At 47.6% G+C, this 60,948-nt stretch overlaps 1 protein-coding gene across 3 annotated transcripts; it reads left to right on the forward strand.

Annotated features, from left to right (window-relative positions):
• The first annotated feature begins 31,422 nt into the window (after positions 1-31,422).
• FIBCD1 (fibrinogen C domain containing 1) lies at positions 31,423-60,485 on the forward strand. Of its 3 annotated transcripts, none has more exons than XM_075584564.1 (8): positions 31,423-31,525; positions 41,718-41,792; positions 51,299-51,766; positions 52,413-52,572; positions 52,706-52,842; positions 56,535-56,631; positions 57,278-57,457; positions 58,050-60,485. In XM_075584564.1, exons 2-8 carry the CDS (start codon positions 41,721-41,723, stop codon positions 58,307-58,309), a joined length of 1,374 nt encoding a protein of 457 aa, XP_075440679.1. In that variant the 5' UTR covers positions 31,423-31,525; positions 41,718-41,720; the 3' UTR covers positions 58,310-60,485. The 3 variants fall into 3 exon arrangements, with proteins under 3 accessions (XP_075440679.1, XP_075440678.1, XP_075440677.1); XM_075584563.1 differs by lacking the exon at positions 31,423-31,525 and adding an exon at positions 39,062-39,219; XM_075584562.1 differs by lacking the exon at positions 31,423-31,525 and adding an exon at positions 39,459-39,978.
• Positions 60,486-60,948: the final 463 nt, after the last annotated feature.

The following is a 60,948-nucleotide window of genomic DNA, read 5'->3' on the forward strand; positions in this document are numbered from 1 at the left end:
GCGGGTGTAGTGGTACGCTGTACCAATTACTTCCAACACACTATATCCACTGCTTGAAATCAGCAGAACAATGTTTCTTGTTCTTGCAGCAAAAAGCTGTTTTATTATTGGCCAGAATGGGAAAATCGACCGATTTCCTAACGATTTCTTTCATCCGAAGTTCTAGCAGCTGGATTGGTCTTGGGGGAAGTTTATAAATGAATTTGTAGTGTATGGAGCTTCCCAAAATTTAACTGGTCTTGTCTTCACATATGCTGTATCGTACAGTGCACATATAGTACATAGCACATATAGCAGTGCACGTATGGTACAGTGCACGTATGGTACAGTGCACGTATGGTACAGTGCACGTATGGTACAGTGCAATTGAGCATACATGCAGTATGGAAGACATGCAGTACACACAGCACAATGCACATGCAGTATGGACATGCAGTATGGAAGACATGCAATACACACACAGAGCACATAAACAAGAGACCACTGAGGTTTTCAAAGTTCTACATCGGACAGTTGTATTTATGGAGAGCTCTTGTTGGCCAATAAAATGTACTATAACCTGCAACAGATCTACAGTAACATTGCATGTGATTCCTTCTTTAGATTATTGCTAAGATAATAATAATGATTTTTTGTCACCACAGATGGACACTTTTACTGGTGTTTCGGTTTGGATTTAGATTTCAAGAAAATTATGATTAAAACATCTAATTTGGTCAAAAGTTTGACTCTGGGTTGAATTCTCGAACTTGTTGATTTCTAATTATCCAATCCAGGGGGGCTCAACTCCAGTCCTCAAGACCCCCCCCCCCAACCCCCAACAGGCCAGGTTTTCAGGATAGCCCAGCTTCAGCACTGGTGGCTTAATCAGTGTCTGCTTCAGTGCAAGTGGCTCAATCACTCCCGGCTTCAGCACAGGGGGCTCAATCAGAGGCTCAGGCTTCAACTGAGCCTCAGATTGAGCCGCCTGTGCTGAAGTTGGGATATCCTGAAAACCTGACCTGTTGGGGGGGCTGGAGTTGAGCCCCCCTGGTCCAGTCCACAAAGTTCAGATTTCAATGCAGCGTGATCTTCAGAAACATAAAAAAAAAAACAAATTACATAAAAGGCGTTTCTTGGGTAATTTATGTGGAGCAGCCAAATGTGTGTCCGTCGCGCTCTGAGCGACCTTCGTTACTCCAACGTATGCAACGTGAGTCTTCTTTTATTAAGCAGGGAGACCTGTCGGCACAACGTTTCGGGGGTCAGCACGCCCCCTCGTCGGGGGGCAAAACAGTAATACGAGGTATATTCGATTACATACGTCAAAACCGTGATGCAGGGATCGGGGATAATCCCTCACCTTGGCTTTAAAACACAGGTAGGGGGTGACCGCTGCACCATCTAAGGAAGACCTTTGCCCCTTATTCTCTCCTGTTGATCGGGGTGCTGAAGGCTGCCCTAACATTGGCTCAGCTTGTGTAAGTAACCAGCGCTCTGTACCGGCAGCGGGGGATCCAGCGGAGCATTTCCAGCGCGTTAGTATTCCTGAGAAGATGCAGCGATGCAGGGAAGCGGGCTGCTCGGGGACGGGAGAAGCTGTAATGAGAGTTGGCCGCCTGCCCTCAGCCAGCGCCGTGGAAGGGAGAATAGGGCTCTAATTTCCCAGAGCTTCTGTCAGGCTGAATACAGACCCTGCAACCTCCCAGACTCATCAAAACGAGGTGCGGGTGCCAGACAGGCATGAAACGTCAGCAACTAATATGACTTTATTTCTGTACAGTGCCAGCGATGGCTGCATCATTGTAGCATGGGTAAGCTATTGCCCTTTACTGCCAGGCAGGCTTCGTAATGTGATGTCAACCCTTCCGGCAGGGAAGTCCCTGTCTCCAAGACCTTACCATCTAATGGGCAACTGCTATTGAACTCTGTACAGCAGCAATGCTAATCTAAGCACGGCTCCCGCTGGTCAAATCTCCATCACCATTTAATAATATGAACTAACGCAGTCTCGTAACGTCAGGCACACATACTTCTACCCCCTACTATAACACAACGTCAGGCACACATACTTCTACCCCCTACTATAACACAACGTCAGGCACACATACTTCTACCCCCTACTATAACACAACGTCAGCACACATACTTCTACCCCCTACAATAACACAACGTCAGGCACACATACTTCTACCCCCTACTATAACACAACGTCAGGCACACATACTTCTACCCCCTACAATAACACAACGTCAGGCACACATACTGTACTTCTACCCCTTACTATAACACAACGTCAGGCACACATACTGTACTTACCCCTTACTATAACACAACGTCAGGCACACATACTTCTACCCCCTACTATAACACAACGTCAGGCACACATACTTCTACCCCCTACTATAACACAACGTCAGGCACACATACTTCTACCCCCTACTATAAACACAACGTCCGGCACACATACTTCTACCCCCTACTATAACACAACGTCAGGCACACTTACTTCTACCCCCTACTATAACACAACGTCAGGCACACATACTTCTATCCCCTACTATAACACAACGTCAGGCACACATACTTCTACCCCCTACTATAACACAACGTCAGGCACACATACTTCTACCCCTTACTATAACACAACGTCAGGCACACATACTTCTACCCCCTACTATAACACAACGTCAGGCACACATACTTCTACCCCCTACTATAACACAACGTCAGGCACACATACTTCTACCCCCTACTATAACACAACGTCAGGCACACATACTTCTACCCCCTACTATAACACAACGTCAGGCACACATACTTCTACCCCCTACTATAACACAACGTCAGGCACACACATCTCCCCCGTACTATAATCACAACGTCAGGCACACATACTTCTACCCCCTACTATAAACACAACGTCAGGCACACATACTTCTACCCCCTACTATAACACAACGTCAGGCACACATACTTCTACCCCCTACTATAAACACAACGTCCGGCACACATACTTCTACCCCCTACTATAACACAACGTCAGGCACACATACATCTCCCCCGTACTATAAACACAACGTCCGGCACACATACTTCTACCCCCTACTATAACACAACATCAGGCACACATACTTCTACCCCCTACTATAACACAACATCAGGCACACATACTTCTACCCCCTACTATAAACTCGACGTCAGCACACATACTTCTACCCCCTACTATAAACACAACGTCAGGCACACATACTTCTCCCTCTTACTATAAACTCAACGTACTCATTGTGCTGTGTACCTGTGCTCTTGTTGTGCAGTGTGTGCACATTGTGTTGTGTACCTGTGCTCTTGTCGTACTGTGTGTGTGTATTGTGTTGTGTACTTGTGCCCTTGTCATGCTGGGTGTGTGCACATTGTGTTATGTACCTGTGCCCTTGTAATGCTGTGTATCTGCTCATTGTGTTGTGTACCTGTGCTCTTGTCATGCTGTGTGTGTGCATTGTGTAACTGTGCTCTTGTCATGTTGAGTGTATGTACATTGTGTTGTGTACCTGTGTTCTAGTCATGCTGTGTGCGCGCGTTGTGTACCTGTGCTCTTGTCATGCTGTGTGTGTGCATTGTGTAACTGTGCTCTTGTCATGCTGAGTGTATGTACATTGTGTTGCGTACTTGTGCCCTTGTCATGCTGTATGTGAGCATTGTGTTCTGTACCTGTTTTCTTCTCATGCAGTGTGCGCGCGTTGTGTACCTGTGCTCTTGTCATGCTGTGTGTGTGCGTTGTGTACCTGTGCTCTTGTCATGTTGTGTGTGAGTTCATTGTGTTGTGTACCTGTGCTCTTGTCATGCTGTGTGTGCGCGTTGTGTAGCTGTGCTCTTGTCATGCTCTGTGTGCGTGTTGTGTAGCTGTGCGCTTATCATGCTCTGTGTCCGCGTTGTGTACCTGTGCTCTTGTCATGCTGTGTGTGCGTGTTGTGTACCTGTGCTCTGGTCATGCTGTGTGCGCGCGTTGTGTAGCTGTGTGTGTGCGTCGTGTAGCTGTGCTCTTGTCATTCTGTGTGCGTGTGTTGTGTAGCTGTGCTCTTGTCATGCTTTGTGTGCGCGTTGTGTAGCTGTGTGTGTGCATTGTGTAGCTGTGTGTGTGCGTTGTGTAGCTGTGTGTGCACGTTGTGTGAGCTGTGCGTGCGTGTTGTGTAGCTGTGTGTGTGCATTGTGTAGCCGTGTGTGTGCGCGTTGTGTAGCTGTGCTCTTGTCATGCAGTGCGCGCGCGTTGTGTAACCGTGTGTGTGCGCGTTGTGTAGCTGTGCTCTTGTCATGCTGTGCGCGCGCGTTGTGTAGCTGTGTGTGCGCGCGTTGTGTAGCTGTGCTCTTGTCATGCTGCCCGCGCGTTGTGTAGCTCTGCGTGTGCATTGTGTAGCTGTGCGAGTCTGCAGCAGTGATATTAAATGAATGCTCAGATCTCCATATATTCTGCGAGGAGGTAACGGGGATTACCGCCACTTCATCAGGAGTCATTAGGTTAGAAGGGCATTTAATAAAGCCGGAGGCAACTGGGGACAGACATTAATATCCCCGAGCACCTCCCGGCATCCTGCCCGGGTATACAACTCCCAGGGAACACATCGCCTGCAACAAACAGGCAACCCGCCCAGCTTCCCAGCACTGAAGGGGTTAACCGTTCCTTAATCCCGTGTCTGAGACAGAACAAAGCAGTATTTAACTCATTCAGTGCCACAGCAGCCCACCTGGCACGGCAGGCGTTAATGGTGGTGACCGTGTTGAGGTTTGGGCACAAAGTCAATTATTGGCGTTGGATGGTTTATTTCCGCCAATTTCTCTGAGTGGCAATGTATTAACCCTTTCACTGCAGTGCGGGTCAGGCTCCCCCAGATGGAAGGGGTTGTGAATGGGCTCGAGAATGAGGCAGAGGGAGATGGGAGAGAGGAATGGGGGGCAGTGAGAGAGGAGGGAGAGGGAGGCAGTGAGGAGAGAGAAAAGGAGACAGGGAGGGAAAGGGAGGCAGAGAGAGAGGAGGGAAAGGGAGGCAGTGAGAGAGGAGAGAAAGGGAGGCAGTGAGAGAGGAGGGTGAGGGAGGCAGTGAGAGAGGAGGGAGAGGGAGGCAGTGAGAGAGGAGGGAGAAGGAGGCAGTGAGAGAGGAGGGAGAGGGAGGCAGTGAGGAGAGAGAAAGGGAGACAGGGAGGGAGAGGAAGGCAGTGAGAGAGGAGGGAAAGGGAGGCAGAGAGAGAGGAGGGAATGGGGGGCAGTGAGAGAGGAGGGAAAGGGAGGCAGTGATAGAGGAGGGAGAGGGAGGCAGTGAGAGGAGGGAGAGAAAGGGAGGCAGTGAGAGAGTAGGGAGAAAAAGGGAGGCAGTGAGAGAGGAGGTAGAGAAAGGGAGGCAGTGAGAGAGGAGGGAGAGGGAGGCAGTGACAGGAGGGAGAGGGAGGCAGTGAGAGAGGAGGGAGAGGGAGGCAGTGAGAGAGGAGGGAGAGGGAGGCAGTGAGAGAGGAGGGAGAGGGAGGCAGTGAGAGAGTAGGGAGAAAAAGGGAGGCAGTGAGAGAGGAGGGAGAGAAAGGGAGGCAGTGAGACAGGAGGGGGAGAAAGGGAGGCAGTGAGAGAGGAGGGAGAGAAAGGGAGGCAGTGAGAGAGGAGGAAGAGAAAAGGAGGCAGTGAGAGAGGAGGGAGAGGGAGGCAGTGAAAGAGGAGGGAGAGGGAGGCAGTGAGAGAGGAGGGAGATGGAGGCAGTGAGAGAGGAGGGAAAGGGAGGCAGTGAGAGAGGAGGGAGAGAAAGGGAGGCAGTGAGAGAAGAGGAGGAGAAAGGGAGGTAGTGAGAGAGGAGGGAGAGAAAGGGAGGCAGTGAGAGAGGAGGAAGAGAAAGAGAGGCAGTGAGAGAGGAGAGAGATAGAAAGGGAGGGAGGGAGAGAGAAAGGGGGGCAGTGAGAGAGAGAGACAGAGAGAGAGAGAGAGAAAGAGAAAGGGAGACAGTGAGAGAGAGGAGAGAGAAAGGGATACAGTGAGAGGAGGGAGAGGTAAGAAAGACGGTGAGTTTGGGAAAGAGACGGTGAGTTGGAGAAAGAGACGGTGAATTGGAGAAAGAGACGGTGAGTTGGAGAAAGAGACGGTGAGTTGGAGAAAGAGACGGTGAGTTGGAGAAAGAGACGGTGAGTTGGAGAAAGAGACGGTGAGTTGGAGTGACAGACAGAGAGAGAGGGTTAAACAGGCAGAAGAGAGAGTGAGAGGTACATTTCACCCTAATGGGACATATCAAACTCTGCCCCTTTTTCACCGTGTTAACAACGCGTGCCAGGCTGAGGGGGGCGCGCTCCTCCGGCGCCAACAGCCCGTGCTAAATGGAAACTATCATTTCAAGCAGAACCCCAAGAGGTACACGCCTCGCTGTTCTCATGTACCGGGGTACATTCCTTTACATGTAATAGCCATGTACAACAGGGGATCAGCGAGCGTGTTAATGGCCATTAATGATATCGCCTCAGAAGGTTCCCAAACCAACATTCTGATTGGCTGGGATCCTGGGGCTGACATCACAAATGTTAACGTTGAAATTAACGCTAACTAAAACAAATGTAGTCTATTGTGGACTCCAGTCCTCAAGGGCCACCAACAGGTCAGGTTTTTAGGATATCCCTGCTTCAGCACAGGTGGCTCAATCACTCCCAGATTCAGCACAGGTGACTCAATCAGTCCCTGCTTCAGCATAGGGGCTCAATCAGTCTCTGCTACAGCACAGGTGGCTCAATCAGTGGCTCAGTCTTCGACTGAGCCACTGATTGAGCCACCTGTGCTGAAGCAGGGATATCCTGAAAACCAGACCTGTTGGTGGCCCTTGAGGACCAGAGTAGCCCACCCCTGCGCCTTGTTTGGCACAAGTGAATCTACCGCAGAGCGGGTTATTCATTCAACTGCGATAGTGCCGATTGGGTTATGATCGCATGGAAACTCCAATTAACTTCGATGGGAGTTTGATAATAACCCGACCGGTGCTATTGCACTTTAAAGAACAAGCCCCGTAGCTCTCCACAAAGTGACACGCAATCGAAGCCACTCACAAATGTGCGTTATGACATTAAGTTGACACTACGGGCCTCATCTCTCACCTGTCCTGTCCTGGCCTCTTATCCTAGTTGGCCTTTGGAGAAGCACAGGCGTCCATAAATAGCTTTAACCATTGGACATCAATTTGGCCCCATACACAGCGCAACGTCAGTGCTTCATTTATCCTGTGGCAGCGTAGGGGTTAAAAAACCTCTGAACTCCCAAAGTAGAACTCCGCTGCAAAACGGGGCTGATCCTGCACTCTCCAGCAGCTTACAGGTCAGACAAGAGACTCCTTTCAGCCAAGTACCCCCAGGTCCTCCCCCCTCCACCCCACCACCCTTTATCATCCTACCTGTCACCCCACCATCCCTGGGGGTCCTGGATAATAGAGTCTCTGTGCGGCCCCCACTGCTTTCCTCCCGCCTCGATTTGCTGACTGCACCAGATTCCATTGGGTAATTAGATCTCGGGCTGCATCTTCCCACCTGGATATGAAATTATACTACCAGCCCCAGTCCACGGTGATATCGTCAGGAATATAAGGACCCCGGAGATGATCGCATTATACACAGATTACTCTGCACACTCGCCTTTGGCTTCCCATTTATATCACTGGGGACTGCGCTATTTTATTTCTTTTTGGGGGAGGGGGCAGGGGGGTTATTGGGAACTGATGGGGAAGGATGGCTTGTCTCAGGGGACGTAGGAATCGGTATAAACCTTACCTTAGAGAGTTAAGGTTTGCGCGGTTACTGAGCATACTAACTAAACTAAGGGACTATGGCAGGGGCGGCCAAACTCCAGTCTTCAAGGGCCACCAACAGGTCAGGTTTTAAGGATATCCCTGCTTCAGCACAGGTGGCTCAATCAGTGGCTCAGATTTAGTCACTTGTGCTGAAGCGGGGACATCCTTAAAACCTGACCTGTTGGTGGCCCTTGAGGACAGGAGTTGGTTACCCCTGCTCTATGTTATCAGGGTGTTATTAGCTGCCCCTGATATTCTCGTGTCAGCGCTTCTTGGATTTGACGCTGATCTAAGAACCGGTAAAGACACTTCCCCAAGCTGGAGAAAACTTTAGCCCCATTCACTTAAATAGAGATGGACTCTTCTCCAACACCGGGAAATGACGTCACAGCATTTTAAATAAGAGACCGTAGAGGAGTTTAACACCACCTGAGACCTGCTGGATTTAATTGATGCAAAATTAGCATAGACTCCTGCGTAAAGTAATACTTAAGTATCCTGCCCCCCCCCCCCGTGTATTAGAGATGCCCCGTTACTCTGCAGTGTTTCTGTGTACTAGAGATGCCCCCTTACTCTGCAGTGTATCTGTATATTAGAGATGCCCTGTTACTCTGCAGTGTATCTGTATATTAGAGATGCCCTGTTACTCTGCAGTGTATCTGTATATTAGAGATGCCCGGTTACTCTGCAGTGTATCTGTATATTAGAGATGCCCTGTTACTCTGCAGTGTATCTGTATATTAGAGATGCCCTGTTACTCTGCAGTGTACAGTATCTGTATATTAGAGATGCCCTGTTACTCTGCAGTGTATCTGTATATTAGAGATGCCCTGTTACTCTGCAGTGTATCTGTTTATTAGAGATGCCCTGTTACTCTGCAGTGTTTCTGTGTACTAGAGATGCCCCCTTACTCTGCAGTGTATCTGTATATTAGAGATGCCCTGTTACTCTGCAGTGTATCTGTATATTAGAGATGCCCTGTTACTCTGCAGTGTATCTGTATATTAGAGATGCCCTGTTACTCTGCAGTGTATCTGTATATTAGAGATGCCCTGTTACTCTGCAGTGTATCTGTATATTAGAGATGCCCTATTACTCTGCAGTGTATCTGTTTATGAGAGATGCCCTGTTACTCTGCAGTGTATCTGTATATTAGAGATGCCCTGTTACTCTGCAGTGTATCTGTATATTAGAGATGCCCTGTTACTCTGCAGTGTATCTGTATATTAGAGATGCCCTGTTACTCTGCAGTGTATCTGTATATTAGAGATGCCCTGTTACTCTGCAGTGTATCTGTATATTAGAGATGCCCCCTTACTCTGCAGTATATCTGTGTAGTAGAGATGCCCCCTTACTCTGCAGTATATCTGTGTAGTAGAGATGCCCCCTTACTCTGCAGTGTATCTGTATATTAGAGATGCCCCCTTACTCTGCAGTATATCTGTGTAGTAGAGATGCCCCCTTACTCTGCAGTGTATCTGTGTGTTAGAGATTTATTTATTTATTTATAAAATGTGTTACCAGGAAGTAATACATTGAGAGTTACCTCTCGTTTTCAGGTATGTCCTGGGCACAGAGTTAAGACAAATAATACATGGTTACAAATACAGTTACATAAATGAACAGGGTATACATTATATACAAGACATTGCATGCACAGTTAAAGATAATATATATTATGGGCGTATGAAACAGATGCCCTGTTACTCTGCAGTGTATCTGTATATTAGAGATGCCCGGTTACTCTGCAGTGTATCTGTATATTAGAGATGCCCTGTTACTCTGCAGTGTATCTGTATATTAGAGATGCCCTGTTACTCTGCAGTGTATCTGTTTATTAGAGATGCCCTGTTACTCTGCAGTGTATCTGTTTATGAGAGATGCCCTGTTACTCTGCAGTGTATCTGTATATTAGAGATGCCCTGTTACTCTGCAGTGTATCTGTATATTAGAGATGCCCTGTTACTCTGCAGTGTATCTGTTTATTAGAGATGCCCTGTTACTCTGCAGTGTATCTGTTTATTAGAGATGCCCTGTTACTCTGCAGTGTATCTGTATATTAGAGATGCCATGTTACTCTGCAGTGTATCTGTATATTAGAGATGCCCTGTTACTCTGCAGTGTATCTGTATATTAGAGATGCCCTGTTACTCTGCAGTGTACAGTATCTGTATATTAGAGATGCCCTGTTACTCTGCAGTGTATCTGTATATTAGAGATGCCCTGTTACTCTGCAGTGTATCTGTTTATGATAGATGCCCTGTTACTCTGCAGTGTATCTGTATATTAGAGATGCCCTGTTACTCTGCAGTGTATCTGTATATTAGAGATGCCCTGTTACTCTGCAGTGTATCTGTATATTAGAGATGCCCTGTTACTCTGCAGTGTATCTGTATATTGGAGATGCCCTGTTACTCTGCAGTGTATCTGTATATTAGAGATGCCCTGTTACTCTGCAGTGTATCTGTTTATGAGAGATGCCCTGTTACTCTGCAGTGTATCTGTATATTAGAGATGCCCTGTTACTCTGCAGTGTATCTGTATATTAGAGATGCCCTGTTACTCTGCAGTGTATCTGTATATTAGAGATGCCCTGTTACTCTGCAGTGTATCTGTATATTAGAGATGCCCTGTTACTCTGCAGTGTATCTGTTTATGAGAGATGCCCTGTTACTCTGCAGTGTATCTGTATATTAGAGATGCCCCTGCTTCTAGTGAGGAAGACAGACTTGCTTTGTGGTGAGCAGTAACCCCCCTATTCCTGGTGCCAGATACAGACAGACAGTCATTCTCAGGGACGTGTAAATGAATATGGGGCTTGGTGGTGTACAAGGAGGACGTACTTGGGCTATTAGACTCAGGTGGTTACCCTGCTTTGGACTATCTGTAGGAGTGTGTGTAATGTGATGTCCCAGGCTCCCAGCCCTAATTGTCTGTTTCTCCCACTGGCTGCAAGATGCAAAGGACCACGCAGATCCCTTATCTCACCCCAGGGAATCCTCAAAGTTCTCATTTCCATAGAAACAGTGGTATACAGTCAGCAAGATCAATATTCAGTTGTGACTGGGCGAGAGAGAGAGAGAGAGAGAGAGAGAGAGAGATATTGTAAAGTGGGGAAGAGAGAGATGTGAACAGAGAAAGAGAGTGAGAGAGACAGGCATAAACAAGCAGAGAGATAGAGACAAACAGGCTGAGAGAGGGCGGGGAAGAGAGAGATAGGGACAGAGAGAGAGAGTGTGTATTAAAGAGAAAGGATGGAAGGAGAGAGATACAGTAGAGTGGGAACAAGAGAGAGATAGGAAAAGAGAGAGAGAGAGAGAGAGAGAGAGAGAGAGATAGGAACAGAGAGAGAGAGAAAGAGATATAGGAAGTGAGATTGTGTTAAAAAGGAAGATAGGATGGAAGGAGAGAAATACAGTAGCGTGTGAGAGAGAGAGAGAGAGAGAGAGAGAGAGAGATTCTGTGTAATCATTGTACCCTACCCCTTATTATTCACGCTTTGGCAATACTGAAATGTTCTTTCGTCATGCCAATAAAGCCTATTTGATTTGATTTGAGAGAGATTGTGTGTGTTAAAAAGAAAGAGAAAGGTTGGAGGAGCGAGAGAGAGAGAGAGATACAGTACAGTGGGAATGAGAAAGATACAGTGGAGTGGGAATGAGAGAGATAGGAACACAGAGAGAGATACAGTAGGAACACACACAGAAAGAGAGAGAGAGATTGCGTGTGTTAAAATAAAGGATGGGATGAGAGAGATACAATACAGTGGGAATTAGAGAGAGAGTGTTAACAAAAGATAATACAGGTAGGGGGCATATATATATATATATATATATATACACACACACATATATATACACACACACACACACACATACATACACAGAGGGGGAGAGAGAGCTAGGCACTGGGTGAGAGGAGAGAGTGTTAACAAGAGACAATAAGGGTAAGGGGCATATATATAGTGTATACACATACACAGGGGGAGTGAGAGCTAGGCGCAGGGAGAGAGTTTGAAGAGAGAGAGAGAGACACGGACGGATGACGTGATACAAAGCTAAAGATTGTTATTCTTATATAGTGCTGACAGTGAACAAAGTGCTATAAATATACATACAGAGTTAATAAAAGGATATAATGTCATTACAGAGGTAGGAGGTCAGGACACCGACGCGGGCACAGTAAGGCAGGCAACACTGCTTTAAGAATTATTCAAGGGATGCCGGCCAACTGGGCCCAGGGGAGCTGCTGCATGATTTGTGTTGGAAATACATGAAAGGCCGTCACTGAACTGAACCCCAGTAATGCAGGTTATTCCCTCTCTACCCATAATTCCCTTTACCGCCTGAAAGGTCTGTAGCACATTACTCTACAATGCATTATAATGGCCTGGCTAGTATATGAACACTCGGCAATCTAAAGCAGTAGTGAGCACCACACTTCCACTGTTCTTGCTCCAAAAAGCATTATTTTTTCCAACGGCCCGCCACTAACGCCCTCTAACCCTGTGTTACTCAACTCCATTCCTCAAGACCCCATCCAACAGGTCAGGTTTTAAGGATATCCTTGCTTCAGCCCAGGTGGCTCAATCCTGTGCTGAAGCAGGGATATCCTGAATACCTGGCCTGTTGGTGGCCCTTGATGACTGGAGTTGCCCACCCCTGGTCTAAAGCAGCAACCCCACAGAAGCCTATGAGTTTTACCCCTATAAGGTTAGTATATTTTCCCCTGCTTTAAATGCATGTAATTTATTATATTACATTATATAATAATAATAATATCTATATTCTGAGGTTACCATGGTAACCCTTAGACGGCACTGGGCTCCAGGGAGAGCTTCATTTTAACCTCCCGGGCAATTACTATTTCAAGCGCTTATATCTCCCGGAGAAGGATGAAATAAAAAAAAAAGGTCTGGAGTGGCGCAGCCGCTGGTCTAACCAGTCCCGAGCACCGAGACCGAGCGGTAATGCCTGGGCCTTTGAAGCGGGTGATCCTGGCTCACAATCCCAGCGCCTGCTCCTTGTAGACAAGAGGTTAACAGGCGATGCCATGAAATGTGCCGTCGGCCTGAAAATGGGGAAATAAAGCTAAATTCATAACACAAGATGAAAACCTGCGTTTTTGGAACAAAAAAAAAAGGGGGGGGGAGGGATCTTGTGCTTTAAAATGGTGCTCATGCCTCCCCCCCAAAAAGTAGAGGGTGATTAGGAAGCGAACAGGAAGATAAACCGCGCTCAGACTGGGACGTGACAGAGAATACAATTGTCAGATATAACAATAAACCAAAACAAACTCGAGATCTGTTTCCTCCCCCGCCCGTGCTCCCCCTCCCCCGCCTGTGCTCCCCCTCCCCCGCCCGTGCTCCCCCTCCCCCGCCCGTGCTCCCCCTCCCTGCTGCACTGCTCCCCCTGCCCCTTTCCCCTTCATGCTCTGCTCCCCCTCCCTGCTCCGCTACCCCCGTCACCCCCCCATCTCCTCTGCGTGCTCCCCCCTTTTTACACAGCCGCAAGGAGAGCAGCCTTGGCTTGCTTTGCATTCTGGGCTTTAACCGGCAGCAAAGCTTAAAGGTCTCAGATCTTTCCACGAGAGTTCTGCTCATTATTCATACAATTAGCATGTTCCGTGCGTGCTGAGACTTTAGGCAGCAGGAGACCATGCACAGGCACGGAGCAGCGGAATTAACCCCTGCACCGCCAGCTGGGGCCTGCAACGCATTGCACGGCTAATAACGGTTTCTCCGTGACAGTCTCAGACCGTGCTGTGTGTGTGTGTGTATATATATATATATATATATATATATATATATATATAGAGAGAGAGATATATATATATATATATATATATATAGAGATATATATATATCTATATATATATTCCACTGCTACTCAAAAGTAGCGGTGCTTTGCGGGATATTAGGAGGACCTGTGTGTGTTTTTAAGGGAACAAAGCTGTTTCCACCAGGTTTTTACAGAAAACGCCACGTTGTATTTGTTAGAACGTTAGAACGTAGATACAGTTTCATGCAAATCTCCGTCCCTTTAGGAAGGAAGCCAGCGTGCCGGCTTTGAGATAAGAAGAAGAAAGTTCTGCATTCTCCGTGTCCCATCGCCTTTTGATGAATGCATATTGTAGCTGCTCGCATCCCTGATACCTGGCTTTTATTTCATCGCGCTGCTGCTTATACCCAACACACAAGAGAGGCTTTGTAGCAAGATCCCGCGGCCTGATTGCAAGCTCTTGGGAGCAGGGACTTCTTTTCCTAATGTTTACCTTTATGTCTGTAGCGCTTATTCCCATTACGCGCTATATTCTTTTGCGATGCGTTGCAAGCCGATCTGGAAGCAAAGGGGTTAATGCAGTGTCTCGCATGTGACGCAGGCCGCTAGTTAGGCGTCTTCTAGCGTGAAAGGGGTTTTACGGCAGAAGACTGCTTAGTAAAGGTGGGCTTAAATGTCTTATTCCGGCTTGAGCCGTCTTGACCCCTCATCAAAAGCCAAAAGCCTCAGTAAAGCCGGCACTGGCTGCAGGGTTTCCTTTAATGAGGTCAGGTGCCAAATATTTACTGAGTACCCCGAGAAACAACACCCCCTGGGACAGAGGGTGTGCGCAGGGCTAATACCGACGACTTCGGAGAGGCAAAAACGGCATCGAAACTAGATGCCAACGCTTGATCACGGAGCTACAGGTTATCAGAGTGTAAGCTCCTGGGCACAGGGACTGTGTAAATGTCTGTGTGTGTGTCTCTGTATCTCCTGCAGCATTGTGTAAGAGATTATTTTTCCTGTGTAGTGTGGAATACTCCCCCCCAACTGAGTCCCCCCCTCCCCCCCATACTCACAGCTGTCAGAGTACCTCAGTATTCGCCTGCAGCATTTCATGTCAGGGTTAAAGCTCAGTGATGAGAGAGATTTGGAGGTTATAAGGCAATCATACAACATTTTAGTGGAATAATCCACACTTTAAAGACTCAGGCTCCAATGAATGTTACAAGGTTATTGATGTTGGGAAAGACTGAGTGAGCCTTGTGTACTGAGTACAACTCGCGCTAACTGAGTGCCACTTTACTGCCGACCTCTAATCTCCTTTCTTCCGGAGAGATTGGGCACCATAGGACCAACGTTTAGAAAGGTAATTCCATGACTACAATCCTATTGTTACCTATAGACATGGAAGGATTGGATGGTGACCCCACTTCAGCAGAGCTTTAAGGTAAAGTTATAGTGTCCCCTGGGAAGGGCGTGTGTGATAACACTACCTGGGAGGGTGCAGTGCAAATACTTCAGTGTGTACATGTAATGCAGGATGTGAGGTTCCTGCAGCATATCACAGTGCAGGGAGGTGTGTGCATGGAATGCAGGAGGTGCGGTTCCTGCGGGGTATCACAGTGCAGGGAGATGTGTGCATGGAATGCAGGAGGTGAGGTTCCTGCAGCGTAACACAGTGCAGGGAGGTGTGTGCATGGAATGCAGGAGGTGAGGTTCCTGCAGGGTATCACAGTGCAGGGAGGTGTGTGCATGGAATGCAGGAAGTGAGGTTCCTGCGGGGTATCACAGTGCAGGGAGGTGTGTGCATGGAATGCAGGAGGTGAGGTTCCTGCGGGGTATCACAGTGCAGGGAGGTGTGTGCATGAAATGCAGGAGGTGCGGTTCCTGCAGCGTATCACAGTGCAGGGAGATGTGTGCATGGAATGCAGGAGGTGCGGTTCCTGCAGGGTATTGTGCAGGGAGGTGTGTACATGTAATGCAGGAGGTGCGGTTCCTGCAGCATATCACAGTGCAGAGAGATGTGTGCATGTAATGCAGGAGGTGAGGTTCCTGCAGGGTATCACAGTGCAGGGAGGTGTGTGCATGGAATGCAGGAGGTGAGGTTCCTGCAGGGTATTGTGCAGGGAGATGTGTACATGTAATGCAGGAGGTGAGGTTCCTGCGGGGTATCACAGTGCAGGGAGATGTGTGCATGGAATGCAGGAGGTGAGGTTCCTGCAGGGTATCACAGTGCAGGGAGGTGTGTGCATGTAATGCAGGAGGTGAGGTTCCTGCATGGTATCACAGTGCAGGGAGGTGTGTGCATGTAATGCAGGAGGTGAGGTTCCTGCAGGGTATCACAGTGCAGGGAGGTGTGTGCATGGAATGCAGGAGGTGAGGTTCCTGCAGGGTATCACAGTGCAGGGAAGTGTGTGCATGGAATGCAGGAGGTGAGGTTCCTGCAGGGTATCACAGTGCAGGGAGGTGTGTGCATGTAATGCAGGAGGTGAGGTTCCTGCAGGGTATCACAGTGCAGGGAGATGTGTGCATGGAATGCAGGAGGTGAGGTTCCTGCAGGGTATTGTGCAGGGAGATGTGTACAGGTAATGCAGGAGGTGAGGTTCCTGCGGGGTATCACAGTGCAGGGAGATGTGTGCATGGAATGCAGGAGGTGAGGTTCCTGCGGGGTATCACAGTGCAGGGATGTGTGTGCATGGAATGCAGGAGGTGAGGTTCCTGCAGGGTATCACAGTGCAGGGAGGTGTGTGCATGGAATGCAGGAGGTGTAGTTACTGCAGCGTATCACAGTGCAGGGAGGTGTGTGCATGGAATGCAGGAGGTGCGGTTCCTGCAGGGTATTGTGCAGGGAGGTGTGTACATGTAATGCAGGAGGTGCGGTTCCTGCAGCGTATCACAGTGCAGGGAGATGTGTGCATGTAATGCAGGAGGTGAGGTTCCTGCAGGGTATTGTGCAGGGAGATGTGTGCATGGAATGCAGGAGGTGAGGTTCCTGCATGGTATCACAGTGCAGGGAGATGTGTGCATGGAATGCAGGAGGTGCGGTTCCTTCAGGGTATCACAGTGCAGGGAGGTGTGTGCATGTAATGCAGGAGGTGCGGTTCCTGCTGGGTATTGTGCAGGGAGGTGTGTGCATGTAATGCAGGAGGTGAGGTCCCTGCTGGAATGGGACATTCAGTCGCTGCCCTCTCGCCCTAGCCATGTCCCCGCCGACGTTTTGCTGCAGAGTGACCCTCCACCACCGCCGCTCCGCACCTTGGCCCTCCGCGTCCAGACGCTTCTACTACCTAGGTTAGCCTAATGGACGGGCCAGCCCTGGGTTAGGGTAAGGGGTTAAGGTTTTTAGGGTACCGTTAGTAGTCGGGGTTAAGATTAGGGCTTGTTAGGGTAAGGGGCAGTGGCTGGGTGTCCCAGCGGCGAGGTCACTTGTGGCTAAACGACGGTGAAGATTTGTTCGCAGGAGAAACGGCTGCAGCCAGATGTCCCAGAGCGGGTCCCTGTGGGGTACCAGCATTGGGTGTCCCCGGTATACACGAGTATTCCCTGCCATGTAGATTTGCTGGAGCCCTGCAGCCTAATTAGAGCTGTCTGATTGGCTCCCGTCACAGATATATTAGTTAATTGGCCGGAAGCTCATGGCTCTGGCATGTCCCCTTGCCGGGGTTGTGGATTATGCTGCTGTGTGCGGAGTCAGCGGCCCCGTCACTTGGGATGGTCATTACTTCCTCGGAGGGGCAGTGAGGGACGTCTCGACTTATTAAGGATAGAGAGAATCCATCCATTAACCTTGACTGGGTGTCTACCGCTACCCCCGTGCACAGACCCCGGGACCGAGGCATCAACATCGCGTGCGGATTGTGATTTGCCGTCAACATTTTAGCTCTAAAATCTAGAACAAACCTTCATAAAGATTCTAAGTACTTAGATTGTAAGCTCTTCGGGGCAGGGACTCCTTTTCCTAATGTTACTTTTATGTCTTTAGCTCGTATTCCTATTTACTGCTGCGAAGTGCTATACAAATAAAGAGATACATACACACATATATACAGGCATACCCCACATTAACGTACACAATGGGACCGGAGCATGTATGTAAAGCGAAAATGTACTTAAAGTGAAGCACTCACTTATCTCCACTTATCGATGCATGTACTGTACTGCAATCGTCATATACGTGCATAACTGATGTAAATAACGCATGATATAGTCTCCCCGCTTGCGCACAGCTTCGGTACAGGTAGGGAGCCGGTATTGCTGTTCAGGACGTGGTGACAGGCGCATGCGAGAGCTGGCGTTTGCCTATTGGGCGATATGTCCTTACTCGCGAGTGTACTTAAGGTGAGTGTCCTTAAAGCGGGGTATGCCTGTACATACATACATACATACACACATACATACACACAAGGTGCGTCATATGTATGAAGTTTGATGTTTGAAATTAATTTTGACATGTTCATAATCTTACTCCAATCATACCTAGCCTGATCATACTCAGATACATACATATACCTAGTCCGATCATACGCAGATACATACACATACCTACTCTGATCATACTCAGATACATACACATACCTAGTCCGATCATACGCAGATACATACACATACCTAGTCCGATCATACTCAGATACATACACATACCTACTCTGATCATACTCAGGTACATACACATACCTAGTCTGATCATACTCAGGTACATACACATACCTAGTCTGATCATACTCAGGTACATACACATACCGACTCTGATCATACTCAGATACATACACATACCTGCTCTGATCATACTCAGATACATACACATACCTAGTCTGATCATACTCAGATACATACACATGCCTACTCTGATCATACTCAGATACATACACATACCTAGTCTGATCATACTCAGAGACACATACCTACTCTGATCATACTCAGGTACATACACATACCTACTCTGATCATACTCAGATACATACACATACCTACTCTGATCATACTCAGATACATACACATACCTAGTCTGATCATACTCAGATACATACACATACCTAGTCTGATCATACTCAGAGACATACACATACCTAGTCTGGTTATACTCAGATACATACACATACCTAGTCTGATCATACGCAGATACATACACATACCTAGTCTGATCATACTCAGGTACATACACATACCGACTCTGATCATACTCAGATACATACACATACCTTCTCTGATCATACTCAGATACATACACATACCTAGTCTGATCATACTCAGTTACATACACATGCCTACTCTGATCATACTCAGATACATACACATACCTAGTCTGATCATACTCAGAGACACATATCTACTCTGATCATACTCAGGTACATACACATACCTAGTCTGGTTATACTCAGATACATACACATACCTACTCTGATCATACTCAGATACATACACATACCTAGTCTGATCATACTCAGATACATACACATACCTAGTCTGATCATACTCAGACACATACACATACCTAGTCTGATCATACTCAGATACATACACATACCTACTCTGATCATACTCAGATACATACACATACCTACTCTGATCATACTCAGATACATACACATACCTAGTCTGATCATACTCAGATACATACACATACCTACTCTGATCATACTCAGAGACACATGCCTACTATGATCATACTCAGAGACACATACCTACTCTGATCATACTCAGAGACACATACCTACTCTGATCATACTCAGACACATGCCTACTTTGATCATACTCAGAGACATGCCTACTCTGATCATACTCAGAGACATGCCTACTAAGGGCGCCAGAGAGGGCACATATTATGTTGGTACAATTTCCAATGGTGCCCTGTGCCACCTTTAACCTGCTAGCCCCTAACTCCAGAACCTGCAGCTCTTTAATCTTACTGCACAAATTCACTAAGGCTGCGTCCATACAGGGGCAGACCGTGCGGACGCGTCCGCACCCTGAGCGATCAGACTGCCTAAAGGCAGTGATTGCGTCTATACAGCGTGTGGGCGCGCTGAAGCGGGAGGGGGCGCGCGATGCGTGTGAACTCAGTAAAAACTGATTTCTCAAGCGATAGAGCGGTCACGTGAGCGGTTCGCCCAATGAGGGCGAACCAGCTCCGTGACGTCACTGGCCCGCCCATAGACACGCCCCCGGGCGGTGCGCGTACTAAGGCCAGGGAAAGCACCACCTTTCCCTCAGCCTCCGCACGCCTCCGCACGGGCTTAGTGTCTATGGACGCAGCCTAATCCAGTACACCCAAAATCCCCACTGATACACACAGACACACTGATGTACACACAATACCCCACTGATACACTGATACACTGTATCAGTGCGTCTACATGTATATCTCTACATAGACATAAAGACACGCGTCCTCTTTACACTGCAGAACACCTACCTCCCAACCCCCCTCCGCACACAAGCATGAAAGTGGATCATTACTCCCGTTAATACCCACCCAGAGATTGTAGTCATCGACCCACAGACACAACCCCATGAGCACGGGGGGAAGAAAGGGTTAATGACCCTCCCCCCCAAAAACGAGAAGAAAGTTAAACCGATCAACATGGCAGCAAAAACTATCTAATCCTTCTTCCGTTGGAGCCCTGCTGGCCGCTCGGTCCCCCGCTCCTCGGAGGAGTGATGGAAATGGGAATTTAAACAAGGCTCACGCTGAACAAATGTGAGGCAGAAAGTTCCCAGCGGGGAGCGTTCCCGCAGAGAGGGACGCAGAGTGACAGCCGGGGCTGCTTTTAGAAGGCAAGCCAAAACGCCACGCTCTGCCCCTCCAACCATGTCACCTGCACTCTCAGGTCGGGGGGAGAAGTGCCTGGCATACGTTAACTCCTTCCCGGCCAGAAAGATATCCTCGAGTGTTCAACGGGTTAGGGCAACTCGCCCTGATTCTAATAATAATAATACCCTTTTACTGTCTTTTTAGAACTGACAAGCGTCCGCGCAGAATTTTGCAGGTACCGTGTGTCCCTGTCGCCAAAAGCTGACAGTCTAAGGCAGGGGGGCTCAACTCCAGTCCTCAAGACCCCCCCCCTCCCCCTCCCGGTCAGGTTTTCAGGATGTCCCTGCTTCAGCACAGGTGGCTCAATCAGTGACTCAGTCGAAGAAAGAGCATGAAGCAGAGACTGTTGAGCCACCTATGCTGAAGCAGGGACTGATTGAGCCACCTGTGCTGAAGCAGAGACCGATTGAGCCACCTGTGCTGAAGCCGGGATATCCTGAGAACCTGATCTGTTGAGAATCCCTGGTCTAAGGGATAGATCCACAAAAGCCCGCCATTTTAGCGCTCATATTGGGAACGGGCTTTATTCTTCGTTGTATTAACGGGGGATCCTCAAACCGAATGAGATGCAAGAATAACGTCCGTTTGTCAAAGTAGCAGCGCTATTAACTTGGATTTTCATGTCTCAGAGACGCGATTTCCAATACACTGTAACGCGCGTTATTATTAACGCACGCGACAAAGACGCGTTACTCGTGTGCATTACCAAAAGCCAATGCAAATCTTATTGAAATATTGACTAATGTAACATTTTAACACTTATTGATCTTTTTCCATCATTTATAGTGTCCATTCTACATTAATTTGAATTGTACATTAATAAAGAAGTAAATATGGATGGATATTGGTGAGGTATGTATGGATATACATTACTGTACATACAGTCATCGTTACATTATGTACCATACTAGTTCACACCAACATATCACTTTATTCACTAAAAACCATAATACAGTTTATGATGCGTTTCAGACATTTATATGATCCATAATAACATTTTGTAATGAAAGGGTTAAGTCCCATACTCGGTACTTTGCTTTCAGGCGATTCCCAGAAAAAAACCTCAAAGATAATCAGGGTCTGGGGGCTGGGGGCTGGGGGCTGGCAACGGCAGCTTTTGGAAGATCTTAAAATATAGGGTTATTACCGTGTGCGCACATGACTGGAGGTCTGAGGCAGGGGTGCGCTAACTGGGGGTGCGCCCTCCCGGGGGGGGCGCGACATTTTTCGAGGGGGGGGGGGGGGCAGTAGTTGCAGAGGCCCGGCACTCTTCCCCGAGGCATTTAAATTAAATGGCGGGGGGGGGAGGGTGGATCGCGTGAGGCCTCTGCAACTTCCCTTATCTTTTTTTCGGCGACAAGGGCATGGCAACGTGACACGCCGAAGACAAGTTAAGGAGGGGGGCGCGAGCAGGGGGGGAGAGCAGGCAGGGGGGCGCTGGGGGAAAAGTTTGCGCACCCCTTGTTTGAGGATCGCCGTTGTTAGGTTAACTGCGCCTTACCGTGTGATTTGGATATGAGTAGAGACGCGCGAATCGCGTGACACGCAGCGGGTCGGTCGGTTCCTTTGGTCACCGGATCAATCTGAAAACGGCGATTCGCTGATTTTTCGTTGTTATTGCCAATACACTCCGCGGATCCGCAATCTGTGGACGGATTTGTAAGACTCCGCCAACGCGTTGCTGAATCCGCGGATTGGATTCCACAGATCCGTCCACCGATTGTATCGAATGGCGGTGTGTGATGAGTCCGCGCGGATTAAAACCGACCCAACGGATTTGGGGGTTGAAAATGCGAGAAAATCCGGGATACGGATTGGGGCAGATTCGCCCGTCTACATATGAGTCAGCACAACGTCCGCGCTCCGGATATCCATACGTAAAATGGCGATAATGTTACGGTAAAATTGTAACGCACTTCTGTGGCTCCACCCCCAATTCTGTTGCCCCGAGGCTTCCCAGGGCACTGAAGAGGTTAATGTGTGTAGCAGTAACAATATCGCCGGTCCTTCGGGCCTTGAAGAGTTAATGTCCCAGATGCTGATTTGAATATGCAAAGTATATTCAAATGATCCAAATTAGCATATCCCAGGTATCCTCCGTTTTGTGCACGTGTCTCTCCACGTGTTGTGTAAAGGTGTTTTGGGGTAGGTTTATAAGTAAATCTCTGCTTCCTCTCACCCCTGTGTTCCCCTAACGCCTCCTCTCATCTGGCCCCCCCCCTCCCCCAACCCCCCTCCCCGTCCCTCCCCCACCCCCTCTCCCCATCCCTCCCTCCCCCACCCCCTCTCCCCATCCCTCCCTCCCCCACCCCCCCGGTCAAAAATGTTTGTTTTAGACAATGTTTTGCAAAAGGGGTCAGTTTCGCCATATATTTCCTGAAAAAGTCCGGCGACTGTGTTGCACATCTCTATGCAGCACTACAGGGGTTGCGATATCTATCTGCAGCCTCCCACCACAATTTCCCTAGCAGCCCACTCGGCCCCTCTTAACGTCGGCCTCAGATAGAGAGATGCTGTTGCTTTTTAATCCGTCCGAGGCCAGAACACTAATCCCTAATCATGGCCAAACTTTTTCTCTCACCGCCGCCTGGCAGAAATTCTCACACTGAGCTCACAGAGCAGAAACGGCCCTTTCTTCTGGTGATAAGAAGCTTACCGGCAGCACAGCCGGCGTCTGCAGGTCGTACAGCCGTAGGAAGGGGGGAAGTTGATAAGAGACAACAAGCATCAGATCGGAAAAGTTCCCCGTACCCAACTAAACTTGCACAGAAAGTTGCAAACCCTTTCATCCTCTCCCAGAATATACACAACCTTGGTGCTACAGATGGTACCCAAACCATGGCCTGCAATACCCACCAATCCGGGCGCCCCACTGGCCTGCCCATTAGCGAGACTGGGCCCCAGGGAATCGCGCCCCAATGAGCCCCGCCCACTCGCCACCACTGGGCGTGTCTGCCCCATGGAGCCCCCCGCCAGGCACATTTAAATCACACTTGCGCGACAACAGCCGGGACGAAGGCAACACACACGCCTTTACATGTCCGCCTCCACCACAATCCGCGAATACAACCAGCAACAATATAACGGTATAGCCATACAACCGTGCGGTATCCCGCACCACAGGTGTGACGGAGCCTTCCGGGACGGGGAGCGGACCGAATATCCCGCTCCTGCCCAGGATTTGAATCTCCCCGTCCCGCACATCTCTCCTTGACGCGGCGGGGGAGAAGGGGCCAGAGAACGGGGGCCCCGTTGCCAAAGGGGGCTCCAGGTCTGAAAGGACTATAGTCTAAAGCAAAGTAGGGCCAGCTCCAGTCCATAAAGGCCATCAACAGGTCAGGTTTTCAGGATATCCCTGCTTCTGCACAGTTGGTTCAAAGAGCCACCGATTGAGCCACCTGTGCTGAAGCAGGGTGTAACAGGGGACTTATCCCTGTTCACAAATGTGCCTCTAATCCAGCAGTGTGGTGGTTAACTGCTGGTAGGCAATTAACTAACACCACCTGGCTGATTGCTTAGAAAAGCCTGTCTTTTGAGACAGGAAGTGAGACTCCTTTGCTCACACCTGAGCTGAACTTTGGAGACAGCGCAGAGATTCCTTAGTCCACAACTGGGCTGAACCAAGGAAGGGCAGATATCTTGAGCGACAAGCTGACCACAAGACACAGGGGACAAGATTCTAACCTGGAGCCTGACATTTTCTGTGCACACAAGGGTGTGCATCCAGGAGAGCAGAGAAGCTTCCCCTACAGCAGCCCAGCTAACAGATAAGACTTTTTCTATAAGACTATTATCTAGGTCTGTGTATTGATAAATGTCTCCATGATTTGGGTCTGGAAAAGAGCCTAGCTAACCAACCCAGTCAGAGAGGGCTGAGCTACATGTGTAGATAGTCTCCAAAGCAGAGATAGGTTTTCTTTGTTTGGCTCACTATTTCGCTTATGTTGTTTTTTTTTGCTGTGTTTTAAGCGACAGGCACAATAAAGCCTTGTTATGATTTCACCTTACAACAGTCTCCATTGTGTACCTCTGCACATGTCCTCCTACATATTGTGTCAGAAATTTGGGATGAGAGGTGGCCTTTGAAGTTTAAAGGGCTGGAGATTGCCTGTGGAATTTTCTTTTGTGCTTTTGCCTGCATACAGTCTTGCAAACAAACCTGAGCAACAAAAACAAAGATTCACCTGCAGCAGAGATCAGAATTAAAGGGATACACACCCAGGCAGGAAACTTACACTGCACTGAAACCTACAAAACCACAGATGGACTCTTTTCCCCAATCCTAAGAGGAGAGAGACTGCTGAAGCAGCTAAACCTTATTTGCCAAACACAAAGTGTAATATGGTCATTGAAATAGGGGTTTTGCCTTCCAGCCATAGTCAGGGTTCAAGAAGTGAGTCAGCCCTTAAAAAGGGATAGGTGTTTGTTGTTTTCAAAAGTTTCGCTGAAGCAGTGAATACAGATGGTGACCCACGAGCGGTACTGATTTTGCAAATAAAGGTTGCCACACCGCATAGGGCTACCAGCTGTGAATGGAGTATATGCAGAAAAGTGTGAAAATTGATACAAGACTGTGCTGAAGCAGGGGAATTTTTAGCAAACAAATGCCGAGTGTAAAATTGCCCTACCGGGGAAAAAGTAATTGCTGAACTGTGTAAAAGGTATTCCAAAGCCAATTGCTGAGTGTTGAGTCACCCTGCCGGGAGTGAAAGAAATATTCCACTGCAAAGAATGTTTTTTTTCTGCAAGTAAAAAAGTCTACCTATGTATCTTGGGAGCAAAATAGATACCCAAAGTGTGAAGTGTGAATGCCATAATACCCAAAGATGAGACTGAAAATTACTGAACTCAAGCAGAAAACCAAATTCTGTTGCTGAAGCGGAGGAATTGCACCTAGCAAGTAAATGGTGTAAAGCAAACAGAAGTTTTTTCCTAGCAACTACACATTCAGCATACCTAATGAGAGATTACACCTAGCAAGTAAATGGTGTAAAGCAAATAGACATTTTTACCTAGCAACTGCACATCTTGTATACCTGATAAGAGAAAATGCATGCACAGTACTGCTGATATTGTAAAACTTACCCAAGAAAGAAAAGTCTACAGAGATGCCTGTGAGAGCTACGAACTCTACAAGCAAAATATGCCCACCTGTAGGACTACCACAATTGGGTGTTCTAGCAAATACAGTGGCAATAGCGCCTCCTGAGGTCAGGAAGAAAATTACACCTGATAGCCTAAAAATGGAGGACAAGATGCAGCGTTCCTGTAATGAACCCTACCCCACGGAAGAGTGGCCCTTCCAGTCCAATAAAGAGGAAGACATCTCTTACGGGGAACCCGAACCGAGTCACACCCACAAAACACCCCAAGAATGGTGGGGGTGCCTGAACTCGGCACGAACCGAAAAGACAGCTCCCTTTGATGACGAATATGATCAGCAGGAGAAAGAGCGGGAGCAGTCGATCACCGAATATTTCCGTCAGCTTTTACAGTTGCAAGAAAAGCCGGGTGGATCCAGTGACGCTGGTAAAATTTCAAATGAAAATGGAGACCCCAGTATCCCTGAAGGGACGGTGTCATCCAAATCAAAAAGGCGGAAAAAGAAAAAGAAAAGCGGTTCTTCACTTACCGTGGAAGGAACAGACACGTCCGCAGATCCTTTGGAGGAAAAAGGGGGCCGAGTTGCCCTGCAGCCTAGAGAAAATTGAGAATTCGTCCCGCGGTTAACCGAATATCCAGAGGGCCCAAGGCAGAAGTCGTGTACCCCAAAGAAGTGTCTGTCCGGTGCCAACAGTGAGGAACCCTCAACCAACCATCCCAGGGAAGCGGAGCCAGAACCAGTGAGTGTCGATCCCTTGACCAGCCCTGAGGATGCCCTGAAAAATGCCATGCGTGACTGTGATATACTCCGTGAACAATTGAAACAAAAGAAAGATGGTTACGCGGAGCTACTGAAAAATAACGTGAAGCTACAGGAATATGTGCTCGCAATGTACTCTGCAGCCAGGACAGAATTGGACGATCTCAAGACTGAGCTAAATACTGCAAACGCTACTATTTCCGCCATGGATGAAAAGCAAAGCCAATCTGATAAAATGATGGCTAAGCTGAAGCGGAAGTATGAGGAGGCACTGAAGCAGATGACAGTCTTCCAGCAAGAGGTTCACACTCTTCTCATAGAGCTGAATGCCTCACAACAGGAGGTCAACAGTGTCCGGACAGAAGTGGACGTATCTCAGAAGGAGGTTCATACACTCTGCAGAGCACTGGATGCCTCACATCATGAGATCAACAGCTGCCGCACAGAACTGGAAGTCTACAGAAAGGAACTTCACAGTCTCACTGAGGAGCTGGACATTTCAAGGAAAACTATCCTACATCTTAACTTAGATCTCAAAGTCTCTCAGAAGGAGCTTCAGAACCTAAACCTGGAGATGGAAGTCTCACGCCAGGAGACAGCCCGCCTCCAAGCAGATGTGCAAAAATGGAAGGTGGAATGCAAGGAGGCCCTGAATAGTACAGAGACTGAAAAAAGAGAAAATGTAAGATTTAAAAAGGAAAATTCAGAGTTGACAGAACACGTCAAGGGAAAGAATGAAAAGCTGCACGTGCTTAAAGAAATAAATAAACTTTTGAAAGATGAAAAGTTTGAAGCAGAGCACCGACTGCAGAACCAACTGCAAGGTCTGCGTACACATCTCCAGTATGCTGAGGAGAAGCAGCAAACGCTGCAGGAAGAAAAGCTGCTAAAGAGGTACAAGCGCTGCAGGAACATCTGAATACCCAGTACGTCCCCACAGAGCAGTATGAGGAGCTAAAGGCCACGCTGCATGTCTTCAGAGCATCCTTGGAGGCGGAGCTTCGATACCAGGTGACTGTATGAGAGGGAGCGTGAGAAGGCTCAGAAACTGGAGCAAGAGCTGGAGAGACAGAGAGACTGTTCCATTCCCTTGAGTCAGTACACCAAGGAGAAAACAGACGCAGCGGCAACCTTAACGACAAAAATTACAGAGCTCCAGAATATGAAGGAGACACTGATACAGACTCAGAGAAAGCAAAGTGCGCAGATAAATTCCCTGAGAAGAGACTTGCAAGACCCACTCAAACAGGTTGAGATTCTGCAGACCAGTAACTTACAGATTTCTCCAATACGTACGGAAAAAGGTATTGGCTCTGCTCAAGCACCGGTATCCCACAGTAACTAATGCCCGTGAGGACAAGGGTACAGTAAGAGTTGGGGACTCCACGCACCTTCAAAACAAGATTACGAAGTTTGAGCCACCTAAGAGAGCACTAGCCAAACCTACAGCTGCCCAACAGGCAACAAACAGAGGTAGGAGTGCAGAATCAAAGCCAGAAGAATCCTTAGCTGAAGAAGCTGAACTGGCGACTCCGTGGTGTGGAGAAGCTGCAGAAAGACCACTTCAAGAGCAGAAAACTCTAAGGGCTAGTCCTAACTGCTCTACAACTGTTGCCATACACTTTGTCTACAAAAAGAGGAGTGCCCGACGCAACAGAAATCACAAGACCGCGCACGCGATAAAAAGACTTTACGTGGAAAAAGTCCTCCTCGAGCGACTGAGGAGTGCTGATCTCAAGCATCTTCGGGAGGAGACAAAAATAAACTGGAGAAAGGGCTCCAATCCCAGCGGGACAGAGGGTTCTCTTCCTCCATCCACTCTCATTCAAGTCACAGAGATATCTAGAATGAGAGTGGAAGGATGGGCTTTGGCTGTTGTAAGCCCGAGCTTCCCACAAACAGGGGAGGTATGTAACAGGGGACTTATCCCTGTTCAGTAATGTGCCTTTAATCTAGCAGTGTGGTACTTAATTACTAAACACCACCTGCCTGATTAGATTGTTTACAAAAAGCCTGCCTTTGAGACAGGAAGTAACTCCTTAGCTCTGACTGAGAGCTGACCTTTGGAGCTGACCAGTCTTGAGCTCTGCACAGCAGAGCTGATTTCAAGACACAGGGAAAACTACTACACCTGAAGCTGAACCAGGAAGTGAGAAGATTTTCCCTCCAAGAAACAGATAAGACTTTTATTCTTAAGAGACTGCTTATATCTGCTTATTTCATGTTATATGTTTTGGGGCTGCGAGACATGCTTGACTAAGGGAGATGTGAATTATTGCATAGTGTTTCACTAGAAATACTCCCAAGTGAATAGAAGCTTTGTTCCCCCCCCTGTGTTTGGATGGATTTCCTGATGAAAAGGAAAAGGTACAATAAAGCCTTATTATAATTTCACATTATAAACGTCTCCAAATTGTGTACCTCTGTGAACGTCCGTCTACAGCGCCGCTTACTGCATGAGGCCCTAAGTCTTGTTTTCTCTTTCTTTATATATATATATATACACACATTTTTTAATTATATATATATTTTTTAAATACAAGCGTCAACAGTACAAAGGTATAATGGGATCTTTCCTGGCAGGGTGCGGACTGACTTCCCGCCCCTTCACAGGATTTAAGTAACCCCCGTCCCCTCCCTCCACCTGACCGGGAGAGGGGTGCTGAATCCAGCTAATCATAGAAGGAAAGGGGGGGGGGCTGCTAGCCCTGGCCCTGTCGCCTATGGGGTTCACATTTCGCCCACACCCTATTCACAAGCAGATACCGCAGAACACTTTCAGCACCCTCAACAACACATCGTGTACAGCTGTGCGTTCCTTTTACCCCAACCTTGCAGCTGTCACATATCTCATGTGTGAACACATCGCTGGGTGAATATAAGTCAGCATCCGTCCAGCCGCACCAGCCAGACGATCATTTTCACGAGGATTAAATGGAATCTGAGCGCGGAGTTAAACGGAAAACGTTCCAACGTCCGTCTGATTGTTCTGCATTGTGCAGAAATATTACGAGGGAGTAATTGCCTGTCTTGATCCCAAGTCACTTGCAGAACGAGAGCCCGAGTTCTCAGCACGGGGCAATGCAACGAATGTTGATGTTTTTCGCAAAGGCTGACACAGCGTCCCTACCAGGGCAACTAACAACGGGTCTTGTTGCCATGGGAGAAACGCCGTAAGAGTTTTATTTTTTTTAATTTTTTTTTTGCTGCTATAAAGCAAAGTGTTATAAATATTCATGCAGAACCATGTGGTTCTGTTGTGCTTCAGAGTTGAACCCGTTCACTGCCAGAGGTTTCTGGTCTCTCTGGCACCGAAGGGGTTAAACAGTATGCCCAGCTTGAAACTGCAGGGTCCATAACAGGCCATCGGGCTCTCAGGAGTTTGGTTACCCCCGAGGCAATATGACCAAGCCGTTAATGGTAAGGCAAACACCTTTGACACAGGACTTGCTTCTGTATGAAAGATACAAACCCTGCTGCTGATTCGAATGTCTTATGTTTGGTGCAAAGCAAATATAACGTGTGCTGCATTCACTCGGCTCAGACAGGTCTGCAACCCTGCCATTCCCCATTATCTCTTGGCCTTACAGTGCTTCCACGGCAGACAGGGATTCTGGGTAATAGACATGCAAGTGAGCACTCACAGTGTCGCCGTTTCGTCCTATCAATATTATACAGCTTCTCGGCACAGCCGGGGTTAAATAAGTGCACAGTCAGTAACCCTACTCACAGACAGCTGTTTATTTGGTGTAAATCATTAGCCAGGGAAGATTTATGGAACTCGGTCCTTGGGGGGTATTTAGTGCCGGTAAAAGGGGGGAACGACACCCTGGTTTTCGTCTGTTGACACTTTTGGTGCTTTTTCTTTTATTTGCATTTTATAATTTAGGTTTGGCAGTTTAAATATATCAGATCCCAAACCCAGGTTTTCAGGATATCCCTGCTTCAGCACAGGTGGCTTAATCAGTCCCTGTTTCAACACAGGTGGCTCAATCAGTCCTGCTTCAGCACAGGGGGCTCAATCAGTGGCTCAGTCTTCAACTGAGTCTGATTCAGCCATCCGTGCTGAAGCAGGGATATCCTTAAAACCTGACCTGTTCGGGGGTCTTGATGACTGCAGTTGAGCGCCCATGCTCTGAGCCAGCGGTGCGCAAACTGGGGGGCGTGGCGGTTACAGAGGCCCCGCGCTCTTCCCCGTGGCATTTCAATTAAATGCCGGGGGGAGGCATGAGGCCTCTAACTCACTTACCTATCTCTGCTGGGTCTTGGGCGAGGTGTCGCCATGGCAACGCAGCATCGAATGGCGCCGCGGGGTCATGTGATGTCACGCATCGCCATGGCAATGTGCGTCACATGACGCGGCGGGGTCAAGTCACATCACATGACTCGCGACGTCATTTGACGCTGAGTCTTAGGAGAGGAGGGGGGAGGGGCGCGAACGATGCGGCTCCCGGGCAGAGGGGCGCAGCTCAAGAAGTTCGCGCTCCCCTGCGCTAAAAGCAACGCCCCAGAAGGCTGCGAGTTTTACTCCTATAATGTTGGTATCTTTTGCCCTGTTTTAAAAAAACAAAACAAGAGTAAAAACACATTTTTCTAGTGTGAAAAAAATGATTTCATGTAATATCTATATTCTGAGGTTACCATGGTAACCTTTAGACGGCGCTGGGCTCTGTGGAGAGCTTCATTTTAACCTCCCGGACGCTTAATATTTAAAACTCTTATTTCTCCCAAAGAAGAAGCAGGTAGGAAAATAAGGCAGTGCACGGCCAAGGAAACAGAAGGAGGCTCCCGGCATGCAGCATCGAAAAATATTTATTCCATAAAACGTGGACCAGATGTCCCCCCTAAGTCACAGTAGGGGTCCACCAACGCGTTTCGGGCAGTATGCCCTTTCTCACCTTGAGCCTCCTTCTGTTTCCTTGGCAGTGCACTGCCTTATTTTCCTACTTGCTTCTGCTGCCTACCTGGGAGATCGCACGCCTAAGGAAACATCTGCAGTTGGACACTCCAGGAGAAAATAAGTGAGTGTTACTTATGGGTCGCTGTACCCTTTTTTTTCTCCTTTACAATTGGGACTCTGGTCTGTACTATTTATATATGGTGCCGCTGGCATTAGGTACTAGTCCCCTAACCCTATTAGGGCTACGTTATGATATATGCTTATATGGAAGGAGTTCATACCAACTGCAGTTCTTTATATTAAAAACAGGACTTGTTTTTTCTGATGCACTGGCTTTCTACATACTCCCGAAGAAGAAGGATCAAAAAAAGAAAGAAACCGCATTGGAAAAGGCAAGAAAAGATCTCTTACCGTGAGTAAATAAATAAACCGGTGAAATAGGCGATGAACAGACAACAGCTTAAACCTATACGGAGGACCACTCCCATTCCCATTGGGTGCGATCCGGCACTAGAAAGGGAGGTCTCTCCCTGCCTGGCACATATAGAAAGAGGTCTCTCCCTGCCTGGCACATATAGAAGGAGATCTTTCCCTGTCTTGCACATATAGAATGTGGTCTCTCCCTGCCTGGCACATATAGAAGGAGGTATCTCCCTGCCTGGCACATATAGAAGGAGGTATCTCCCTGCCTGGCACATATTGAAGGCGGTCTCTCCCTGTCTGGCACCTATAGAAGGAGAAATCTCCCTGTCTGGCACCTATAGAAGGCATTGGCTCAGTTTGTCTGAGAGACAGGACAGCGTTGGATATATAGTGTGCGAGAGCAATACAAACGCGATTAACCCTTTAATTCCCGGGCATGCCAGCAACACTTTGCGCTAACCCAGGGGAGGGCAACTCCGGTCCTCAAGGGCCACCAACAGGTCCTGTTTTCAGGATATCCCTGCTTCAGCACAGCGGGTGCAGTCTTCGACTGACCCACTGATTGAGCCACCTGTGCTGAAGCAGCGATATCCTGAAAACCTGACCTGTTGGTGGCCCTTGAGGCCCACCCCTGATCTAAAATGTGAGTTGCTATTGAATTGTTATCAATTTTGTTTACCCCCCCCCCCTCTTACTTCTTCATTCCCCCGGTTTACGTTCTGCGTTCCCAAGTCCGTCCGTTGTCCTGTATTCTGTAATCACGTGCATGCTGATTACTAAGCGCGGGGCCTCTTTAATAATGGCGGCCAGAGTGACTTTTCTAAGGATCACGGCTAACGAGCATGTGTAATATTATTCATGAAGCAGGAGTGCAGGGCTAAATGATCAGAATTTAAGGTGTGCAGAAAAGGTGTGATACTGCTGAGCACTTTTAATTAAATGTATATTTAACCATACACATATTTATTTATATATATATATATGTATTAGTAAACAGGGCCTATACCATTAACTCCTTCAGTGCTATGCACCTTAAAACCCACCTCTTAAATGAAGTATCCCAATAGCCTGGACTCGTGGCTACTGTCCCACAGTTATTCCTGCCAAGCACTGCCATCTACTTACTCCCTCACCTGCTGCCTCTGTAAGTCTCCCAACATTCCACTTAGATTGTAAGCTCTCCGGGTTAGGGATTTCTTTTCCTATTGCCTGACTTTGCTGCGCTTATTGTATTATAGTTCCCTGTACTGTACAGTCTTTGCAAAGCGCTGAGTACACTGTGGGCGCTATATATAAATAAAGTCCTGAAGGAGCGGCTCAGTGAGTAAAGACACCGACTGAGTGTGAAGCCGGGGAACCTGGTTCAATTCCCAGTGTCACCTCCTTGTGACCTTGGGCAAGTCACTTTATCTCCCTGTGCCTCAGGCACCAAACACATAGATTGTAAGCTCCACGGGGCAGGGACTGTGTGTAACACTCCTATGTGCTGCGTACCGCGTGCTACACTGTAACTGACGCGCTCTGAGTCCCATTAGAAGAACAGTGCTATATAAAATAAAGTTACTACTAATATTAAAGATATACATACATTGCGTGCCCCTCTTCCAGGGAGATGTGTACGAGCGCTCGCTAATTCCTATAGGTCTATATCCCCCCTGGGCCATTTCATATCTGGAAGCAGTGCTGCTTCTATCCCCTCCCTATAAATATGTTGCTATAATCATTTCGATTTCTCTCTCCCCCCAAGCCCATCATCCTCTCCTCCGGCCCTGCCTGACTAACTGCTCTCGGACTCATCTTCTCCCCGCCATCCCTGTCCTTCTCTGATCTCTTCTGTCAGCAGCTGTTGACAAAGCAAAACAGACGGAAATCGGTTCTGTCATTTTGTCCTGTCCCTGCTCTTCCCCCCTTCAGTGTCCCTCATCGCCAACTCCCCCCTGTCGCCCTCATTCACTTCCATTAGCACTGTGGTGTTATGAGTACATGTCAAGGTATGCTGCTTTCTAAATCGCACAATTCAGGCCTGGCTCTGCGAGCACAACCATGGCACTGATGCTTGGACGGGATCCAGCTGTTTTTGTCCGGGTTTAACCCTGCGGGCGCCACGGTGCAGGTCTTTCGATGCTCTGTTGATCTCTCCGACACTGTGATGTGCAAAGATTTCTAGCAGTGGCTGTTGGAGGAATTCACTGCAGAGCAAGGAGTGATAAGCAGATGTAAGGGAAAATATACCCTGTTGTATTAAAGAGGTGTCATTTCTGCACAGTGGCAATAGAATGGATGGAATGATAGCCCAGTTACAGAACAGAGATGATAACAGTGCACTGATTACAATGGCAGTGCGGACAAGAAACAGGTATACGTGAAATGATTGCAGAGGTGCAAAGAAGATAACAGCATATAAGAACCAGTTGGTCCACAATATGATGTGTTCTAGACATACAGCACGGGGGCTGTGATGTGCTTCATTAAACACATTCTGCCCCTGGATCCTATGGCAGAGGCTAAGAGGAAGCAAACACAATGAGGGATTATTTCTCAGAACCTCTGAGCTGCAAAACGGTGGCAAGAATGCTGCACCAGAGTTATTATGGACAAATATTCCTATCGAACCCAACGGGCTTTCCTTGATGGATAAAGCGGATGTAGTCCAGTTTTGCAGCTGGGACACGTTGATAAATGACCCCCCCCCCCCAATATCCACACTGAGGGGCTTATTTATCAAGGTTTTCCGACAACAAACAGCAGCACGAGATTGAACAACGAAAAATAATCCGGGTTCTTCCTGTGAGTATTTTGTTCTCTGTAACGAAGTTGTCCCCTGAAAGGGGGATTGGAACTGCAAAACGTCACTCGAGTTAATAGAAAATAGCAAATCTAGATTTGATATAGAAATGCTTTCGATATGGATACATGGGGGGCATGTAACAACATTTCTGAAGGACAAAACTGTTGCAAATATATATATATATCATATTTATGAAAGAATAAAATCCTCTGGATAACAATGTCATTCTTTTCTTTGATAAATCTGGTGCGTTTTTTTTGCTTCAATAAGATGCTTTGCTAGAAGCCCCGTCTGGCACAATGAAACGCGTTGGTATGGGGAGATTTCATGTGTTACAGAGAGGGAGCCTTTCATATAATGTTATACATGCAATTCTATGGCTATCGCGTAGATGTGCACTGGTTACACCCAGAAGGAGCAACGTTACCCGAGGCTTCCCTAACTCATGGACCAGTGGCAAGGAAGAGGCGATGGAAGCCGGTCCGGCCACGGTGGGGTGGCCTTGTTGGTTGGGTCAGGAGATAATGGAAGTGGAAAGTTGAAGTAGGGCATGGAGGCGCCAAGAACTTTAGTCCTTAATGACCGAGGTCAAGATGGTGTCTTCAAGGGAGACAGGTCAGCTTGCAGGCTTTTTACTGGAGTTCATCTGGGTCAACGGACAGATGTTTTAAGGGTGGATTAGAAAGGATAGAGGAAGCTGCCCAGCCCCCTAGCAGGAGCCCTACTCTCTCCTTGCTCTGGGAAAATCCCGCGGTCCCCCAAGCCGATCAGGTTACTATGTCCAGAGAGGTATTACCGGTATACACATACACGCCCAGAGAGGTATTACCGGTATACACATACACGCCCAGAGAGGTAATACCGGTATACACATACACACCCAGAGAGGTAATACCGGTATACACACACGCCCAGAGAGGCAATACCGGTATACACATACACTCCCAGAGAGGTAATACCAATATACACATACACTCCCAGAGAGGTAATACCGGTATACTCATACACTCCCAGAGAGGTAATACCGGTATACACATACACGCCCAGAGAGGTAATACCGGTATACACATACACGCCCAGAGAGGTATTACCGGTATACACATACACGCCCAGAGAGGTAATACCGGTATACACATACACTCCCAGAGAGGTAATACCGGTATACACATACACGCCCAGAGAGGTATTACCGGTATACACATACACGCCCAGAGAGGTATTACCGGTATACACATACACGCCCAGAGAGGTAATACCAGTATACACATACACGCCCAGAGAGGTAATACCGGTATACAAATACACGTCCAGAGAGGTAATACCGATATACACATACACGCCCAGAGAGGTAATACCGGTATACACATACACGCCCAGAGAGGTAATACCGGTATACACATACACGCCCAGAGTGGTAATACCGGTATACACGTCCAGAGAGGTAATACCGGTATACACATACACGCCCAGAGAGGTAATACCGGTATACACATACACGCCCAGAGAGGTAATACCGGTATACACATACACTCCCAGAAGGGTAATACCGGTATACACATACACTCCCAGAGAGGTAATACCGGTATACACATACACGCCCAGAGAGGTAATACCGGTATACACACACATGCCCAGAGAGGTAATACCGGTATACACACACATGTCCAGAGAGGTAATACCGGTATACACATACACGCCCAGAGAGGTAATACCGGTATACACACACATGCCCAGAGAGGTAATACCGGTATACACACACATGTCCAGAGAGGTAATACCGGTATACACATACACGCCCAGAGAGGTAATACCGGTATACACATACACTCCCAGAAGGGTAATACCGGTATACACATACACTCCCAGAGAGGTAATACCGGTATACACACACATGTCCAGAGAGGTAATACCGGTATACACATACACGCCCAGAGAGGTAATACCGGTATACACATACACTCCCAGAAGGGTAATACCGGTATACACATACACTCCCAGAGAGGTAATACCGGTATACACACACATGCCCAGAGAGGTAATACCGGTATACACATACACGCCCAGAGAGGTAATACCGGTATACACATACACGCCCAGAGAGGTAATACCGGTATACACACACATGCCCAGAGAGGTAATACCGGTATCCACATACACGCCCAGAGAGGTAATATCGGTAAACACATACACGCCCAGAGGTAATACCGGTATACACATACACGCCCAGAGAGGTAATACCGGTATACACACACGCCCAGAGAGGTAATACCGGTATACACATACACGCCCAGAGAGGTAATACCAGTATACACATACACACCCAGAGAGGTAATACCGGTATACACATACACACCCAGAGAGGTAATACCGGTATCCACATACACGCCCAGAGAGGTAATACCGGTATACACATACACGCCCAGAGAGGTAATACCGGTATCCACATACACGCCCAGAGAGGTAATACCGGTATACAGATACACGTCCAGAGAGGTAATACCGGTATACACATACACGCCCAGAGAGGTAATACCGGTATCCACATACACGCCCAGAGAGGTAATACCGGTATCCACATACACGCCCAGAGAGGTAATACCGGTATACAGATACACGTCCAGAGAGGTAATACCGGTATCCACATACACGCCCAGAGAGGTAATACCGGTATCCACATACACGCCCAGAGAGGTAATACCGGTATCCACATACACGCCCAGAGAGGTAATACCGGTATACAGATACACGCCCAGAGAGGTAATACCGGTATCCACATACATATCCAGAGAGGTAATACTGGTATACACATACACGCCCAGAGAGGTAATACCGGTATACACACACGCCCAGAGAGGTAATACCGTTATACACATACACGCCCAGAGAGGTAATACCGGTATACAAATACACGTCTAGAGAGGTAATACCGGTATACACATACACGCCCAGAGAGGTAATACCGGTATACAAATACACGTCCAGAGAGGTAATACCGGTATACACATACACGCCCAGAGAGGTAATACCGGTATACACACACGTCCAGAGAGGTAATACCGTTATACACATACACGCCCAGAGAGGTAATACCGGTATACAAATACACGTCCAGAGAGGTAATACCGGTATACACATACACGCCCAGAGAGGTAATACCGGTATACAAATACACGTCCAGAGAGGTAATACCGGTATACACATACACGCCCAGAGAGGTAATACCGGTATACACATACATATCCAGAGAGGTAATACCGGTATACACATACACGCCCAGAGAGGTAATACCGGTATACACACACGCCCAGAGAGGTAATACCGTTATACACATACACGCCCAGAGAGGTAATACCGGTATACAAATACACGTCCAGAGAGGTAATACCGGTATACACATACACGCCCAGAGAGGTAATACCGGTATACAAATACACGTCCAGAGAGGTAATACCGGTATACACATACACGCCCAGAGAGGTAATACCGGTATGCACATACACATACATATCCAGAGAGGTAATACCGGTATACACATACACGCCCAGAGAGGTAATACCGGTATACACATACACGCCCAGAGAGTAATACCGGTATACACATACACGCCCAGAGAGTAATACCGGTATACACATACACGCCCAGAGAGTAATACCGGTATCCACATACACGCCCAGAGAGGTAATACCGGTATCCACATACACGCCCAGAGAGATAATACCGGTATGCACATACACATACATATCCAGAGAGGTAATACCGGTATACACATACACGCCCAGAGAGATAATACCGGTATGCACATACACATACATATCCAGAGAGGTAATACCGGTATACACAGACACGCTCAGAGAGATAATACCGGTATACACATACATGTCCAGTATTACTTCTAACTTTTCATTGGACAGAGTGTCCACATACAGGACAGTCCGGTTCAATACTAGACACCTGGCGACCCTACTCCTGACTGAGTGGACGCGCTCGCGCCCTGATCAGTACATCGCTTTTAAGTGCAGGAATACCTGTAAATCCTCTCGTATACAGAGCTGCTTACACTGACCCTACTGCACACCGGGAGATGTGGATTCCTGGCTACAGGGGCCCATGAATGTTAGGGAGGGGGATGCTGTGCAGGCACATGGCGGGAGCGGGATCACTGGCACATGATCTGGGAATACTTTCCCTCTAAATGAAGCTGGAGGTTTCATGATTCCGGATCATTTACAGCGACGGAACGTTAAATGCAACACAGAGGGACAGGGACTGCAAGAAATGGGTCCCCCCACCCCCCAGCCGAGAGGGTTAAACAGCAGCGCGCTGCATGAATCAGTGGGACACGGACTGGGTTAAAGGGTCGGATTTCTTCTGCTCAATCCCCCTGCTCAGGTTAACCCTTGAACTGCTGGAGATAGTATAATAGGTTTGCAGTGGGTTGCATGCTTTCATCCTAGTAAAGGGTAATACCCCCATGTTCATGTACACATGCCCACCTATTTCACCGGCCGATAACCTCCTAATAACCAGTATCCCCGACCAGTATTGTAGGGGTTAACCCCTTCACTGCCAGTGGGGCTAGCAATGCATTTTTTTCTGGCAGGGGAGGAATTACTGGGGGGGGGGGGAGGGGGAATGGGGGAAATAGGGGGTGTAAAAAAGTCAAGGGGGAGGGGGACAGTGGTCGGGAGCGGCGGAGAAAGAGGACTTGTGTGACTGTTAAATTGACAAACATATGAGACCTTTTCATTCAGCTAGTCGCTCATCCCAGCACTGCCCCCTACCCATTCCTTAAGACATCATCCTAATAGGCAGGACCCTGGCTGGGACAGGCAGACCAGGAGGAGTGATGGAGACATTTATCTCTGTGCCTGTAGCCTCTTGGTACATTTAGGAAGGTAGGTGTGCTTTGGTAGAGCCTATTGTTCTGTGATGCTGTTTGCATGTCTCTGTATACCTCTGCACTCTCTCTGTCACTGTGCCTGTGTCTGTATGGAGTGGATGCAGGGCTGGTGCTGGTAATGTCCCTGTTCTTTGCATATGCAGCAGAGTTGGGGTGGGGGGGGGGGGGGGAGCAGCCTGGGTTGGGAGTTTCTACATAAGCAGATCTGTGGGGGCTGCAGGACTGGGTGGGAAGCTCCTGTTCCTCATTAGACTTCCAGAGAAAAGCAGATTAAAGATTTGTGAATTAACAGCTGAGGCTGCTTTAGGCAGATTAGGGAGAAGGAAGAAAAGAAGTTAAGACAGGAGGAGAGAGAAAAGGTGTGCATGGGGAGAGAAGGAAGGGAAGCAAGAAAAGAAAAAGAGGAGAGAGAGCAAGGGAGAGAAGGCAAAGAAGGAAGGAGAACAGAGAGGGGAAGGAGAGACCGATTTATAAGAGGAGAGGAAAGGGAAAAAAGGGATAGAATACAGTATAGACAAGGACAGGAGAGAAGATGTAGGTGGAGGATACAGAAAGGGAGGAGAACAGAGGGAGCCTCAGAAGGATATCACATCTAGATGTTAATTATTGGGTGTCCTCCCATCTGAAAACCCCCCCCATTGAAGAAGACTCTGTGCCCAGGTACAGATAGGACAGAGCTTTGGGATTCCTGTTCCTAGCCACACAGTTGGAGTTAGGAGAGCAGCAGCCTGTGTAGGGAGCATGAGACAGGCAGGTGAGTGCTGAGTCCAGAACCGGAGCATGCATCATCTATCCAATGTCTTTATATCATCTATCTACTTACATATACTTACACTATCTATATGTCATATCAATATTATCTCTGTCTGCTTAGTGTAAATATATTTATCTATATATCATATTAATATTATCTCTCAATATACTTAGTGTAAATATATTTATCTGTATATCATATTAATATTATCTCTCAATATACTTAGTGTAAATATATTTATCTGTATATCATATTAATATTATCTCTCAATATACTTAGTGTAAATATATTTATCTGTATATCATATTAATATTATCTCTCAATCTACTTAGTGTAAATATATTTATCTATATATCATATTAATATTATCTCTCAATCTACTTTATACCTTTACATTATCTATTGATCTATCTATTTTACCACGGGATGTCTATATATAGCACATCCATATTACATATACATAGATGGATGGATGGATGGATGGATAGATGGATAGATAGAGCATGGTGCTAACATCACTAGTGGTAGCAGTTGAATGTTATTACTGAGGATATATGTGTATTTTAGGACTGCATATTGACTATGTGATGTTTGTAATTCCTGTGGATATATGATATCTTGTATATTGTGTATATTGTTCATGCCATTTTTGTGTTTACTGAGGGTATATGTTCTGTTTTAGTCATTTCTATGATGTGATATATGTTACTGGGTGCATATGGTGAAGTATGAATGGGATAGGAGATATATGTCATTGGGGGTATAGAAATGTTAGTTATATTGTTATTATTATTATTATTAATACAAGAGGCATAAATTGTAATCTCAATCCTATTTTCTACATTTGTCTTAACACATATGTACTTCTTGTCATACAATGTTACCCCCCCCCCCCCCCCCACATTGTACTGCGCTGCGGAATATGTTAGCACTATACAAATAAAAGATAATAATCAAATATGATATTACACATACATGCTGAAGCTGTTTGGGGTATGATGTGTGTTAACATAGGGGTTATATAATTCAATTGACAGAATATTAAACATTGGGGTGAGGATGGTTTATTCACTATATGGGGATGAAGGGGATACGCATGTTTTTAGGATCTTAGCATAAATAATATATATTGCATGAAAAATGAGAATATATATATATATATATATATATATTATATATATATATATATATATATATATATATATATATATATATATATATATATATTTATATATTAGGAGTTTGATGTATGTTTGTTTTGAGAATATGTCACCATCAATGTGTTTGTTTTTTTACTGCATATAGAAATAATGAATGTTCTGTAATTAGTGTGTACAGTATATATTATATATATAGTGCTAGCATACTTTTACACCATGTAACATGGATATATACTCTGTTAGCACTAGGATTACGTACTGTAGGGGGTATATTTAGTAGAGGAGACTATATAGTGTGACTGGGGTACATGCAGTATGTTGAAATATGGGGTATATATATATATAGTATGTTATTAAAGGTAATGTAAAATATATGCAGGCAATATACAGTATATTATTACAGGGGTTATATTATCCTGTATGCTGACACTAGCAGTATATACCGTACACTGTATATACTAGCCCTGCTGATATGCCTTGTATGCTCCGTGTGGCAGTATGTCCAGCATATTAGACACAAGCTTATTGCACACACGCTTGTGACTGGCAGTGTGGTAATTGTGCCCTGTGTGCTTCCAGAACATGGGAAGTGACCGTTGGAAGAATATCGGGGGGGCCCCCCAGATGGAGGACACAGTACAGGAAAAGTCTCAGGTAGGATGAGGGAGCAGCCTTATAATGGAGACACACCTCACGTGACCATCATTTCCCTACTGTATCCCTGATCAACGTTCCCTCACCCCCCACTGCCTTCCGTGCAAGTCCATTGGAGGATAAAAATCTGTTATTTCCCATCTACACTAGTTACAGCTTAATGTTACAACCCCAAGCTTGTGTAAATTGTTTTGATGTCGCACTATGCAGCACTTGAGGAGTTAGGTTACCATTACAGCGCCTCGCCTCCTGCAGGGTCATCGCTGACTTTGTCTGGCCTTAAAGGGATGTTTATTTTAAACCTATAACCCTCACCGTCGCTATCTATTCCATTGCTGGCCTCTCTGGCACAGAAGGGGTTTAATGACTATTTACTGCCCATGCCCTAAAGGAATGATTGGTTCTTATTCACATAGACCCAGCCATGTATGCAGAGCAGCGCAGAGCAGCGCAGAGCAGCACACAGACACATGGTGTAATTATACGTTGCCTATGGAGATACGAGCATCAGCCATTCAAATCAAAAAGGGAGCGTCGGTGATAAAAGGGGTTAAATTATCACTTCTCCAATGACATGCTGAAGACCAGGACTGGCCAACTCCAGTCCTCAAGAGGCACCAACAGGTCTGGGTTTCAGGATATCCCTGCTTCAGCACAGGTGGCACAATCAGTGGCTCAGTCGAAGACTGAGCCACTGATTGAGCCACCTGCGCTGAAGCTGAGACTGATTGAGCCACCTATGCTGAAGCTGGGACTCATTGAGCCACCTATGCTGATGCTGAGACTAATCGAGCCACCTGTGCTGAAGCAGGAATATCCTTAACACCTGACCCGTCGGTGGCCCTTGAGGACTGGAGTTGCCCACCCCTGCTGTGGAGCTTTTTTTGGGCGCCAGAAGTGAATAGAAATACTCGCCACCATTCTGTGCCGCGTGCGCCGAAATGCCACATGGCAGCCCCGGCCTCCACCGCGACAGAAGGAGTTCATATTAATCCCACAGTCATAACAAAAAAAGCATGGCGGCTGCCCGACCGAGCGCGCGCGCGCAACCGTTCCCAGCGCCATCTTTTTTATGTCCCGCAGCCAGAAATGAGACGGTAAGCCCCGCGCGGCAGGATTCTCGCCGCGCCTTGTAACGAGACCGCGTGCATTCGCAAGACCGGGCAGCGGTGGGAAAGATCAGGATAATATGGCGGTCTTGTGCCCTTCGGAAGTGCCAGATAAACGAGCTGGCAGATGTCACACGCAGTAAGACTGCTCACTGGGGAGCCGCTCACGCCAATATCGCATGCATAAATAAGGCAGCAAGTTTGCATGGCTCACCTTAATCTGTGGTAGGGGGCGCCGGAGCCGCCGGCAGGGCCCATAAACCTCTCACGCCGCCCCCCCCATCCATCTTACAGCTGTAAAAGTCATCAACAGAACCCCTATATATGTTCCGGGGGACAGGGAGGGAGCACAGAGTTGCTGTTGACTCCTGCAGCACCGGTGGGTGGCTCCTCTGGCACTGACAGTGTTAAACTTCTGTGTTGGTTTTGTTATACAGTGAAAGCACTCGGCGTTGAACGCCTTCCCTAGCGTTTGTTTACTTCTGCTTCCATAACTTGGATAGCTTTTTTTCTTTTCTTTTTCACATGCAGGGGCATATTCTGCAGGGAGTGTGACATATATTCCTGCTTGTGTTAGTAGCAGAGTAACAGAGGAGGGGGAAGGGGGAGGGGGTGCGATACCTTTTATTGGGCCCAACAAGTAGTTGATATGTTACAAGCTTTCCAACCTCTCGGGGTCCTTCATTGTCTGGGGGTCCTTCATTGGGTATCGCTGTGCTTTTTTTAGGAGCATTTAAATGCTAATATAAATAAGTACTTTGTCTGTGTGTGTGTCCCAGTGGGAGTTAGGCTTCGGCCTTGTGCCGGCGCTGCACGCGCTCCTGCCAGGCAGGTGGCGCGTGCAGCTCTGTTCCCCGGTCTGGGTAGAGCTGCAGGGAGAAAGACGGGGGGGTGGGGGAGGGGCATGGCGGGGGGGGGGGGGGGGGGGGGCATGACGGGGGCGTAGCGGGGGGGGGTGCGGCCATGACGTCGCCCGGCAGATTCGCCCTCATTGGCTGAACCGCCGGGGTGGGCGTGGCCAGCGCTCTGTCGCCAGACCTGAAGACAGTTTTTCTGTCTTCCGAAAAATCTGGGCGCGCCGCGCGGCGTCCGACCCCGGTAGCGGGCCCGGCCCCATCGAGGGGCGGCTCTTGTCCCATAGCGGGCACTGCAGCGGGACCCGGCCTTGCGCAGCACTGTCCGCTGCAGGCACCTTGGTTAGCCTGTCACATCTAAGGTCACTGAACACCAGAGTAATAATGGAATGACCTTTATTGTTCGGAGAAACCTTTTCACCTGAATTCTCCCTCGCGTTTAGGAGGTGGCAGACGCTGCAGGTGTTGAAGGGGTTGAGGGACACTGCACACCCCCCCCACGAGCAGAGGCGAATGGGTTAACTCGCTGCTGGCCAAGGGACCAGCAGAACGTTTCAAAAATCCTCAGCCTGTGCAAAGCATTGCACCACCGTTTCTTTCAGCGGTCACTCGGCCCTGTGAGTGAGAACCTGTCCGCAGCGCGGCCCAGAAACTGCCCGCTACAAATGTCTTAACAATGTTGGCTACGCGGCACTTTGATCTCTAATGGGGTTATATATTAAAGTCTCCAATGGAGCTCATTGTCCCCCCCCCCCTTCCACCCCTCCCCCAAAAAAATAAAAATAAACTCAAATGAATTTGCACATATTGGATAATGCAAAAAAAAGACACCGCCATATTTGCAGCAAGTTCCAATTTGGGCGTCAAATCTGCCCACCCCTAACTGATACACAAACTCCTTTTCATGCACCAAGTAAGGAATATCGTACCAGATTTAGCAAAGAAAACTATTCTGTTGGAAGCAATAGGGGTTCCTGTTCATTGCCCCCCCCCCCCCCAACTGCATCAGTTTGGCGTTATTCCACGACGAACCCCTTTGTCTTGTTCTTTATCAACCCGTTACTGCATTAGTAAGCAACATATGGATAAATACCTTAACCATGAGACTATGCAGCCATTAGGGTGCTAGCCGCCCCCTGTTGGGGCTCCTTGTGTAGGGACCATTACGATACACATGGCAGTACCCCAAATCTTTTGCATATTTGGTAATATACAGCAAGCTGTTAAAAGGCTGAAGATCCACATTGCATATCAAATGGGTTTTTTTTTTTTTCAAAGCTTTTATGGGCAATCAAGTTTGGATTTTAGGTCTTGACTGTTAATAAAAGCTGGCTTTAGGTGTGAGTCTGGAGTTCCAGCTCTGCAGCTTCCTATTCTCACCAGTGATAAACATGAAATAATGAATATTATTTTTTTTTTAGATTTTGCTCCATCTCGTGTATGCAGCGATCTGCAGGCCCAATACACCCCTATGCCAAAGAGCTAAAATCACATTGTGTTGCCACTTCTGGAGCGACATGAGTACTGATGCGGCGGCCGTTATTCGAACACTTCACGCGTCACGTACATCGGAATCCCGATTTGAAACCGCGGGATGAATTCCAGCCTTCCCGCACTAAGATGCGAGCGCGGCGAGAGCAGAAAAACGAATTTTAGTGTTCTGGCTATTAAAAACATGAAATTGACACAGTAGCACAGTACTGTACACATTACAATTCATCCATTTTATTGCAAACGAAGAAACAGAATCCATGAAATTCAAACAAAACATCCGCGATAAGCGCGGGTGCCTGGGGCGATTCGCCACGTTTATGCTGTATGGGGAACAGCAGAGAACTGAAAATCGGCATCGAGATGTGTTCGAATAACGGCCGCTGCATCAGTAGGTGTTGCTAGGATTTGGAAGATGTTAGCCCACCCGGCAGTGAAAGTGGTGGTCCGTGGAAGACATTCTAAGCCTGTTTAGCGTTGGTGCAAAGCTCGCTGCCTCCAAACTATGGACGTATTTATGCTTTAAAAATGTAAAGCGAATGTAGAATGGTTCTGTGCACTAGAAATGTACAATTCCCTGAATTTCTGATTTGTTTGAAAATTGGAATTCTCACCCCCCCCCCCTCAAAAAATGCAAAAATGAATCGTCCAAAAAATTAGGAAATTTTCGTTTCCAGATACTTTAAATAAAGCAAAACTTTTGTTTCCTGCAGAATCCAATGTCACGTCGGGATAACCTCACCATGCCCCCCAACTGTACCTACAGATGTAGCAAAGCGTCGTGTCTTCCGTGCCGCGGAACCAAAGGATTAATGCTAATGGACGGGGGGGGGAGGGGGGGTGGTGACGGCTGGGTGGGGGGGTGCGCGGCCCTGGCCGGACCATATATAGGGGTTCTGTTTATAACTTTTATAGTTGTCATTAATGGTACCTCATTTCTGACGGTCAGCTAAATACCGCAGCTTAACGAGTAATGACGTATTTCCCACGTTGGTGGATTCGGAGGCCCCCTCCTATTATATCCAATGCCATCTTCCCTGAACCTGTCAGCATTCGGTAAAGCAATAACCAGCACTCCGGAGGTCTCGGTATAAGCGCGAGAGTTTAATGCAGGGTCGCGACTCCGAACCATGCGTGACGTAAGGTCCAGCGAGGGATCCGAGTCGTTGATCCTACGTTGAACTCTCACGTTTAAGCCGAGACCTCTGGCATTCTGGCTGTTGCTTTGCGTATCGGATTTCCTAAGTTATCAGCAAGTTACGGGGGAATGTATATCACGCGTTCTTTAGTGTGTGTATGTATTACTAAATCCCAAAATTCACGTTTTATCGGGAAAATTACGTATGGCTATAGGAAATGATGTATGCCTCCGTAGGAGGTGCTGACGTGCTTCAAGGAACCCCCCCTATCTTGGATTGTCTGATGAACAAAAGCAGGGGGGCAACTCCAGTCCTCAAGTGCCACCAACAGGTCAGGTTTTCAGGATATCCCTGCTTCAGCACAGGTGGCTCAATCAGTGGCTCAGTCTTCGACTGAGCCACTGATTGAGCCACCTGTGCTGAAGCTGGGACTGATTGAGCCACCTGTGCTGAAGCTGGGATATACGGTGTCCGTGCTCACTGCTCTTGCTCCGCTGGGGGCTGCCCTGGGAGAGAATACTCTCGTTCTTCCAACACCTGCCCTCGTTGTGCTGTTGGCTCCTTCGCAGCTGCTCTGGGCCATTGGGTGTCTGTGCGTATTTGCGGCCCGGTAGTAGGGAGAGGTAGAACGTCGCGAATCTGCATCATTTTGCTCTAGTTCACAGCACTATTGCATGGGCGAGCGGCGCTATTTCATGGGCGTGGCGGCGCTATTTCATGGGCGTGGTGGCGCTATTTCATGGGCGTGGCTGTTTCTGCTCCCAAGTCTGAACCTGTTGGATGTTGGGGTGAAGCCTTTTGAACTTCTTAGGTTCCAGATCCACAGTGCTCTGTTATTCACTGAATAATGCGCTAACTTAAGGTGACGTATCGTTAAGTGGTAACGGGTATCTTCAAAGCTCACTAGTGCTGCTTTCGGCCATAACGGTCCTTGCGTTACTATACCGGCCGTTAGCGCCAAGGATGTGCAGGAGAGACGTTCCCTCTAACAGCGCACGTCCCCAGAGCGCTGCTATACTTACCGCGCGGATACAACTAGACGTTAGTCAGGTCAAAGCTAAGAGTGGCGTTACTCCCACCCAGACCCTATAATAGGTCTGCTACAGGGTCTGAGTGTAAGACCACAGTTACGTCTGACCTAACTATCATATGGTTATTTACGGGGTTCTTTCCCTCTGTCTTCTCTTTTTTTAGCTTGAATTAAATACCTATTCAGGGTCTTGATAGGAGTAAGGCCGCCTCTGGGTAAGACGGGCTTAACGCCATGTTATTTCAAGCTAACTCCAGGCTGCGCTAACTTCACATGGCGTTAAACCATTGCTAAACGTATAGTGTTTCCCAGATTTCACGGAAATTGTTATCCAGAAACGTTTCCGACGCCTCAGACCTGCACGGAGACGCCGAATGTGCTACAACCCTTCTCACTGACTTCCCCACACCTCTGGAATGTCCTTCTCCTCAATCCCTTCTAACACCCTCGCTCCCCACCTTTAAGATTGATCTTACAACACACCTCCTTAAAGAAGCATATAGGTAGCTCCGTGGTTGAGTACATGCTATACACTTCATACATCGACCTTGGCCCCCTGCAGACGCACTTACCAGAACCCCTTCCTACTGTCTCTGTACGTTCTTCCTACTTACCAATTAGATTGTAAGCTCTTCGGAGCAGGGACTCCTTTTTCAAATGTTACTTTTATGTCTGAAGCGCGTCTTCCCATCATGTGTTATTTATATGATTGCCGTGTGTATTACCGCTGTGACGCGCTATGTACATTAATGGCGCTATATAATTAATGACATACATACACCTCGTTATAACCTGTGCATCATATAACTCCTCTTGTTAACGCTCTCCAAACTGCAACCTGACGGACACGGCGCAAATCACAGAGCACAGTCCTTAATACATTGACACACCGAGGCAACAGAAGAAAAGGATACTATTTGTGTCAATTGTATCAATTGTGCTCTATATTTGCCGGGATGCATCACCCCCCGTGTCTGTCGCCATCCTGTAGCACGTCCGCACACAGGAAGAGAGGTGGGATGATGCCCATTTGACTGTGCAGTCGCCTCGGGCAGCGGACGGGCACCGTTTAGGATAGCACAGTCAGATGAAGGTGAGAGTTATGTTGAGTGACTGTGGACACATTATGAGTGCACAGTGCACACAGTCAGCAGCCTGACTCTCCCAGCCCACCCGCTCACACTGACAGCTTCCTTGTCAAGAAACGGCTTTCATTATTTCTTCACTCGGGCGCTTGATGCCTCTCCTGTTGCTTCTCCGATCGCCCAGTGTGCCTTAATAACAGCTTTGCCCAGCATGTGCTGTTTAATAGTGGCGGGGAGTGGCCTGGTGACAGAGGAAGGGGCCCATCGGGGTGCAAGATTAACACCCTCAGTGCCAGAGGTTCCTTACGATGCATCGAGCTCAAAGGGTTAGACATCTGCCTTCTTCTTGGCTGCTTTAATATCATTTTTCACATCAGCTGGAGGGAGCGGTGTCCTTCCAACTACTAGAAAGTCAAATTGTATCAATATACTCTACATGTAAATTATAATTCTATTTGGAATTATTATTTTATTGTGTTTGATCTCAGAAATATATTGAAATTGATGAAGAAATAATGTGCTTGATAAACCACTAATATATATATATATATATATATATATATATATTTATTTCTCCCCATAGAGTTTACAATCTAAGGCCTCGGCCATGGTTCTGGCGGGCGGAGGCGCGCTGAGGCTGAGGGAAAGCGGGTGCCGTTCGGGGGCGTGTCGGCGGGCGGGCCAGTGATGTCACGGAGTTGGTTCGCCCTCATTGGGCGAACCGCTCACGTGACCGGCCCTGCGCTCCGGCAAGCGGGAACATTTTAAATTTCCCTAAGACCTGCGCTTCCGCACGCTTGCGGAAACGTAGGCGAGCCCCTACTAAAGCCGCTCTCATTGCGGCTGTAGGGGTTCAGTGCCGAGCGGAAGCGCACCTCCGCCCGCAAGCACTAAACATGGACGCGGCCTAAGTTTTCGGGAATTAGGTATGCAGATACTTTTAATGTTTTTCACTAGAATATGTGGGTGTGTTTTTACACTGCAGCAAGAGTGATCAAAAGATTATATTATTCATACATCAAAAAAACAACAACATTTCGGGTCGGCTATAGCACCCTTATCAGGACAGGCACATGTGCCAGGTAACATGCATGTATATATCTGCGTATGTACACTGTTTGTGTTATGTGTCTATGTGAGTGTACTGTATGTTCATGCATATACATATTTGCACTATTCACTGATCACATTCTTTATATAATCACCAGACATAATATACTTATAGTGTTTTTTTATATAGATATGTTTTCACAGTCACGGTCTGGTCCCACTCACTCTCTGTCACCTCCTTGATGTCTAGGCTGCCTTTGCATTTCAAATTAAAATAGCCTTCTACGGTACAGTATGTCTCTACTGTTAATATTCACACCAGGCAACCAGTTTGTAACTCATTTTATTTCACACTTACTGTCTACATCCACTGTAACCAGATATCCCTCTTACATACACTGTATATTTTATTGTGTTTCTGTATTTCTGCCATACCCGATGAAGGACCCTGAGAGGTTGGAAAGCCTGTAACAGATCAGCTACTTGTTGGTCCAATAAAAGGCATCATACCCCCTACTCCCTTTATTACTGCATGGTAGAAAAGACCAACACGGCTACCCATCCTTTGCTCATCAGGGCAGTAGTTTATGGTTATGATGCTGTGTGTGTGTGTGTGTATGTGTATGTGTATGTGTATGTGTATGTGTATGTGTATATGTGTATATATATATATATATATATATATATATATATATATATATATATATATATATATATATATATATATATATATATATTTAACCCTTGTGAATCCACTGTTGAATGAAACCTTCTCAAGATCTTCCAGGTACTGTGGTTGCAAGCTTCTTCTCCACCTTGCTCCGACAAATGTGGACGTCGTCTTGGTCTTTTCATTTCCTCGGGAATCCAGTCGAGCGCCATCTTTGTCCAACGATGGTCATTCTTTGTGGCGATACATTCGGCAAACTGTCATTTTAATATATATAGAAATATAATTGTATTGTAATCCTTGTTTGTTTGTTATAAGACCAGATACGTGGCTGTGCCCCATAGAGATCCCAGTACTCTCAGGAAGACTGGCTGAGATGCACAGGGTCACTTCTTCGCCCTGGCTCTCCCCGCCCCATGATAACCTGCTGTATTATGTCGCTTGCTGTCACTCAGGAACACAATTACACTGTATAACTGCAGCGGAACACACAGTATTCCAGCTCTCTGCCTTTGCATTGTGGTCACACAACAGCGTACGCCTCTTTTACACTTATAAGAATTGTCATCTATTATAGGTGGATTTGTATGCAGAGTTCCTAGTGCAGCTGTAAACCCTTTTAACCCTTCCCCGGCCAGAGCGGGCCCTGCACCGCATTGCCAAGCAATTCTATTATCCTAGAGCCAGACGCCGGGGGGTTGTGCGCTAACGTTTCCCCGATGCCGGCGCTGGATTACTTGCTGGTGGTAAAAAAAAAAAAAAAAATTAAATTTCCCAACAAGTACACTAAATCCCTATCTTTTCATTATAGTAATTAAATTGCTGCACTTTAAAGGCAAAGCACTAAAGCCGCCACGAAAAAGAAAAAAAGAAAAAAAGAGGCAGGCGGTGAGCGTTTTCTGTGCGAAGAGTTTCCGACGGCTGCTTTCCTCTTCTGTACACAGCCCATGATATTGCAGCTAATTCCTGCACGGACGTAGTAAATGTGTGTGATCGATGTACAGTGCTGTGTACACGATCAGTGTAAAAAAATAGTAATGTAACTAACGCATGATAATGTACGTCCCTTCCCCTGTAGAGAACCAGCTGCGGGTACATCCTCTGCACAGTCCTGCTGTCGGTAGCTGTCCTGCTGGCCGTCACCGTCACCGGAGCCGTGTTGTTCATGAACCATTACCACGCCCCATCCACCGAGCCCCCTCCGGTCATCACCACCAACATGGAAGACCCCAATGCGCTGGTGACCATTGAGAGAGCCGACAGCTCCCACATCAGCATCTTTATCGACCCCAACTGCCAGGACCCCTTTCCCCGGCTGGAGGGGCTGCAGTCCTCCTTGCTGTCTGCCCTGGCTGCTCATGACTCGGAGCAGAAGGCGGTCCAGGGGCAGGAGCGAGCGCTGCTGGCGGGGCTGGCTGACCAAGTGGCACAACTGGTGTCTCAGGTGTCCCGGCAGCGGGCAGACTGGGAGAGCCTGAAGAAGGGGCAGCACGGGCTGGGAGCAGAGCTGGGGGCGCTGCAGAGCGAGCAGGGACGGCTCATACAGGTACTGCCTTGGTTGTGTTCTGATGTTAAACATTTCCGTGGAGTGTCCTAAATATGGCTGCCATGGGAATTCTGGAATACCTGCACAGGGTTTCTTTTTAAAGTAACACCAGTCAACGTGGCATATAACCATTAGCTGTGTGTTCTGATAGTGTTATTGTGGGGAAGTGCCGTGGAAGGAGGAGGGGAGGGAAGAGCTTTCCAGAACCGCTCGGAAACGGAGTACCGTTCAGTCTCTCACTGCCTTTGAAGTAGGTGAACCTAGTTCAAATAACAATGTCACCTGACCATAGACATTTTTTCCCCATGGCCTCGGGCACCAAAATTAGACTGTAAGCTCTTCAGAGTAGGGACTTGTTGTGCCTGCACAATTCTGTGTGTGGCGTTAGTGTACACTGTCAGTGATGTGAAAGGAAAAAAGATGATCCTGGTTGTTTAAAAGACAGGACTGGCAGAGCATCCACCTGACAAAGTATTGCTGGCCGTTCTGGCAGTGAAGGGGTTAACCGCGCATCCCAATATACGTTCTATAGGAGGCGATTGCCCTGCGTTGCTGGGCTTTAACTCAGTTTGTTAGGATCATGTGCTCTCGCGATCCTCACCCCTTAGGCTCACTCTGTCTGACCTTCCCCCGGCTGCCTCCTCAGCTCCTCTCAGAAGGGCAGAGTCACGTGGCACAGCTGGTCAGCTCAGTCAGCGACGTTCTGGAGACGGTACAGAGGGAGCTCGGCTCTGCACGACCGCGTCTGAAGGCGGATCTCCAGCGGGCACCACCTAGGGGCGCCCGGCCTCGTGGCTGTGCCAATGGTAAGATGTACGCTTCCTGCCCGCGTAACTTCGTATCTCCCAACCCACCCCTTGGAATCCAGTCGAGTACCAACTTTGTCCAACGATCTGGAATGGGGTTCCGTGTCTATAAATGGTGTTCACGTTCCTCTAGGTTCCAGACCCCGGGATTGCTATGACATCTACATGAGCGGTCAGCAGGAGGATGGGGTGTATTCTGTGTTTCCCATACACTACCCCCCCGGCTTCCAGGTCTTCTGTGACATGAGCACTGATGGAGGGGGGTGGACGGTGAGTGACGGTGACGTCCCCTTCTGTGGCAGAGTGTAAATCGTACGTTTAAGATGCAGGTAAAATACAGGAAAGCAGAGTACCCTTATATCTTTACTGTATTTTCTCATTAACCTAATATGCGGACGCGCGTGTGTGTATACACACACTATATTATATATATATATATATAAAAACAAAAAAGTGTGGCGCCAAAAAATAATACTGTGATATGAATAAATTAATGGAACTATAATTAACAAATAAAGAATTGTGTAAAGTGTGTAATATTTAAAATGTGTATAACTCTTAAACTAGTGTGACCTTTTGAAATTCTATTATAACACAACCAATAAAAATTATCATAACAGTGCATAAACGTGCTAAAAAAAAAAGAAAACAGAAAAATCAATAAAAATCCAACCAGTCCTTCAATAATTAGTCCATAATGATGAGGTTTCCGATGTTGATAAAGGGTTCTTTGGGCTGCTCTCACACGGGGTAAACCACCTCCACAGATATCTACAGACAGAAAAAGAGAGAGAGCGCACGCCCCATAGCATAATATTGCATAAAATTTATTAAAAGGGGGTGGGGGGTGGGGGGGGTAGGAATCGCACTCACAGGATGCAAATAGTTAAAAGGCAGTTTGTGAATATATCACCACCATCCGGTTCTGGATACTGGAACACGTCTCCGTGGACTCCCTCAGGGCTGCCAGACACGATCACCAGGAACCAGATGTATAAGGCTCCGTTCGCTGTCTGTGTATAGTCCAAACTCCAGCTCTCACTTCCAGTGGCCGCCGATTGTATTCCCGCGCTTGGTGTAGGCTTCTGCGCGTGCGCGGCGTCGTCGTGATGACGTAATCGCGCTCTCAGTACCCTGACGCGTTTCGTCACCTGACCGGTAACTTTCTGAAAGGGCTGATGAGAACTTTGAGAAAGTTACCGGTCAGGTGACGAAACGCGTCAGGGTACTGAGAGCGCGATTCGTCATCACGACGACGCCACGCACGCGCAGAAGCCTACACCAAGCGCGGGAATACAATCGGCGGCCATTGGAAGTGAGAGCTGGAGTTTGGACTATACACAGACTCGAACGGAGCCTTATACATCTGGTTCCTGGTGATCGTGTCTGGCAGCCCTGAGGGAGTCCACGGAGACGTGTTCCAGTATCCAGAACCGGATGGTGGTGATATATTCACAAACTGCCTTTTAACTATTTGCATCCTGTGAGTGCTATTCCTACCCCCCCACCCCCCACCCCCTTCCCCCTTTTAATAAATTTTATGCAATATTATGCTATGGGGCGTGCGCTCTCTCTCTTTTTCTGTCTATATATATATATATATATATATATATATATATATATATTATATATATACACACGTACGTACGTAAAATTTGTTGAAAGCACTCCTGAAGATGAATAGTTTGGGAATTGAACCAGGTTCCCCTGCTTCAAACTCAGTGTTGGCTCCTTGTGACCTTGGGCAAGTCACTTTATCTCCCTGTGCCTCGGGCACCAAAAACATAGATTGTAAGCTCCACGGGGCAGAGACCTGTGTCTGTAAACTGTCACTGTAAAGTGCTACGTAAAACTTGCAGCGCTATTCAAGAACATGCTATTATTATTATTATTATTAATAGAATGGATCTTTATATTTTTCCCTTCCTGGACTGCTGTGGACACACACAAATACTTTCACCTCGCAAAAATCTAAAAAAAAATCTAAAAGGTAAATAAAGAAGTAGAAGATCCCTGGGACAATCCTGTAATATTCATTAAGCCCTCAAGCAGCAAAGGGGTTAATTGGCAATGCCAGTAACGGGGCTTGTTTTGAGTACCGCATGATAATACTGATCCGTTCTGATATTGCTTCGCAAAGCGTGGCCAGCCTTCATGGAGCAGGAGGGGTTAATATGCCCTCCGTGACAATGGAGAGTTCCTGTCTGTTTAGGGATCTCAAATACGCGCTGAGTATACGCAAAAGAATAAATATTTCAGCATTTTGGTCCACAGACAGGGTTTCTAGCCAAAGGGGGGGATTCATTTTTAATGAGGGGAGGATAAACAAGCCTGACCTGGCCTCACTCTGTTCCACGGATCTGCCACCTCCATTGGTTATATCAAGCCTTACCCTGTTCAATCCCCCTCTCCTGGTCACCGCCTCTCTAGGGTTGCCATGTGGCTTCTCCAAAAATACTGGACACAATGGTGAAAGGTGCAATGCACTCGAGATACACACACATACACACACGCACACACACCTCACCGCTCCATGCTGTTTCCCCCTCTCCTTTGCCCCTCCCCCAGGCTCCAGACACCTCCTCCTGATTGGCTGCTGCTGGGTAATGCAGCCAATCAGAATGGAGGAAGCTGCCCAGCCCCCTAGCAACAGCCCTGCTCTCTCCCTGCTCGGGGAAATCCTGCAGCCTCCCAAGCCGGTCAGGTCACTATGTCCAGAGAGGTAATACCGGTATACACATACATTTTTTACTGGACAGTGTGTCCAAATACAGGACAGTCCGGTTCAATACTTGACACCTGGGAACCCTATCTATCTATCTATCTCCCACTTTCTACTATCTTACCATCAATCGCTTCACACCCCTCTTCCTTTTTCGGACCCCCCTCTCTGTACTCCCTGTATAACCCACTCTCTTCTCTCCTCTGCTCCCTCCTTAGTGTCTGTGTCACCTTCTCTTTTCTTCCTACATATCTGTTCTACCTTCTCTTTGTCCCTTTTGAATGCCTCTCTCCTGGCCCCGTCTCACTTCTGGCTTTGTCTCCTCCTGCCTTACACAAACACAAAATTACACAACACAAATGTGCCCTACTTCTTTGCGGCACAAGGTCGGAGCAGATTATTAATCGGGGCTTTCCTTCTGCTGCCTCTGTGTTCCAGACACCTGTGGGATTGAATATTCCGATCCCATGCCAGCTTCTCTCCTGGGTGTAGCACAATCTTCTGGGATGTAAACATCGATGTGAAATATGTTTAAACTCCATAAACTTTGTAACCCTTCCAGCCACAACTCATTGGTCATTCTACATCGAACATGCCCTGGTACTAAACTGAAGGTGATATATCAAAGAAACCATTCCAACGGATACAGTATGCAAGGAGATGATTTTCTTTTATACATTTGGCGCTGGTTGGATATAGCTTTCAGACACAATGAGTCCCGCCCTGCAGAGCTTACAATCTAAGTTTGCTGCCTGAGGCACAGAGAGAAAAAATGACTTGGGTAATATCACAAGGAGCCGACACTGGGATTTGAAGCGAGTTCATCCACATGTACGGCCGTGACAATACTACCTGATCCATATTTGATACCTAATTCCTATTGTTATTTTGCTGGAAGTGTTTATGCCGAGTTTCATCGCAGCCTGTGAGGTCTGTTACCTTGCAAGTTGTGATACCTTTTAATGGGCCAGCATGAAGAATAGACGTGAAGTCTCCATTACAGTACATATGTTTGGCCGTTAAAATGTAGCACAACCTGCAAGGAACGTGCATCCTACAGGTGAAGTAATAGGTTCTGTAAATGATGCGGGAGCGCTTATTACTACGCATTAGCACGTCTTAAGTGGATCTGGGCTCAAGTGTGACAGTCCCGCTTTAAGACAAACTGAACACTTTCCCCCCAGTACTTGGGCCACGTCGGTGTCGGGGGTGGTCCTCATGCAAGGTCTGTCTGTTTCAGGTGTTTCAGAGGCGAGAGGACGGCTTGGTGAATTTTTTCCGTGGATGGGAACATTATAGGGACGGCTTTGGGAAGCTGACAGGGGAGCACTGGCTGGGTGAGTGACCCCGCGGATAATATCAATAGTATATTAATTTCAGCGATATTACTTCATCAAGCATTTGCCTTTGAAATATGCTGTAATCTTCTGTGGCAGCAAAGGGGTCAATACAATTGCAGAACATTGCTCCATTAACATTTGTAGACCTGATGAGTATTGCTCCCGTACACAGAGATATGGGCGATGAGGCTGTTGGCTGCAGATGTGCATATTCAGGGCTTTGTGTGCCAATCTTCTTGGACCCTGCTAAAGAATCTTAATTGAAATCAGAACAGAGGCTGTGGGATCACAGAGATACCTCAATTTGCATTTGGCATTCAGCTGACGTCCTCATTTGAATAGAGAAAGCTGCATTCGAGCCCCTCCAGTCCTGCTCAGACAGGGACAGCAGTGAAGTGATGCTGCCACTTAAGAACGGGAAAGGTTTACTCCTGGGTAGTTGATTTTTACAACGAGCACCAGTCTGTTAATCCCTCTGCTGTTGGAGGGTCTGGCCAATGCAAAGGACACTCGTGTATAACCAGGACTGGGGTACATGACACATACACAGCACCTTGTGAAGTTTCTCCCCTTCCAGCCGGCTCCTGCCCGTCACGTTGAGGGACATTGCTTATTGTCTCACGTTCTGTCCCCTCCTCCCCAGGCCTGCAGCGGATTCACTTGTTGACAATGCAAGCGCATTACCAGCTGCGCATTGACCTGGAGGACTTTGAGAACTCCACGGCCTATGCTCAATACGGCAGCTTTGGCGTGGGCCTGTTCTCTGTGAACCCTGAAGAAGATGGTTACCCTCTCACTGTAGCCGACTACACGGGAACAGCAGGTGAGTTCTGCTGGGGCTTTGGCCCTGTCACAGAGGGGGCAGGATCTGCTTTCCTGCACACACTGGATAAGTCACCTACAACCATATGTACAAAGTAATGCTAAGCCATAAGGCCATTCATTTGCATGGGCCATCATGTGTCGTGCAGCATAACCATACTTTGTCAATATGGCCAGAAGCCATAGACGTAACAGACTCTACTTCTATTCAATTAACGATTTTGTCATAGCGGTGAACGACTGTATCTCTCCACCTATTCAATGAGCTACATCCTCCTACATTCTTACTGTAGATCATCACAGTCTGTGTGTCCCTGTGTCATTCTAATGAGACTTTTAGAACTTGCGGTGACAGGGTTTTCATGTACTGCTCCACCAGTCTTTATATATGTGCCAAGGACGCTACCTTTGTCTATGTTTAAAGTCACACACATTGCACATCTTCCGTGATTATCCACATTTTGGACATTGGGTTAAAAGGACCACTATGGAAGACAAGAAAATGTCCGAAGCTTGTAAATGTGGAGAGGTGCATTTACATTCCCACACACTGTTGTTCTAGTCTGGTGATATTGTTCCCTTCTGTTCTCCAGGAGACTCTCTGGGGAAGCACAGTGGCATGAAATTCACCACCAAAGACCTGGACAACGACCACTCTGAGAACAACTGTGCCAGCTTTTACCACGGAGCATGGTGGTACCGCAACTGCCACACGTCGAACCTGAATGGACAGTACCTACGTGGGCACCATGCCTCCTATGCCGATGGCATTGAGTGGTCTTCCTGGACGGGCTGGCAGTACTCCCTCAAATACACCGAGATGAAGGTTCGACCCCAGCGGGAAGAGAAGTGACCTCCTCCCTCCCTCTCCATGGGGATTTTGCAGGGGAAATCACCGACTCTTACAGACTTACTTACCTGGCTGAGGGCATCAGGTCAGCGAGGGTCTGTGGCCACTGGTCAGACTGCTGGGGCTTAAGACTGCAACACTACTGCCCTTGTCAGCTTATTGTGCTGCCAGAGCTATGGTCTGGGGCAGGTTGCAGGAACCCCTTAAACAAAATCACTCACCAGAGAGTAGAGGGGAAGGGGACAAACAAGGGGAATGGGGAGAAGGCAGCCCAAGGGGTGTATTGGGGAGAATGATACCAAGGGGATATGGCTGGAGAACATATGCAGAAGGGCCCTCTTATCTTCCCCTGCCCACTGCTGCCTGTCACTCTCCTAAACCATGTTCCTGTTTGCTGCTGGTAGTGTCGGTGCAACATTTCATGGCGTTGCTGTCTCTGTGCTGTGAGTCAGGGCTGGAGTGCTTTAATGTTCGGTTACCTAGTAAGCCAGCTCAAAAACCACCCAGCATCAAGACAATGTCCAGATAAGATATAAAAAAACACACACACGTTTTTTGTGCACATACCACATTTTTTGTGTCCCAAGACAAAAGTATGTATTGTCAGTAGCCCTGTGTCACTTCAGTGCCAGCAGTATGGTGCCTTGCTGTGTGTTGCTGGAACTTCCTATTCTGATAAGTGTTCAAGGGGTATGTGGCTTTGAATCCATTGGGAGAGACTTTGCAGGACCTGTGACTATAGACCCCTCTCTATATTCCACAGCCCATGAGGATGACACGGATGTTGACGCCACACTACCCTGCTATATCTCCTCATTGTTCCTGCACCCTCCCTCACGGGGGGGAGGGCAGATATGTAACCCCAGCAAAAACTCTGAAACCTACCGGTCTACAACATTGTAGCTTTAGGGGGGCCTGAGGCATTTTGTTTGCAGGGGTACAGCACAAAGCATCAGATGCCAGAGGTCAAGCCAGCATGCAGCAACCAGTGACAGGGGCCATCGCAATAGGCTCTTATATCACCTTATATTTCCTATAAAGATCACTTAAGGTAAATGGAATGAGATTGGAGATAGACCAGAGCCTCTCCCTCCGGTGTTGCACCCTGCACACAGCTAATGTTACCAACTGGTTCCTACTCACTTTGCAATGGGAAGTTGTTTATGGAAACACTTCTTACGCGAAAAGTGCACCTGGTCAGTTTCACCCAAGCCTGGATGGACCTCTCGGATAAACAGATGCCAGATAGTAACTTTATACACGCTGTAACATATCACCTGCACAGTCGTGGTACCAAAGAAAGAATGGTCCATATTGGTAACTGAGCCAAGTTGCCACAGGTCACCAGCAGCCCTCATCCTTTCTGTGTCTCTATCTCTTGGTCGCAATGCCATGTTTTTGCTGCACTGGCATTGAACTATTTACCTGGCAAAAGTGCAATAAGAAGCTGCCCTGTTGCTTTAAACCAGGGGTGGGGCAACTCTAGTCCTCAAGAGCTCCCAACAGGTCAGATTTCAGGGTATCCCTTCTCCTGCACAGGTGGCTCAATCAGTGTGCTGAAGCTGGGACTGATTGAGCCACCTGTGCTGAAGCAGGGACTGATTGACTCACCTGGGCTCAACCAGGGATAAACCCACAGATACCCAACAATCAGGGTTACCCCGATAACCTGACCTGTTGGTGGCCCTTGAGGACTGCAATTGCCCACCCCTGGTAGAAACTGTTCCCTCTCCGCCAGTGAAGCGGTTACTATTGCCCCTTTTTTCAAGACCATACCAAGATTTACTCCTAAACCGTGGGGAAAGGGCACAGAAATAAACCCTCCGCAGGGCGTCCGTCACCTCTCGCCCCACACAGTCGGACACTCTGTAATAAAGCATGATGCGTGCATCCAACTCGTGAAATCATCAACCCGTTGTGAACATTTCCACATACGCTACCTGCGCATTGGCAGCTGGGGGCCGTAAGCAAGTGTTTTGTAAATGAAAGTAACCCAGGTGAATATAAGCTGGCACTTAATGAAGCATGTTAAAGTTTGGTTGGTTAAACCCGGAGTGAAGCACAAGAGGAAAAACAAGCAGTGAACAGGCTTCTCATTAAAGCTCATATCCCACCATTAGCGAACAACCCCCTCCCCCGTTGACAAGTAAAATGATTTGCTTTTAATGTCTTGGTTAAATGAGCGTGAAGTCTTCTAATTTATCCTGGGCTGAGAAAGAACTCTGCATGGTCACCTGAGCTTGTGTCCTCTCCAGCTAGGGAGGAACAGGTGGAGAGACGGGGGCCAGGGAACGAGATAGGGGGGCAGAGACACACAGGGGGGAGAGAGATGTTGGGAAGAGGTTTACATAGATATGTGGTGGGGAATAAACCTTTTATAGAGGGAGAGATGGAGGAATAACACACAGATGGGAGGAGAGAGACAGATGGAGGAAGAGAGACAGTAACAGATATGGAAGGGGGAGAATGACACAGATGGAGGGAGAGTGAAAGAGATGGAGAAAGAGAAAAAAGAAAATAGACGATGAGGAGGAGTCAGGTGAGAAGATAAATGGAGGGAGAGTAACGCCCAAGATGTGAGAGAAAGGTAAACATATTAGGTGAGACAATCGGAGTTCCATAACCAGGATTGGTTGGTCCTC

This window comes from Ascaphus truei, unplaced genomic scaffold (assembly GCF_040206685.1).
Source record: "Ascaphus truei isolate aAscTru1 unplaced genomic scaffold, aAscTru1.hap1 HAP1_SCAFFOLD_650, whole genome shotgun sequence".
NCBI lineage: Eukaryota > Metazoa > Chordata > Amphibia > Anura > Ascaphidae > Ascaphus > Ascaphus truei.

Coding starts and splice junctions, on each gene's coding strand:
- FIBCD1 (XM_075584564.1), top strand. CDS start 41,721: ATGGGAAGTGACCGTTGGAAGAATATCGGGGGGGCCCCCCAGATGGAG. Junction 41,793..51,298: donor CAGTACAGGAAAAGTCTCAG/GTAGGATGAGGG, acceptor CTTCCCCTGTAG/AGAACCAGCTGCGGGTACAT. Junction 52,573..52,705: donor GCCTCGTGGCTGTGCCAATG/GTAAGATGTACG, acceptor ACGTTCCTCTAG/GTTCCAGACCCCGGGATTGC.